The sequence below is a fragment of the Hevea brasiliensis genome, chromosome 13, assembly GCF_030052815.1.
Source record: "Hevea brasiliensis isolate MT/VB/25A 57/8 chromosome 13, ASM3005281v1, whole genome shotgun sequence".
Lineage (NCBI taxonomy): Eukaryota > Viridiplantae > Streptophyta > Magnoliopsida > Malpighiales > Euphorbiaceae > Hevea > Hevea brasiliensis.
Genome location: NC_079505.1, coordinates 78,202,983 through 78,263,930, shown reverse-complemented (window position 1 = coordinate 78,263,930; position 60,948 = coordinate 78,202,983). Strand labels below are relative to the sequence as shown.

The 60,948-nt window shown below is 32.4% G+C and overlaps 1 long non-coding RNA gene and 2 other non-coding genes across 3 annotated transcripts; 1 reads left to right on the top strand and 2 right to left on the bottom strand.

The window, feature by feature from the left end:
• Nucleotides 1–4,711: 4,711 nt before the first annotated feature.
• LOC131172289 (small nucleolar RNA R71) lies at nt 4,712–4,818 on the bottom strand. The gene has a single exon (XR_009142771.1). It is a non-coding gene; the product is annotated as a small nucleolar RNA R71 (small nucleolar RNA).
• A 10,964-nt stretch (nt 4,819–15,782) lies between these two features.
• LOC131171731 (uncharacterized) lies at nt 15,783–16,683 on the top strand. The gene is made up of 2 exons (XR_009142377.1): nt 15,783–15,921; nt 16,484–16,683. It is a non-coding gene; the product is annotated as an uncharacterized LOC131171731 (long non-coding RNA).
• Nucleotides 16,684–46,481: 29,798 nt separating this feature from the next.
• On the bottom strand, nt 46,482–46,588 carry LOC131172308 (small nucleolar RNA R71). Its single transcript, XR_009142790.1, has one exon. It is a non-coding gene; the product is annotated as a small nucleolar RNA R71 (small nucleolar RNA).
• Nucleotides 46,589–60,948: the final 14,360 nt, after the last annotated feature.

The following is a 60,948-nucleotide window of genomic DNA, read 5'->3' as shown; positions in this document are numbered from 1 at the left end:
CAATGCCAACACAATTGTAACAAAAAATATGGTAATGTAGGTGCAATTAGAACTAATATATCCCTTAAGTATGAAAAAGTTAATATTTTGAAATGAATAGTAACCATAAATGCACCAAATGCAAATGACTCAAATTTTATAAAGTTTATTGGGGTAGATTAAGTCTAAAAAATTTAATTGTTGAATTATTTATTAGAAATGAGTTGAATGAGTAGTGAAACACTTTAAATTATATGTTTCAGTAGAAAAAGAGACCAGAAAAAATAAGAAAAAAGTAAGTCAAGGCGGAGAGGCAATTTATTAGAGGTTTGTGCATAATAACTAACTCTTTTTTATTTTCAATTTTAATTTTCAATTGAATAAGTTGTGAAATGAATTTATGGCCTCATTTGTGTTGAATATGTTGCTTGACAAAATTATGTGTTGCTAGCCCAAATTTTTGGGAAATTATTTTGAATGAAATACGAAAGTGAGTTGAATGATATTTTGATGCTTAGAAAATTGTTAAAATTGTTTGAAACCACAGTATCATGACTATATGTTTGAATTCCTCACTAGCTTGCCTAGTGGGATGAATTGGATTTGTATTCCCTCTTTGGTTGAAGTGTTGAGGTGTATGTCAATTGAGGACGAATTGAATGAGTACTCATATATTTGTGCTAGCTAGCCTTGGTATTCCCCATTAGCCTTTGGTTATTGGGACGAATTGGAAATCGTGTCATGATCAAAACTGTGTGTTTTTTTTTGTAGAAATTTGTTTTTTGATTGGTGGAATGAAATATGTTTTTTATTAAGAAATTTTTTGGCTTTAGAAATAAAGCATGATTTTATGTGTATTAATATTTGCATTGATTTACTTGGGGAAATTGTGATTTAATTACTGTGTAAATTATTATTTTCTTTAAATTATGCACCACTGAGTCTTTGGCTCAGCGATAGCGTTTTATTGCTATTACAGGTAAAGAGGTAGATAAAGCAATAGAGTAAGCTGCTTGGGACTCGAAGTGACTAGAATTTTTGGGATCATCACTGGGTATATAGATGATACCCTTATAAATTTTTATTTTAATGTATATGTAACTGTGTATATGTTTATTAGACTTGAGCAGTTATATAATAAATTTTGAAATTTTATTTTGACCATTGTAAATATTTGTACTGCAAACTGATGATTTCTTAGTAATGAAAAGTTTAAGATCTTTTTTTTTTTTTTTTATCACATTTTCATCTTATTAAAATAATGAACTACTCAAAATTTTGGTTGTTAAGATTAAATTGTGATGAGAATATTGGAGTTGTGGGTATTAAATGTATTGAGAGTGTTTTTAACAGGTTTTTGAAGAACTATTTTCCTAAAATATAGACGACACTCTGCCGAATTTTCTGTAAAATTTTTAGAGATTTCAAATTAATTTAAAATTTTGATTTATAACCTAAACTTCGATTAAAGGTTTTATATAATTAATCAGCATTACCCACCACTTTAAAATGATTGGAAATTGGTTTAAAATCCCTAGTAGTATATTTAATAGGTTATCAGTAGGCGAAGTTCGATAATTTATTAGGTATACTACGGGATCATGTCATGCCTTATGGAGGGGAAGGTGTTACAGAAGTGGTAAACCAAGTTTTTCAAACAACGACTATATAGAAGAAACTATTTTCTTCATACTCACATCAATTTTGTCAAAGGCTATATTCCTATGTTTTTCTCCCAAACATCAATGATGATTGATGCAAGTTTTTTTTCATCAGTATAAGGCATTTTGTGATACATGTTTAAGAACGTGCATAATAGTGAAATGTGAGATCTTCTATCCCACCGGGCATGTCAAAAATTGTTTGCTAATTTTTTGAAAGAACAGTGGTGATGTGTGTTGAGATGAGACTTTTGTCCCACTGGGCATGCCAAAAAATATTTCCTTGAAAAATAATTTGGCTAGCTAACAGCTTAGAAAATGCGTGGGCATGCCAGATACTGAGTATATCATATGGGATTGTGCTCTGATGTCTGAATCAAATGACTATAAGAACTGACTACACTGAATGCAGTTTCGTTAATCTCACTCTAAAATTAAAAGGGCAAGTGAGCTAAAAATTGAAAGGACATTTAGATTAATTGAAAAGAGAGTACAAGGCTTGAAATTAAATGCAAGAGCTTTAGAAAAATAAATGACTGATAAAATAAAGATAAAAAACTGCTATAGTCTAGTTGAATTGTTGTTGACTTTTATTTGACTTTTATAATTTTATTTGTAGATATCTGGAAGACTTTAGAACATACTTTGTCACGTTCTGCAATTACCTGTTGTCACTTGCCCACTCATTGGAACTGTTTAAAACCCGCTAAAAATTGCTATTGACTCTTTTCTTTCAGATAACCATCCAGTAATGATACATGCATTTTGCATAGTCATTTAGATTTAATTTCATGGCTATTTTATTTATTTGTTAGTCACTTTTAGTCAATTTTATTAGTTATTTAGATAGTTTTTCATGATTGTCTATTTTTGGATTAATTTGTAATTTTATTTTGTTTTGTAGGAAAAATTGTGTTTTTGAGGGACTAAAAAAGGAAATTTTGCCAATGAGGAGTGATTTCTACAACCAAAGATGTCAAAAACAAGTTTGAAAGTTGAAGTATACAGTGGCCAAATTGCACATAACTTGCAAGTTATGCAGTTTTGCACAGGGAGAAGTAGCAATTTTTTCATTCCTGCCGAAATCTGCATAAGTCACTGCATGACTTATGCAGACTTACTTCTTGCTTATGCAGCTTCACTCAGAAGGCTCAGAAACCTGCCGAAAACTGCATAAGGGACTGCTTAACTTATGCAGTCCACTTATGCAGTTTCATAGAGTTTTCATAATGAGCTGGCAGAAGATTCCCTCATAAAAACTACACCTCAAACACACCATTTTAGGTCTACTTGTCGGAAAAAGATATAAATAGGCTCTTATCTCATTTTAGAAAGAGAGAGGAGACATAAAAGGGAGCAGCAGCAAGGGAAGAGTCAGAAAATAGAGAGCAAAACGTCACCTCTCCATTTTTAGACCAGATTTGGAGTTCCCTTTCCTTTCTTGCATATTTTCTACCTTTCTTGTATTGAGTTTCTTAGTTTTTAGCTTGGATTTAGGATTTATTTCCATATTAACTCATAATTTTCTTATAAATATTATGGATAGTGAGTAGTTTTCATTAGATTCTTGAGTTAGGATGTAATATTTGAGATATTTTGTGGAATTTGATTGGGTAATCCATATTTTGTGGTTTTAATGAGTTTTATTCATTTCTTGTATGCTTAATGACATGTTTAGTGTAGGATCCCATTAAGTATTGTTCCTAATCCATGGTTGAAGCACCGAAATGAGAAAACCTTCTGATAGATAATCAAGAAACTGAACTTAATTAACTTAGATCTAGAAATAGACTAAGGATTAAGAGGATTTACAGATTAATTATGAAACTTAATGGGTTTTGATTAATTTTAACTTCACGAAAGTAGGATTAGATTGATTAAGGCACTCTTTATCCCACTTGAAAGAGTATTCAAAGGATTTAAGAATTAATCTCTTTAAAACCCGTAAATTCCATAAGATTGGGTAACCAATTTAAAAATCCTAAAATAGCTTAAATATGAACTCTCAAACTCCGGAATCGTTTTTTTTTTTTTTTATCATTGTTAATTTCTAATCGAATTTAATTACTTGCCATTTTAAATCTTGTCATATTTCAATTTGCTTATTTTAATTTGATACAAATTTAGTTAAATCATTACATTGTCGATTAGATTATTAATTTGCACATATAGATTTCACACTTTAATATCTATCAATTCATTACTTTAATTTCAAAAATAGTTTAAATTAGTCAATTTTTATATCAAAAATTCGATCATAAACACAACTCCTCGTGGGAACGATATCTTTTCTATATTAGTTATACGACCCGTGCACTTGCGGTTGGGCCACATCAAGTTTTTGGCGCCGTTGCCGGGGAGTTGTTTGTTTAAGATTGAATTCTTGATTATTTTAGTTATTTATAGTTTTATCTTTGTTATCTTTTCATTTTGTGTTTGTTTGTTCTTTTTTAGGTGCTCTTAATCTTTTATGAGAAGAGCTAAAAGCACAAGTGACATATCCTTATTATTTAATCCTGAAATTGAGAAATTTTGCAAAGCCAACAAGAAAGAAACCAGAAAAAGAAAAGAAACCTTGAGAGCAACTGAAATTGAAGCAGACATGGCTGATGAAAGAATTAGAATTGGTGGTGGTAATGCTGGAAATGATCAAAACAATGAAAATGCAGCCCAAGGTGAAGAAGTTGTAAATGCAAATGTGCCTAGGGGAAGTATGATGGATCATGCATTTTCCTCGTTTTGATGATTTGAGAGAGAGTATAGCAAGACCAAGAATTGATGCAAATAGCTACAAGATAGATTTTGGAGTTCTTCAAATGATTCAAAATTCCCAATTTGGGGGATATCATTCTGAAAATCCACACACACATCTAAAGAAGTTTGTTATGATTTGTGATGTGCAAAAACAACCTGGAGTATCTGATGATGCAGCAAGGTTGAAGTTATTCCCATTCTCTTTGAAGGATAAAGCATTGGATTGGCTTGATTATTTACCTCACAACTTTATTAAAAATTAGGAGTAACTCACTGATGCATTTCTTGCACAATATTTTCCACCTGAAAAAACTCAAGAATTGAGGAATCAAATGACAGCTTTCAGACCAAGAGAAGATGAAACTCTCTATGAATCATAGATGAGATGGAAGGAATTAGAGAGACAATGCCCACATCATGCCATTCCAAAATGGATGATAAATCAGAATTTTTACACCAATGCTACTCCTGTAATTAGAGGAATTATTGATACTCAAATAGGAGGAGAATTTATTATGAAGCATGAAGATGAAGCATATGAGCTATTGGAGAAAATTGCAAAAAATACTCATCTTTGGAGTAGTCCAAAAGGACCAGTTCCAACTTAAAAGAGGGAAGTTGCTGGAATGTATGACCCTGATCCATTCAACATGATTAATGCAAAGTTTGATGCACTTACAAATATTTTGGCTAAGAAGATGGAAGGTTTAAGTATGTTGGTGAGTTCATCATCATCATCTGGAAGTTCACAATAAGTTGCTTATGCAGAAAGAACTACCAGCTGTGGAATAGACTATGGAGAGCAAGTTGCATATGTTGGTAATTATGGAAATAAATAAATGGGGAATCCTTACTCTCAGACTTATAATCCAACTTGGAGGAATCATCTCAACTTTTCATGGGGAAATTAGCAAAGTCAAGTCCCAAATCAGAATCTTCAACCACAACAGCAACAAGGAATTCCATATCAGCAAAATAGGTAACCATTGCCTAATTTTCAGCAGAGAAATATGAATCCTGCACCTTCACTAAAACAGCAAGAACAAGGTTCCACCATAGAAGCTTTATTACAACAGATTCTTGCTAACCAAACTAAGCATGATGAAGAGATGAGAGAGATGAAAGCAAGGCTAGAACAGATGCAAACACATAACAGAATTTTGAAAAGCCAGATTGCACAACAAACATCTTCCTCAGGTACCAAGTCTTTTGGAAAACTTCCAAGTCAATAGGAAAACCTAAGAGAGCAGTGTCAAGCTATTACTTTAAGAAGTGGGAAGGTTGTAAATAATGAGAAGAGTGAAAATAATGAGAAAAGTGGAAATAGTGAGAAGAGAGAAAATGAGAAAGAAATTGGTGAGAGTGAAAAACAAAAAAGTGAGAAAGAAAGTGCAGAAAAAGGTAAAGAGAAAATTAAAGAGAAGGAAGAGAAGTATATACCTCCAGAGCCTTACAAACCACAACTTCCCTTTCCACAAAGATTTCAAAAAGCTAAGCTTGATAAGCAATTTGGAAAATTCTTAGAGGTTTTGAAGAAGCTATACATAAATGTGCCTTTTATTGATGCTCTTTCACAAATGCCCTCTTATGCAAAATTCTTAAAATAAATTCTCTCAAATAAGAGGAAACTTGAAGACCATGAAACTGTAGCTTTGACAGAAGAATATAGTGCCATACTCCAAAGGAAACTTCCTCCAAAGCTCAAGGATCCTGGAAGTTTTTCAATCCCATGTCATATTGGAGAATCATGTTTTATAAAAGCTTTATGTGATTTAAGGGCTAGTGTTAGCCTTATGCCCCTCTCCATTTATGAGAAGCTTAATATGAGAGATCTTAAGCCAACCCACATTTCTCTTCAGTTAGCTGACAGATCAATTAAATATCCTGAAGAGATTTTGGAGAATGTGCCTCTGAAGGTTGGGAAGTTCTATATACCTATTGACTTTGCCATCTTGAACATGGAAGAGGATTCTAATATCCCAATTATCCGGGGAAGGCCCTTTCTAGCTACAACAGGAGCATTGATTGATGTTAAGGGAGAAAAATTGACTTTTAGAGTTGGTGAAGATCAATTGGTTTTCAATATTAATAACACCATGAAGAAGCATCATTCTGAAGCTGATACTTGTTTGAGAATTGATATCATTGATGAGCTGGTTGAAGAACACTTCAGAAAGAAATATCCAAAAGATCCACTTGAAAATTGCTTGGTTCATGGAGGAAGCATAGACTATGACAACCCTCATGTGGCTGCATATGCTCAACATTTACAGGGTAGTCCACCATTCATTTCTGCTCCAGTTTTTCAACTCACATAAAAGGAAAAAGTCAAATCTAAGCAACCATCATTCAAGGAAGAAGATGCACCTAAGGTAGAACTTAAGCAACTTCCTTCTCAGCTCAGGTATGAATTTCTTGGCCCTAATAACACTTATTCAGTAATTGTAAATGCAAACCTAAGCACTTTAGAGGTTGATAAGCTGTTAAGAGTTTTGAGGCAATTTAGGAAAGTTTTAGGATACACCATAGATGACATTAAGGGAATAAGTCCAAACTTTTGCATGCACAGAATTATTTTGGAAGAAAATTGTAAGCCATCTATTAAACATCAGAGGAGGTTGAACCCAAATATGAAAGAAGTTGTTAAAAAAGAAATTTTGAAGTTGCTTGATGCAGGGATCATATATCCTATCTCAGACAGTACTTGGGTGAGTCCAGTACATATTGTCCCTAAAAAAGGTGAAAGACAGAGGTCAAAAATGAAAATAACGAATTAATTCCCACCAGAACAATGACTAGTTGGCGAATGTACATAGATTACAGAAAATTAAATATTACCTCTAGAAAAATTAATTTTCAACTTCCCTTCATTGATCAAATGTTAGAAAGACTGGCTAGGCATTCTTATTTTTGCTATTTAGATGGGTATTTAGGATTTTTCCAAATCCCTATCCATCCAAATGATCAAGAGAAAGCCACTTTTACTTGTCCATATGGAACCTTTGCCTATAGAAGGATGCCATTTGGGTTATGTAATGCACCAGCCACTTTTCAAAGGTGTATGATGGCAATCTTCTCAGATTTCATTGAAGATATAATTAAAGTTTTTATGGATGACTTTTCTATTTATGGATCTTCATTTGACATATGCTTGGCTAACCTTTCTAAAGTTTTGCAGCGATGTGCAGATACTGACCTTATGTTAAACTGGGAAAAGTGTCATTTCATCGTTCAGGAAGGGATCACTTGGACATTTGGTGTAACAACCCTTAAAAAAAAAAAAAAAAAAAAAAAAAAAAAAATTTCAAAAGAAAAAACGGGAGGAGGACCCCATTTCTCTTCTTTCCTCTCCTTCCCTTTCTTCTTCTTCTTCTTCCTTTCTCCGTGACCGGCCGCGACGTCCCAAGCAGCTCCCCACCGGCCGGCGACCCTCGGCGACCACCAAGACCACCGAACGGCGGCAAGAGAGGGAGAGGAGAGAGAAAACGCGCGCACAATGGCGCCGACTTTCCGGCGCGATTCCGGCTTCGTCCGACGTCCGATCGAGGCGATTCCGGTGGCGTTGGAAAGCTTGTTCCGAGAGCTTTCTTTTGACACCAATTTTGAAGCAAATGGAGGTCGGATGAGTGAGATATGGAGGAGAGAAGTTTCGGGTTTTTCAAGCTTTTTCGTCAGATCTACGACGATCCGACCGTTGGATCGACGATCCGAGACCACATAGGGACCGAGGAAGAGGAGAGGAACACGGTGGTATGATCAGATCCGGCAAATGTCGCCGGTGATCGGCGCCACCGCGGCGCGGTGGTGCGTGTGGCCCTGAGCTATGGAGATGGTTCAACTTAGAGGCTTCCTCATAAATTTTTGGAATTTTTGAGACACGATAAACCGGGTAAGACAATTTTTATTATTTCTCTGTCTGTGGAGCATAAATACAGTGTTTCTTAAACAGGAAAATTGGAGAAAAATTCTAAGAAAAATATATGATGAAAGTAAAATTATTTGGAGATATTCTATGGTGTTAGTTGAATTTTTGGGTGATCGTAGAATATTTTTGAGAAATATGGATGGATTTTAGTTATATTTTTAGCATGTGGGCATATAAGATTAATTGAAATTAAGATAATTAAATTTTATATAATTGGTTGAAGCTTGAGGATGGAGGTTTAAATATGTGAATATTTAATTGGGTTGAATTAGGAATATGTTAGCTGTTGGAAACTTATGGAATCGAGTAAATTTCTTGAATAAAATATTCATGGGTGATTAGAAAATTACAATTCATTTTGCAATAGCCTTATAATATTATTAAGGACCGCGGGGCAAAATTTTAGAATTTTTAGAGCTTGTTTGAGTGGATTTTGGAAAAATGTCAATTATATGGACTAAAACGTAATTTTTAAAATTTTGAGTATAGTTCGATTTGGAGGGCCCGGGAGGGGCCATGTGATATTAATGAGATGTGATTGTGGAAATTGAGAATTTAGAAGTGTTATTTGAGCCTCTTTGCAGTTGGGTAGGTCCTGTGTATAGGGAAACTCACGGATTTCCTGCATGAATTAGGTCATCTATTGCCTCTTTAGAGTTTTATTTTGAGTTAGTACTAATAAATTTATAATTTAATTATTAGGTGATCGAGATCAACTTTTTTCCTGCATCCAAAGACCACAATAGTCGACGTGTAATCGTGAGTAGAATATTAATTTTAATTGTAATTTCGATATTATTATATGTTCAAGATGCCCATGCATCACTTATATGCATATATTTATGTAGTTAAACTCTAGGCACGATTTATGTTGCATTCATAATCATTAATATGCCATGGATGTTGTTGTGGTAATTTGGAGCAGCAGCGCGTGCGTGCGTGCGTGTGATGTGGTGTGGACTATGGATAGGACGGGGTAGTCACGGCTTGAGTAATTCAGGGACCCGCCTTCGAGGGGTAGTCACGCTTGAGTAATTGGGACCCTCGATTTGGTTATTAAGTGGAAGTCCGAGCTTGAGTAATTCGCCGCACGGGTTGGATTTAAGAGAGTCAGATAGGGATCACCCCATATGTTATGATTGATACTACAGGGTGTGTGAGTGCTCCAAATTACCTTTTTGATGTTATGATGTGAAAATGTTATTGATGTTGCATTTCACTCTACAGGGTGCATTAGTTTTAGATAGTTATAGAGATTATGGTTAAAATTGATATTTCACTCTCTGAGTCGAACGCTCACTCCTGTTCAATATTTTTCCAGGCCACAGGAGGAGTTATTTTACAGAGCAACCTGTTTTCTTCCTCGCAGGTTTAACGTCGATTGTTTAATTGTATTATTATTCTCTAAATTTGTAATTTAGGACTCCGCATGTGCTAGTAGTAGCATTAAGCCTGTCAGGGACTGTATGAATTCAAGTTTGCGTATTAATAAATGAAAAGAAAAATTTTACGAGTTTTAAATGGTTATAAATGAGGTAACAGGGTTGAGCTGGCTCTAATTTTTGTTTCGATAATTTCTGGCTAAGTTGGTCGAAATATAATTATAAGAGTTTAATTTAAATTATTTTATGTGCATATTTGGCCTTAATTGTGTTACTGATTATGTATTTGAGGAATAGTTAGGCTTACTACGGGCCCTGGGGCTTTAAGTCGCCTGTGTCCTAGTGGTCACGCCCATAGGTTGGGTCGTGACAAAGTTGGTATCAGAGCTTAGGCTCTAGATTCATGGGAAATAATATACTTGGGAGTGTAAAAGGAGTCTTGTTAGGATGTTACATGCGGAGTATAGGATTTTGTTTCGTCTTTTTCTGTAATTCTTTGTTTCTAGATTCTGCGTTATACCTCGGGAAATATAAAAGTGCCTCAATTAGTGTCTTGGTTTTCATGGAGTACATAGAAACGTGAAATAGAGTTAGCAGACATGTTGAGGTTTGTCATGAGGACACGTACTCCAAGAAATGCTATGTTTTTGTTTGTATGGGTTTAAATGGTATGCCCATTTCGTGCAAGGCACGAGTACATAAAGGTGAGTCTTGAAAGTACAGTTGCCCTAGATAAGGATGAGGATACCACTGCTAGCAGTCATCAGTGGATGACCCAGTCAGAATAAGTTTATGATAATAGAAGATTAAAGAGAGATAAGAAATTAGGAGACCTAGTCGGTCAGGACGTATCGTAGTAACTATATAATGTTCTCGATGTCTGCTCTGTAAGCTGCAGATTACAGTACCGACATGAGATTATTGTGTAGAGCTGCGTACCTCCCTGTAGTGCTTATGATGAGGATGTTGCAGGCAGTCTCTGTTTTGGTACAGTAATACCAGAACAAAGTTCTATATCTGCAGAGAAGTTGGGAACTCCTGGTTAAGAGTCTAGAGCTAGAATATCGAAGGTCACAGTTGGGTGATAACTAGAGTCAGTGACTCAGTTACCCTAGCATGAGCTAGAGTTGCCATCAGACCAGAGGTTTCGGATTAGTTGCAAAGTAAAGGTGACACTTATAGAGTGAGAATAGTATACCTTTTGTGTATCAGTATGGAATAAAGTACAACCCTACTACCTAGAGAATGTCGAAACTATGAATTGATGATTTTTAGAGCTATGATATGATAAAATAGTCATTAAGTTGACATGATTCTGGCAATGTGGTAAATGTAGTACCTTTGTTGCTGCAAGTTAGGGTACAGTCCTATCTTTTCAGAAGGGATCGAAGGGTATTATTGATAATGATGACTTATGGAATAGTGTTCTAGATGGGACTGTAGAGTGTGGTAGAGAGTAGTTGGCTCGGGTATCCTGCAGAGGATACAAGTTCCATTATAGGAATCATATGTAATCAGATCATGATGGATGTAAATCCTTTGAATTTGATGACGGGTTTGGATGCCCGGAATATTGAGTTTTGGCTAATTGAGTAAACATAGAAAATAATAATAATAATAATAATAATAATAATAATAATAATAATAATAATAATAATAATAATAATAATAATAATAATGATGATGATGATAATGATAATAAAAACAACAAATAAGTAAAATTACTGCAGAATCAGTCCTCGAGGTAGTAAGGGTATTATGTAAGCTAAAGGATAAAAATAGAAATCATACGATAAAGGTATGACTGCAATTTCCTGAGTTCCTTTCTAACTTCCTATTGTTCAAAACAATAGTATAATCTAATTATAACAGTGTTAAGAGTAATAAATTAGCAAAGATAAATTATAGAAAGCCAATGGGTAAAGAAAGTGCGGAATGAAAGTTTGGAGAATTGATTACAGATGCAATATAATCTAAGTGCCAGTGGGAGTACTAGCTAGAGTAGTCAAAGGACCAAATCTGAGTAGCACAGATATGTGATAACGTGGTAGAGACTCTGAAGGATATAGTTTGCAGGTACAGCTGTCATGTTAGGAAGAAGAATGGAACCAGGGATAGAATATTCAAGTTCTATTTTGGGTAAGACAAAGGAGATAAACGGAAGGACAACCCGAGGAGCGCATAATAAAAGGAACAAAGTTAAGATATAGGGTAGGCTAAGTGTTATTCTTGGCAAGGAGAATGACAAGGATGGAAAACCCAAAATGGGACCACATTAGTGAGAAAAGTGATGGAGGTATGGAATACAATAATAATGAGTAAATATTAGAAGGTGTACGATGGTATTGCGGACTACCTAAATAGGTAGAGAAAGAGAAGTTAGTAAGCAGTAAGTTGAATAAAAGTCAGTCTAAGGGATCAAATAGGTATGATGAGAGGAAAAGAATGATAGATAATGACACATAGGTTTTAGGTTAGACTTTTGAGATAGTGAGAAGGTAGTTAGAGGTTCGTTATGAATGTCAGGCAAACATTTTTAGTGTGATCAATGTAATCACTTTGCAAAGGACGCAATAACGACAGAGCAACAGTAGGGGTAGAATAAAAAGTGACAAGTATGGATGGTAATAAATCACTAGAAAGTTTAAGGATCAAATTAACGACCATAGATAAGGGTGGAATTAGTGTTTGAAGAATCTATTAGCGAGAGAAATCTTTCAGGAATCAACAAAAGTTAAGGGCACAATATAAACGATGATAGATATGAATCATTGGTCGAGTATAAGTAAAGTTAATAAATTATAAAATATTATGTCAGGAAGGACAATGGTACGGTAAAGTGTTCATGTAGATGATATCTTATAGGTAGAGCACAATTGTGCTAAGAGATGATGAAATTTGAAGAGAAAGACCAAGAAACATAGATTAAACGTTATTATATGGACAATCGGGCGTAGTTGAATATAAGAGGATATTTTTCTTTCTTTTCAAGTTTAGTTTGTGCTATTGGTTCTAGAGGGTTATATAAGGAGAGAGTCAAGGAGACCTAGTTATTTGAGAGTTTGGTAGGCACCAATTCATATACAATTTTGTGATATGAGAATGACTGTAAGTGCATACCTAGTGTTAAGTATGAAAGGACGATCAGAGTAATAACAGGAGTCAAATTGAGTTAGCTACTAAGGCTTGTGACTATTTTAAATTATGAGCTGGAGAGAATACTAATTGTGAATGAGTTACAGCGAATAAGATTGTTGCTAATAGGAAAAGATGAAGCTGAAGTTTGAAAAGCTATGGGCAGTATATGTGATTTTATTAAGGAGAATGAACATGTGAAGTATTTTGTTTAGGATTAAGGCATGGCACACATTTCTCACAAATAGTGTTAGTTCGGATGGAACTTATAGTTTCAAGGGCTCATATCCATTTAGGATGTGTAATTTCCTACTAAGAGAGGTAGGGAATGATAATGTTCTGATAGTTAAGTTGGTAAAAGGGGATGCAAAAAGAATTTTCTATGGTTAATTATAAGTGTTACAAAAGGTGAAGAATGTGCTGGTAAGAGAAAATCGTAAGGTTAGAATTCCCGAAGTAATAGAACTAGTAACTAAGAAATAAAATGAAAGTTAAAGTTGATGATGGGATGGACATCCTTGAAGGAAAAAGGTGTAAGGGTGAAATAGGACTAAAATTAAGGAATAAGTACAGCAGGTTGAAAAGATATCAACAATACCAAAAAATAGGAAAAGGAAAGTGGATAAGATGCAAAGGACAGAAAAAGAGCTCGATAGAGCCAGTTATAATGATGAGGATAAGGAGGAATAGGTATGCTTGGAACACACTAAGAGACGTTTAAAACAAGTTATTATGAGATGATAGATTAAAGGAGTAGTAGAGCCTCGATCTGAGTGCTAATGTGTCAGAAGTAGGCCACATACTAAGAAGCTATAGGAAGAAGTCTAGATATTTATATTCCAGAGAAGGAGTGAGAATTGATAAGTCGCATGGGTTGAGTTGTCAGAGAATATAAACACTTTTGTTACCTAGAAGGAGAGACCCAGTTTACTTTCCAATATTGATAAATGATACACTTGACCCTTGGAGGAGACTCTACCTGACTAGTTACATAAGATCGATAGAGGTTGGTCTAAGTACCTTAGTAATGACACAAGAGAGATTAAAAATTTAAAGTATAATGGGAGTGAGAAGATTTATAGGTATTAACCACTGAAGTCATAAGAAGAGTGAAGATCTCGAACAAGATGCCTAGATTAGGTGCTACAGGAAAGCTACTCATAGGATATCATGGAATAAGGAACATAAGTTATGTCATTGGGGAAAACAGAGATTATTAAAACAAAGGAATGATGACTGAAGTCACTAAGAGACATGTTGGGGCGTAATAAAAGTGAGGTAAGCACTAAAGTTGATTGAAGTTATGAGACATCAAGTCAAGAACAGTGAGATATAGCGAATACTTGAAATGTCAGAAGAATGGTCAATGAATAGCCAAGAGATAAGAGCATCTCTAGATAAAGATGAAGACAAATAGGACACCATAGTAGAATAAGAGAGTAATAGAATGTCATATATAATGTACAAAGAGTTTGAAGAATAAATGTTTTACCAATCTCTGCAAAGCTGGAGGAGTAATGATTGCACTTGTTCTGATAATCTTCTTTTCCATATCTCTGGTTTATTCGAAAATTCGAGGACGAATTTTTCTTAAGGGGGGAAGAATGTAACAACCCTTAAAAAAAAAAAAAAAAAAATTGATTGATGGGAATTGGCGTGTGACAGTGGGTTTTCCCACAGACAAACCACCCAATTTTATAAAAAAAAAAAAATAAAAAAACGGGAGGAGGACCCCCCCCCCATTTCTCTTCTTTCCCTCTCCTTCCCTTTCTTCTTCTTCTTCTTCCTTTCTCCGGTGACCGGCCGGCGACGTCCCAAGAAGCTCCCCACCGGCCGGCGACCCTCCGGCGACCACCAGAAACGGCGGCAAGAGAGGGAGAGGAGAGAGAAAACGCGCGCACGATGGCGCGGCTTTCCCGCGATTCCGGCGTCGTCCGACGTCCGATCGAGGCGATTCCGGTGGCGTTGGAAAGCTTGTTCCGAGAGCTTTCTTTTGACACCAATTTTGAAGCAAATGGAGGTCGGATGAGTGAGATATGGAGGAGAGAAGTTTCGGGTTTTTCAAGCTTTTTCGTCAGATCTACGACGATCCGACCGTTGGATCGACGATCCGAGACCACATATGGACTGAGGAAGAGGAGAGGAACATGGTGGTATGATCAGATCCGACAAATGTCGCCGGTGATCGCTCGCCACCGTGCGCGGTGGTGCATGGTGGCCGTGAGCTATGGAGATGGTTCAACTTCGCAGGCTTTCTCATAAATTTTGGAATTTTTGAGACAGATAAACTTCGGTAAGACAATTTTTATTATTTCTCCATCTGTGGAGCATAAATACGGTGTTTCTTAAACAGAAACATTGGAGAAAAATTCTAAGAAAAATATATGATGAAAGTAAAATTATTTGGAGATATTCTATGGTGTTAGTTGAATTTTTGGGTGATCGTAGAATATTTTTGAGAAATATGGATGGATTTTAGTTATATTTTTAGCATGTGGGCATATAAGATTAATTGAAATTAAGATAATTAAATTTTATATAATTGGTTGAAGCTTGAGGATGGAGGTTTAAATATGTGAATATTTAATTGGGTTGAATTAGGAATATGTTAGCTGTTGGAAACTTATGGAATCGAGTAAATTTCTTGAATAAAATATTCATGGGTGATTAGAAAATTACAATTCATTTTGCAATAGCCTTATAATATTATTAAGGACCGCGGGGCAAAATTTTAGAATTTTTAGAGCTTGTTTGAGTGGATTTTGGAAAAATGTCAATTATATGGACTAAAACGTAATTTTTAAAATTTTGAGTATAGTTCGATTTGGAGGGCCTGTGAGGGGCCATGTGATATTAATGAGATGTGATTGTGGAAATTGAGAATTTAGAAGTGTTATTTGAGCCTCTTTGCAGTTGGGTAGGTCCGTATAGGGAAACTCACGGATTTCCGGCATGAATTAGGCTGTCTATTGCCTCTTTAGAGTTTTATTTTGAGTTAGTACTAATAAATTTATAATTTAATTATTAGGTGATCGAGATCAACTATTTTCCTGCATCCAGCAGCCACAATAGTCGACGGTGTACTGTGAGTAGAATATTAATTTTAATTGTAATTTCGATATTATTATATGTTCAGCATGCCCATGCATCACTTATATGCATATATTTATGTAGTTAAACTCTAGGCACGATTTATGTTGCATTCAAAACTGTTAATATTCCATGGATGTGGTAGTGGTAATTAGGAGCAGCAGCGTGCGTTGGCGTGCGTGTGATGTGGTGTGGACTATGGATAGGACGGGGTAGTCACGGCTTGAGTAATTGGGACCCGTTCCTTCGAGGGGTAGTCACGGCTTGAGTAATTGGGACCTCGATTTGGTTATTAAGTGGAAGTCCGAGCTTGAGTAATTCGGCACCGGGTTGGATTTAAGAGAGTCGTATAGGGATCACTCCCATATGTTATGATTGATACTACAGGGTGTGTGAGTGCTCCAAATTACCTTTTTGATGTTATGATGTGAAAATGTTATTGATGTTGCATTTCACTCTACAGGGTGCATTAGTTTTAGATAGTTATAGAGATTATGGTTAAAATTGATATTTCACTCTCTGAGTCGAACGCTCACTCCTGTTCAATATTTTTCCAGGCCACAGGAGGAGTTATTTTACAGAGCAACCTGTTTTCTTCCTCGCAGGTTTAACGTCGATTGTTTAATTGTATTATTATTCTCTAAATTTGTAATTTAGGACTCCGCATGTGCTAGTAGTAGCATTAAGCCTGTCAGGGACTGTATGAATTCAAGTTTGCGTATTAATAAATGAAAAGAAAAATTTTACGAGTTTTAAATGGTTATAAATGAGGTAACAGGGTTGAGCTGGGCTCCCCTAATTTTTGTTTCTGATAATTTCTGGGCTAAGTTGGCCCGAAATATAATTATAACAGTTTAATTTAAATTATTTTATGTGCATATTGGGCCTGAATTGTGGGCCTGGTTATGGATTTGAGGAATAGTTAGGCTTACTACGGGCCTCGGGGGCTTTAAGCTGGCCCAGGTCCTAGTGCCGGTCCGGCCCATAGGTTGGGTCGTGACATTTGGTGTCTAACAGAGGAATAAAGGTTGATAAAGCCAAGGTTGAAGTGATAGAGAATATGGCTCCTCCTACCAATGTCAAAGGAATTCAAAGTTTTTTAGGACATACCGGGTTCTACAGACGCTTTATCAAGGAATTTTCTAAAATAGCCAAACCTTTGTTTAATTTGTTAAGTTATGACATACTATTTATATTTGACCAAGAGTGTTTGGATGCCTTTTATAGGTTGAAGCAAGCTCTTATCATTGCACCAATCATGCAACCACCTGATTGGAGCCTACCTTTTAAAATTATATGTAATGCTAGCAACTATGCAATTGGAGCTGTTCTTGGTCAAAGACAAGACAAAAGGGCTTATACTATTTATTATGCTATAGAACACTGGATGAAGCTCAAACAAATTATGCAACAACTGAAAAGGAATTATTAGCAATTGTCTTTGCATTGAAAAAGTTCAGACCTTACATTATTGACTCAAAGGTGGTTGTATTTTCAGATCATGCTGCTATTAGGTATTTACTCCGTAAAAAGGAGGTTAAACCTAGGCTCATTAGGTGTATTCTGATGCTATAAGAGTTTGATTTGAAAATTAGAGATAAGAAGGGAGCTGAAAACGTAGTTGCGAATAATCTTAGTAGGTTGAAATTGGATGATGAAGAAATGGATGAAGTCCCTATTGATGAGTTTTTCTTGAATGAACAACTTTTCTCTCTTGTTGCTAAACTACCTTGGTATGCAGACTTGGTGAATTATCTATCTTGTGGAGTTTTACCTCTAGGAATGACATGGAAACAAAAGAAAAAGTTTTTACATGAGGCAAAATTTTATAGATGGGATGATCCTTGACTCTTTAGGAGATGTTGTGATGGTTTAATAAGATGTATTCCTGATGAGGAAATAGAGAGTGTTATGCATCATTGCCATGCTTCTGATTATGGAGGACACTTTGGAATCTCTAAAACAGCTAGTAAAATTTTGCAGGCTGGTTTCTTTTGGCCAAACCTTTTTAAGGATGTGAGGAAATTTATGTTAGAATGTGATAAATGTCAAAGGAGTGGAAATCTTTCAAAAAGAGATGAAATGCCCCTAAATGATACTCTTGAGGTGGAATTATTCAATGTATAGGGAATAGATTTTATGAGCCCATTTCCTCCTTCATATGGTAATAAATACATTCTAGTTGGAGTCGACTATGTGTCAAAGTGGGTAGAAGCTATTGCAACTCCAGCTAATAATGCTAAGGTGGTAGTGAAATTCTTGAAGAAATTTGTCTTAAGTAGTTTTGGAGCTCCAAGGGCTGTGATCAGTGATGGGGGTTCACATTTTTGTAATAAGCAATTTGAGAGTTTAATGAGGAAGTATGGTGTAGTGCACACGATAGCTACCCCATACCATCCTCAAACTTCAGGACAAGTTGAAATTTCTAATAGGGAACTCAAACATATCTTGGAGAAAATAGTGAGCAATTCTTGGAAAGATTGGTCTGTCAAACTAGATGATGCTTTATGGGCATATAGGACTGCTTACAAAACTCCTATAGGAACTACTCCCTTTAGGTTGGTGTATGGTAAGTTTTGTCATTTACCTGTGGAGCTAGAGCATAGAGCATACTGGGCAATTCAGACCTTGAATTTTGATCTCAAGCAAGCTGGTGAGAACAGGCTATTGCAACTTAATGAGCTTGAAGAATTGAGGATGGATGCCTATGAAAGTGCTTGTATTTATAAAGAAAGAACTAAAGTTTGGCATGATAAGCATCTTAGGAAAAAGGAATTTAAAGAAGGTGATTCAGTTTTGTTGTTCAACTTAAGATTGAAATTGTTCCCTGGAAAACTTAAATCAAGGTGGACTGGTCCATATAGAGTTTATAAAGTTTTCGCTTATGGAGCAATTGAAATTTGGAGTAAAAAATATGGGAATTTAAGGTCAATGGGCATAGTTGAAACATTATATAACTGGAGACCCAATAAAGGGAGCAAGCTATTACAAGCTCTCTGATCCCACACTTCCTTTTTAGTGAAATGCATGAAGAGTCCAGCTAAGGACTATAAATTAGCGCTCTTGGGAGGCACCCCAAGTTCTTTTATTTTGCTTTTGTTGATTTACTTTTATTTGCATTACTTTTGTTTTTGTCTTAAATCTCCCCAAATTCAATTTTTGACATTATTGAATTTTGTCTTTTGTAGATGAATTTCAGTGGATGAAGGTTGTCGCACTACTGGGGAGTTACTCTTAATATGATATTTTATCCATTAACTCTCCCAAGATTGGTTTATTTTCATTGCTTCCTGTGCAGGACCCCTTCCTGGCTTATGTAGAAAAAATTTTCAGCAAAAAAGGGTCTGCAATATATGCTATTTGCTTCTTTGTTGAGGTTGGGTGTGTATCTTTTATGTATTTGTGCTTATCATGTTAATATGATGGTAAGTGGGTAATTTTAGTAGTTTTGAACTTATTTGGGTTGTGTGCTTCAATGTGCACATGCTGCATTTTATTGGCATAACTTGGAGAGTTTATTTTCTTTTATGGATAAGTGCAATTTTGTGCAGATTTTTGTTGAGCTTTAATGTGCTAAATGTTAATTTGCAGGGTTTGAGTTGAAATGGCATAATTCACATATATCTCTTATGCAGCACTTTCTTCTACAAGCTTGTATGGTGCAATTGTGATGGATTCTGCATATATTGATGTGTTTTTTATGATAATTTCTCATGATTTATATTTCATAGGGTTACATTTCTTCATTCTAGTGTATTTTTCAAACTTGCAAAATATTTTTTATTGTAATCTGAATCTTGTTGAAATGTATATAAGTAACTGCATAACTTATGCAGCTTTCAGGTCTCATTTTTTTGCCATTTTTTCTTTTCTGCCGAAATCTGCATAAGCTCTTACATAACTTATGCAATTCTGCATAACCAAAATTTTGCCATTTCATTTCTTGCTGAAATCTGCATAAGGGTGTGCATAACTTATGCAATTCTGCACCGCCACAATTTTTGAAATTTTCATTTCTGCCGAAACTTGCATAAGTGTGTGCATAACTTATGCACTCTTGCATAACTTCAAATCCTGCATTTTCATTTCTACCGAAATTTGCATAACCAAGTGCACAGCTTATGCATTATTGCATAACCAAATTTTCTGGGATTTCCATTTCTGCCGAAACTTGCATAAGAGAAAGCATAAGTTATGCACTTTTGCATGACCAACTTTTTAGACTTCCCATTTCCGCCGAAACTTGCATAAGAACCTGCATAACTTATGCACAAAATTTTCCCCTCATGCAGAAACTCACATGTCCTGTGCAAATCAAAATTTTCGACACACCCTTTTTCCCACCTCCCACTTCCCGTCATTTCTGTTCACAACCTCCCTCCTTCCCATTTTTCTCGACATCAATCCCTCTCCCCACACCCCTTTTTGCCAATCGATACCCTAACTTCCCTTTATTTCTTTCACTTTCTTCTTCCCTCCTCCATTCCCACCATCGTCGACCACCACCATGGAAATCCCTTCCCCTCAAGGCTCTCCTCTCCAAGTCACGCCCCTAGCAATGCAAGCCCCCAATCCCTATTCTCCTCTATAACAAACCCCTCCACCTCCTCCTACATCCACCTATAAAAAGAGAATCCGGTCTAAATCAACCCGACTAATGGCCTTTGCACCACCTCTCACAAAGTGCAAGGACCTACCTGCTACTCCACTTTCGGAGCCTACACCCAAAAACCCCAGAACTTCTGCTTTCACACGATAAGGGGTTAGTGCTTCTACCTCTACCCCACAAGCCAAATCTCCCTCCTCTAGCAAGAAGCAACCTTTAGCAACGGCAACACAGGTATCTAAACTACCTTGGCCTCTTCCTGATGCAACCCATAAGGCAACTTTTAAGAGGCTAAAGGACAGAAAAGTGCAACCCACTAGGTATATTTCTGTAGATGCTCTCTAATCTGTTGGTTTATTTGATAATATTGTTGCCTACCTTGATGGACTAGGTTGGATGAAATTTGTGCATAAATAAGAATTAGTTTATCTAGCCCTAGTTTTGGAATTTATTTCCTCATTTTCTACTACTCTGAAATTGTATTAGATTATAAGTCAACTATGAAATTTAGGTGCTTGGGGCAAAATAGAGAGCTATCATTAGACCAATTTCACAGTATCTTTGGGTTTGCTATTGATGGATTGTTTAGGGTACCATATGCAGGCATAGAGGTAGCAAATAAAGGTATTTGGAGTGCTGTTTAGTTTTGGAGAAGTATTACAAACCAATCTCAGAGTTTGTATGCTGGCAAATCCAAGACCTCCCAAATAATAGACCCAGCACTTAGATTTATCCATAGGCTTATTACTAGCACTATCTTGGGCCGAGGGACTAGTTCTGATGCTGTTGGAAAATCTGACTTGTTCATGCTATGGTGTACTTTTCACAAAGTCAAAATATCTCTTGGTTACTTCTTCTGTGAGCATGTGTTGCATATTGCTACCAAATTTGTAGGTGATATAGTCATGGGTGGGCTCATAACTGTTATAGCTAAACATTTTTGTTTTGATCTGGAAGAGCATCCCCTACCAGCACTTTCAGGATGCTACTCACTTATCCAAAACTGGATTCAGTTTGCCACCATCTGACACTACACAACCAGTAGCAGATACAGAACCAACTGCATAACCAGAGGCACAATCTGCACCAGCAGTCCAATAGCCTTCTGCTTAACCTGTACCACCTACTCAATCTGCATAGGATACCTCAGTAGAATTTGCACAGCCAACACCATCTGCAGCTGGACCCTCTTCATCCACAGCCCCTCCTCCCTTCAACATTAAAGCCTTATTCACTTATCTTGAGAGGCTTAGTGATGATGTATATTTTATGGATAGGAAGCTTGAATCTGGTCTAGATACCCTTAAGGATCGTCATGATCAACTCTTTGATCTTGTTATGGAAACCAGAGACAAGCAAAAAGAGTTAAAAGAGATGATGAAACAGCTCATGGCTTTTCTGGGCATGCCACCTCCACCTCCATCACCTCCTCCAGAACCACCCCTTCAGCAGCAACCAGCTCCATCCAGTCCTTTAGCAACACCTTTGGACAAGGGCAAAACCATAGAATTAGATTAGTTTTTATCTTGCTTTCGTTCATCTTCTAGGAGCTTTTCTTTTTAGATGTGCTTTTCTTTTTAGTCTGTCTTGAATTCTATTTTCTTAAAATACAATTGGATGGCTATTCCATTGGTTCTTCATTGCTTTTTATTGCCTTTGCTAGCCCTTTGTGCATATTTGTCAATACATTGTATATATTTACATACCTCTGCTAGTGTTTTCAAGTTTTTCTTTGATATATCATTATGCTACAGCTTTTCAATATACTGCACAGGCCATGAAACTCCTTATGCACATGTTCTGCATAGCCTATACAGTCCCTTATGTAACTCATGCCATACTGCACAGCTTATGCACTCTCCTTATGCACCTGTTCTGCAAAGCATTTATTTTGCATAACTTGTGCAGCTTTCTTATGCATCACCATCATCTTTTGAATTCACATTTTAGATGCTAAAACACTTATCTATACTAGGTAACTCTTTCTTTTTTGCTTTTAAATTTAACTATTCCTGGTTATTCCTCTTTGCTTTGAGTTTTCATGCTGCACTGCCTTAAACATTGAGGATAATGTCTAATTTTGAGTTTGGGGATGTGCATTTTGATTTTTGCTACATTTTTCACATTTTGAGTATAGGAACATCTCATTCCATTCCATTTTCATATATATTGTAAATATTTTACATACACATCCATACATACATATACATAACACATTCACATACACATTATATATCACCTAGAAATTGTACACATTGCACACAAATAGATTTCCTCCATTTAGTCAATGCATTGCTCATTTTTAGGAATCATACATCATGAAATAAAATCTTTTGCCAAATCCCTTGAGTAATGAAAAGTTGCCTATGAGAGTGATTTGACTTACCTTAAGTTGGGTTTGTGGATTGAAAGTTTCCTAAGAGGTGCAAAGTTTTGAAGTGTTTATTCCTTGCCTATATCTTCTTAGCCAAAAAGTCACCCAACTAGTCCTTTAGAGATTGGAGTGTTTAGAGGGAGTTATTGGATATAAGGTAGTCAAGTGATGTCTCACCAATCCTAAAATAAATTTTCTAAACCTTTCAAGGCGAAATACCAGCTTGTACTTGAAAAGAGAGATGATTAGGCATTCTTTGATTTAAACCTTCTCATTTTAAACCTTTGGCCTTTTTCCTAATTAAAATTAACCCTTGCAAACCCCTTTGAGCCTTTATATTCCTAATTTTTCTTGAAATCCTTATTGCTACCTAGCCAATTAACCAAACACTCCAACCATTTTCTTGAGAATAAATATTTATAATATTAGGTACACTTTATATTCATATTAAAAAATAAATAAAAAAAAGAGAAAAAAAAGAAGAAAAAAATATAATAATGAAAGGGAGAAGAAATGCTTGTCATCTTGTAAAAGTGTTAGCATATGTGTTTTTCACTATTGTCATTCAAATTGAAAGAAATCCACCCAAAGTAATTAAAGGAAATGAGTTTGAAGGTGGTATTTTTAAGGACAATCATCAAGAGAAAATACAAGATACAAGTTTAAAGTATCAAAGTGTCTCTCCATTTTATGTATTTTGTAAAATATGCTAGCACTTGAAAATTCTCATTGTGTATTTCTCTCCTCTTTATATATATATATATATATATATATATATATATATATATATATAATAAATAAATAAAATAAGAAGTGTACCTTATGTTTTCAAGATTGAAAATATTCTTATGTTTTGAATCCTTTTTACCCTTATTCTTCTTAACCTTATTTTGAACACCATGGCCCCAACATATCCCTAAAAAAACCTTTGATCTCTTGATAGTACTTGCTACATTAGTGGATATAGGAGTAGGGAATTTGCCTATGGGATTGGAAAATTATCCATTCACTCATTAAATTCCGTCATTCTTTATAGAGACACTTTGGCTATTGATTGTTCTAGAATTTCTTTTGAGCATAACTCTCTCTTTTGATTGGTTGGTTTGGGAATTTTGGATGATAATTGACTTGATGGCTAAGCGGTGAAAGCTTGGATAAGCATTAAATTCTTTGCATCTTGAAGGATGGGTATATGGATTGTTGGTATGGCTAAAGGTATGTTAATTTACTTTAATAGGTGATTTTCATAGCTCTTTGGACAAGGCACCCCTAAAAAAATTTGCATTATGTTTTAAAGTTTGCTTGAGAACAAGCAAAGATTTGAGTTTTGGGGTATTTGATACATGCATTTTGCATAGTTATTTAGGTTTAATTTCAAGGCCATTTTATTTATTTGTTAGTCACTTTTAGCCAATTTTATTAGTTATTTAGATAGTTTTTCATGATTATCAATTTTTAGATTAATTTGTAATTTTATTTTGTTTTGTAGGAAAAATGGTGTTTTTGAGGGACTAAAAAAGAAAATTTTGCCAATGAGAAGTGATTTCTACAGCCAAAGATGTCAAAAACAAGTTTGAAAGTTGAAGTATGCAGTAGCCAAATTGCGCATAACTTGCCGCATAAGTTGTGCAGTTCTACACAGGGAGAAGTAGCAATTTTTCCATTCCTGCCGAAATCTGCATAAGTCACTGCATGACTTATGCAGACTTACTCCTTGCTTATGCAGCTTCACTCAGAAGGCCCAGAAACCTGCCGAAAACTGCATAAGGAACTGCATAATTTATGCAGTCCACTTATGCAATTTCATATAGTCTTCATAATGAGCTGGCAGAAGATTCCCTCATAAAAACTACACCTCAAACACATCATTTTAGGGTTACTTGTCAGAAAAAGATATAAATAGGCCCTTATCTCATTTTAGAAAGAGAGAGAAGACATAAAAGGGAGCAGCAGTAGGGGAAAAGTCAGAAAATAGAGAGAAAAATGTCACCTCTCCATTTCTAGACTAGATTTGGAGTTCTCTTTCCTTTCTTGCATATTTTCTACCTTTCTTGTATTGGGTTTCTTAGTTCTTAGATTAGATTTAAGATTTATTTCCATATTAACTTAGAATTTTCTTATAAATATTATGGATAGTGAGTAGTTTTCATTAGATTCTGAAGTTGGGATGTAATATTTGAGATATTTTATGGATTTTGATTGGGTAATCTACATTTTGTGGTTTTAATGAGTTTTATTCATTTCTTGTGTACTCAATGACATGCTTAGTGTAGGATCACATTAAGTATTGTTCTTAATCCATGGTTGAAGCACTGAAAGGAGAAAACCTTGTGATAGATAATCAAGAAACTGAACTTAATTAATTTAAATCTAGAAATAGACTAAGAATTAAGAGGATTTACAGATTAATTAAGAAATTTAATGGGTCTTGATTAATTTTAACTCCTCGAAAGTAGGATTAGATTGATTAAGGCACTCTTTGTCCCACTCGAAAGAGTATTCAAAGGATTTAAGAATTAATCTCCTTAAAACCCGTAAATTCCATAAGATTGGGTAACCAATTTAAAAATCCCAAAATAGCTTGAATATGAACTCCCGAACTCCGAAATCGCTTTTTATTATTATTATTATTAATTTCTAATCGAATTTAATTACTTGCCATTTTAAATCTTGCCATATTTCAATTTGCTTATTTTAATTTGATGCAAATTTAGTTAAATCATTACATTATCGATTAGATTATTAATTTGCACATAAAGATTTCGCACTTTAATATATATATATTTATTGCTTTAATTTCAAAAATAGTTCAAATTAGTCAATTTTTATATCAAAAATTCGATCATAAACACAACTCCTCATGGGAACGATATCTTTTCTATATTACTTGTACGACCCTTGCACTTGTGGTTGGGCCACATCAAGTAACCACCATTAATTTAATTATTAATTATCTCAAACTACAAATTAATTAAATTAATTTCACAAAAAATTAATTTAATTAATTCTTAGGCCTAAAAATAATTAATAAATAAAATAATTATTTATGGTGTAAACAAAAATAGTTTAATAGTCACATAAGTCCCAATTAATTCATTTAGTCCATTTAAATATTTGAGATTTAAAAAATCGTAAAAAAAAATCATATCCATTTAAACATTTGAGATTAAAAAAAGGTAAAAGAAATAAAAAAAAATCAGACTTAACACTATGAACAATCTGTTAAAATTTATTTATCTAACAAAATAAAGGTACCACTTTCTAAATTGCCATCAGTTTGTTATTGTTCTTTGTTATTGTTCTTTACCTAGAGAATTTGTCGCTCACCGAAAATTAATTTCATTCAATCCTTGTGATACTTAGGCGGTGGTTCGTCAACAAACTTGAAATTTAATGCTTGTCCTTTCCATCTTTTGTGATTTTCAGAATCCATTTTCCTCTCCTTTCATTTGGTCTGCGATTTTCATTTATCAAGTAATCCAAAATATGTTCTCTTCTCTTCATCATTATTGCAGAAATCCATGGTTCCTATTTGCCTATTTCACATTCTCTTTATCTTTGTGGTTTTTGAAATTTCTTTGAAGATCATAAAAGAACCATTTATCTTCTGCTCGCAATATTTTTTTTCAAAATTTTTCTAATTGACCATTGTTATTTGCCATGAAACCAGTAACTTCACATGCAAATATTGAGAAATTTCCAAAACCCATTTATCCGTTTCTTTTTTTTTTTTAAATGGAAGGTTCAAAATTTGGATCTCCTTTTGTCCATGCCAAGGAACAATAATTATAATATTAAATAACAGTTTAATAATTAAGTTTTGTTTTTTTAGAAAAAAACTCAATATACTACTAAAATAAATAGTAATGTTATTATAAAAAAAAATAGTATTAGTTATTGCACCATTGACTAATAATGTAAAGAGTAGAGAATAAGGGAGAATATTTTTTTTTTGGGAATATGAAATTAATTAAAGAAAGTGGTATCATTTCCAATTGTAAACATATGGATCATATTTTGTGTTGTGTTGTTGATTGTGGACACAGTTAACATGTTGTTCCTTGAGATGTTATAGGTTTACGTTTACTTCTTAATTTTCATTAGCTCGGCAGCTTAAATCATTACATAATTGACAATATTCTCATCACCTTACTCAACACATTATTACCTACATTAATCAAAACCTACTACTACAAACACCATGTACACATAATTAATTAATTAATTAATCATTTATTTATCAATATAACTACTTGGTTGACATTAGAGCAATGGATCCATGTACCTAAATTCTTCCTGTCCTTTCATCTTAAATTTGCCTAGCTAGCTATCAAATATAATTTGAACAAAATGTATCCCTATACTTCAAATTGCATTATAATTGCTGAGTTTAATCTTAATAATCAAATATTAATTGGTCGGCCAATCCTTTATTAGATAGCTGTATAGACACTTGAAGGGTAGTTTGGAGTTGGTGAATGGTCAAGAATCAATAGGGTTTTCCATGTTGTTGTTACCTAGAAAATTAAGCCCATCATCCTACAATTCTGTCATATCCTATCCAATATATGTACAAAACCTAAGAAGAAGGCGACCATTTATCTATATATAGCTATAATATAAACAAGTTTTCTTCTTTTTTTTAAAAAAAAAAAAAAAAGAAATCTATAGTTGAAGTTGTAGCCTCAACTCATGTCTTGCCTTGCCTTGCAAAGAAACACAAACTAATTAATTTTCAGAAACGTACATGCATGAAATAATGAGCTCAACGAACTCCTAGCTAGATTGATAAGTTTAGTTCCTGGATGATCTCCCCAAGTGGATTTGGTTTATAAGTTATTACTTATTGTCACATATGGTACTGTGATTGATGTTATAATCTCCCCCCATTAATTTAGTTTAAGCTATCACTTTCACAAGTTGTTAATGTCATAAAATCACTTAATCTAAAAGCTCAAAATTAAAACTAAGGTAAACGTTATTAAATTTAAAGTATAAATATGTATAAATCACTTTATTTTGTAGTCAATATTTTTAATCTGATAGATTCTAGTGCCATATTATAAAATCTCGAGCTAGAAACTTATTGGGAATTATGAGCCCAAGCATATAAGTCAGCGAATATATTAGTCTTCATGCTAAATTGGAATTTTAATTCGGTTTGCTTCGAGAGTTATTCTAGTCTCTAGTGCAATTGGGTTCATGCTTAACTTCCCAATTCATTTGTTACTTGTCACTAATTACATGGAGTGATAAATTTACTTGGGTTTGGCTTCTATTGAATCTCCTCTCAAGGTATAGCTCTTCTCAATTAACCTATGGATCTACTTGAGTCTGATAATGTCCTTTAATTCAATTTACGAGTCTGACTTCTTCAAGTTTAGGGTCTATTTAGTTTAACTATTGAATACAACTGATAGCTGTTACTGTTAGCTGATAGCTGATAACTAATAGCTGTTTTAAGTTAAGTGTTTGGTAAAATTATATTTAGCTGTTGCTGTTGATATGTGAAATGACTAATAAGGGTATATATCATATAATTTATTTTATTATTTAAATAAATATAAAATTATAAATTTATTACATTATATTATTTATTTTATTATTAAATTAAATATATAATTATTAAATTAATATATTATATTATTTAAATAAATATATAATTATTAATCTTTTATATTATATCATTCATTTTATTATTAAAATAACAAAATAATTATTTTTTAAGATAATTAAATAATTTTAAAAATATAGATAAAATAATAAAATAATTATTATTGTTAATAGAAAAATTTATAATTAATTTTAAGTTTTTAGATATAAATAAATATTTTATATTTTATGTTATTAATAAAAAATATTTTAACAAAGCTGAAATACGTTAATTAAAATGTTAAAATTACAAATAAAAAATAAAAATATTAATAATATTAATTTTCAAGTTAAACAAAAAAAAGATAATATGATCAAAATAAAAAATAAAATCAAATTAGCTATCAGCCGATGAAAAACAACTCTAAAAATAGAGCTGATACAAATTGTAGCCGATGGGTATTATATTAGTTGCCCATCAGCTATCAACTCTATTTTTTTAAACTTGTCAAACACTATAATTTATCTATTTGAGTGTCTATCAATTATCAGTTGTACCCAACAAGTAAACCAAACACTCCTTTAGTCCATTTTATGGTAGTTAAATACCACCATTCTAATACTATGAAATCACTTAATTAATCTAAAAATATAAATTTATAATAAATAATATAAAAATAATTTTATATTTCTATCAGCTAAATTTTCCATTGTTTACTTGATTCGCAAGTAGATTTTGGATAGTAATTAGGCAATCAATTTCTTGAATGGTTGATTGATGTTATGGAGACTTCCCATTTAATTGAGGTTATTTTCTTTAAATGCTTCATATGTTCATCGTTTATAAGTTAATTTTTACACAAGCATTGGGTCTATCTCATTATTTTAAACACTCATAATTATGTCGGGATCTTCTAAACAAATTTTGTTTCATTTTAAACTTGTTTAAGTTAGTAGATACCTTTCGAAAGCTGGTAAATTAAAAGACTTAGCCTTTGTAATTGTATTATTATTATTATTATTGTTATTATTATGTGCTTCGCTATAAATTTAGTGTTAAAAGAAAATACCATTGAACGAGCCATATGGTAATAGTTAGGAAATGAGCAAGCACTGGTTGCCTCTGTACTGAAACTCGCTAGCTTCCTCACGGTGCATGTATATCCTGAGTCTATTGCTTAATGATGTTAATGGGGTGGCTTAACTATTGTATATATAATAAATAAATTTTGATCATTAATTATAATACAATTTACATGAGTTAAAATTATTTTTTAAGGAAAAATCATAATAAATATATCTTTAATGTTTTAGCTATATATAGGTCTTCATTAAGGAATATATACATGTTTGGCTATGCTTAAAATAATATATTTTTATGGATTTTTGGGATATATGTTTTCCAATCCCTCAATGATTAATTCCTTGTTGGAGACCCACACCTTTATTAATGGGTAGTTTGGGAATTTTAACTTTTACTATTTTAATACTTAATTATTATTCATGCAATATAATTTAATTTATATTAAAGTTGAATTGTATGAGGAAGCCTATTGACTAGATTCTAATTTAGTAGGGTTTGCTAAGTTTTTCTTGTCTTTCTTGTCTTTTTAATTTTAATAAAATATATTGCTTATAAATAAATATTTTACTTTTTTAATATATATTGAATAGGGGCATATCAATAAATTAATAAATATATTATTATTTTAAAAAGAAAATAACTTATAATTTAAAATAAAAAAAAAAACATATTTTTATGATGCAGAGAGAACATTACTTATCAGCCTAATTTAAAACAGAAACATATGTCATGTGGTAGCATTGCCATCAGAAACCAAATAATAGAAAATTAATAAACTTCATCAACATAAAACCATATCTTAAAGTAATTTTAATTATTCAATCAAAAATCTAACTAGTAGTCGATTATTTGACTTAAAATTAAAAAAAAAAAACTTAAACCCTAATTTTTTTTCTCTCCTTTAAGATTTAAAAAGTTTCGATGCATAAAAAAATTTAAGTTCATTTTATCAGGCAATTAATCAAGTTGCAATTATAGTTTTTCTCAAAAAAAGTTGCAATTATAGTTGATTAATTACATATTTATATATAGTCTGAAATTTAGTTATGAACTTTTGGAGATCACTGATCACACACTAGAAATGTAATTAGAGGAATAAAAAGGAATTTCTTGGAAGATATCTTTTTCTAAATGTCCTTTTCAAAAAAAAAAATTGCAGCTTTAATTATATTGTCTCCCATGAATAATGAATCATCTATTTATATAATTGTATTTTCACCATACATAAGGTCCTTAATTAGGTCAATTAGTTTGTTGCTTTTGACACTCCCAACTACCCACATGTACATGGAATATAGGGTTCAAACTTTGAAACTTAACAGTAGATATATATGGATCATTACTATGATAAAGTTTGATAAAAATTCTGCCTTTATAAATATTCAACCTTTTCCCTACTTGAGAAATATGCCATAAATATGCCATTTTTCAAGTTACTTGAGACACAAATATGTTAGACTAATTTATTTAATAGATGAGTTTCACAATATATTTTTTATTTTAAATCCACATAAAATAGATCAAATATAAATAAAAAAAATTCGAAAAATCCCAATAATCAATATACAAACTAACAGTATATAGGCAGCCTTAATTAACATGATAATAAATATATATCTGGGAAAGATTTGAAGTTGAAATTCCATACCATTTTCTTATTAAAAAAATTAATAATTCATATTAATAAATGGAAAATTAAGTTTTAGAAGGTAATTTATCACCCTAAATTGGGTGTATTAGAAAGGTCTACTTACTAGATTTTAATTCGATGACGTTTGTTGAATTTTTCTTTTTGGATTATCTTACTAATAATGTTTCCGTTTATAAAAAAAAAAGTACATATAAATTGAGAGGGGGGAAAAATGTTTGGCAAGTAGGTTGGCAAGCTTGGGCATTGTAGCACCAAATGCTTCACTTGAAGTGCACACAGGGCAATTTCTTAATCTTGAAAGAAAGCAAAGCTTTTTATCTAATTACCAACCCCATTAATAAATATCATTATTATGTTTCAGCTTACACATATCTTCTTCAATTTCCCTGCCGTGCCGTCACAGCCACTCATGTTTCCTTCATACCTCACAATAATAAAATAAACTATTAGAACTATATATAATCATTAGTTTTCACTTTTATCATGCTAACAATCATACACTTAACTTTTATTCCTTTTTAATTAGTAAAATAATTATAATTAATGCTTAATTAATTAATGTACAATATCATATACAGCATAATATGTAATCCACAAAATCTGATGACTATAGTCTTCAGAAAAAAGAGATTTAAAAAAAAGTGATAAGAGAAAAAGATGAAAAGAAAACTATGAAACATCATACAAGTAATGAAAGCTCTCATGACTAACCATCAACTTTTCTCATTTACCTGAGTAATTATAATCATATATCATCGATCAAGGGTAGGAAGCAAGCAAAGAAATATCGATCGTCAATGGTGTAATGGGTTCGGACCAGTAGGGACAAGGCGCTTTTCGACACCATAACGAGGATCAATCTCATTTCCATCTTCTTCTTTATGCACTTGCTTGTCCGGCAGCGAAGATTTTCCATGGTGTTGATGGTGGTGCTTCTTTTGAAATGTAGTGAAGTCAAATTTTGAAGCAAGAACTTTTCTGTTGAGTAATGGGCGATGGGAGATGGAGGAATAGTAAGAGTTTGTGTTGATGATTCCTTTCTTGTTGATGATGATGTTGGTCTTGAAATTATAGAGCTCATGAAACACTAACAAGAGGAAAGAAAGCCAAAGGACGATACCAATTAGGGTACAGTGTGAAATTTTCAAGGCCATGATGGAAGAGTAGGATAAGAAGGGTTAGAAGAAGAGGAAGCATGGAGCAAGAAAATGAAGAGGAGCTCTAAAGGGTAGAAAAAAAATTTAGTAGCTTTTAATTGAGGGAAATTTTTTTCGAGTTTGACAGCTTGAATCTAATGTATAAATGTAACAAAGGTAGAAGAGATCAGGGTTGAAAAGAATATGTGAGTGTGTTTAAGCTTTTTTCTGGCCTTTCATGTGAGATTTGCTGCCACCTTTTCAAGATGATTCATTGCTGAAAGGGAAAGGAGACGGGGTAGGGCAGACCCTTTCCCAATGAGAATTCCTTTGAAATCAAGTAACAAAAAGGGTCATTATAACATTTTGTCAAACCTAGAATTATACTATGTTTGATTATGGTTGTTTTTAATTAATCCCTCCTATATATATAATTATATTTAAATAATTATATAAATAAAATATATAATTATTTATATATAAAATACTAAAAATAATTAATTAGAAAATAATATGTTTGTCTAAATTCTAAATAATTTGAATGTATAAAGTTATGCAAGAAAGTTTACGTTTTATATAATTTAATTTAATTTGACAATACATGATAATACATGTATACATCATTTGAAGTTATAATTGTTTTATAAAAAATTATAATTCAATTTTTATTTTTTTATTTAAATATAAATTATAATTAAGTTCATCTTTTCATATTTACTAATATATTAATAAATAATTATTATAATAATTCATTTTTATTTTATAAAAATAATAGCTTCATGAAATGAAGGATGGTGTAATAAATATGAACAGTAAAAAAGGAGGCAAAGGCGAGAGATGAGTGGCCATAATTTTGGTCCAGTCTCTACCAGCAAGCAAAGCATATAGCTGGGAATAAATAATGAATTCTTTTGATTGATTATTTCTGGAGCTTCTACCCCAATCAACTCTTGATTGAATTAAAAAAAAAAAAATCTTCATTAATCATGTTTCGAATATAAGTGAACTCCTATTAAATAATTTTACATATATATTCTCACAAGTCACAGTATTTAATTTAATAATTTCCATGTACTAATCCATTCCAAATTTTGACAGTTGCTGGATTCTATTAGGATGAAAACAATTTACCAACAATAGTTTGGTGAAATAATAATTAATTTTAATTTATAATTAATATGATTTGTGGATGTCCATTATAATATTTTTTTAAAAAAAATAAATTGTTAAGATGAGATATTCTAAAAATAAAAGAGAATTTTCATAATATTTAATTTAACATTTTAATGATTTATCTACATACTCTATTAATACTATTGTATATATTTTTATTAAAATATTTTTATTATTTTTATAAAAAATAGTATTTTAGTGATTTATCTCATAATATAGATAATTAAGAATTCAAACTCTATAATTTGAACTACTAGCATATTGATTTGTCACGTAATATAAATAATAAAAAATTCATAAATTGTAATTTTTAATAAATATTTTGAAATTAAAAAAATAGAAATTAATTTCTTTTTCTTGCTAGAAAATTGGTAGGGGAACTAGCAAAAAAGAGAATCTTTCTATTTTCTTGTCTTGCATGGTGAAGGTATTGATTTAAATGTTGTCACATCCTAAAATAAGTATTTGGCCATTAAAATATATATTAGTCAAACAGCAAAATCATTATTGGACTGTTTATATATAAATTATACCAAATTTTAAATTAATTTAAAAAATTAATTTAAATTCAATTTAATTTAAAAAATTAAAAAATTAAACTTTTTCATCTTTAGTTTAAAATTAAGAAATTTAATCCCTAAATTAAAAAATTAATTTTTTTTTATTTTTTATTTAAATTAAAAAATTTAGTTCATAAATTTTAATTTTAGATTAAATTGAGTTTAAATTTAAATTTTTAAATTAATTTACATAAAAAAATTAAAAATGAACTAAATTAAATTTCTTAATAAATATACAATGAAATTAAACATTTTAAATAATAATAATAATAATAACAAATCAATGCATCTAATCATAATAAAAAAAGGGATAAATCAACTAATATATATATATATATATATATATATATATATATATATATATATAAAGGCGATCCATTATGTATCTCATAAATTGTAGGTCAAGGAAAAACAAAAGATACAAGAAGCTTATCGCAGAATATAATTAGATTCCCAATTCGTTGTTAAGTGTTAATTGCCTAATAAATTATGAGAAACAAGAATATATGTAATGAATGTGCATGGGTCAATATTCCAATTTATATTAGAATTCTTGGAGATAATTGGGAATTTTATGTGATGGGCATTTTTTTTTTTTTTAACTGAATAAAACCTGCAAATTGGCTTGCGAATGATGCTACTTCATGATTGTGGTAGGATTTCTGTGCACCCACAAGAAATTTGTAGGGTAAGTTTGCATTTTCATCAAAGTTATTTGCATTTATATCAGAGCATATTTTTATATTTATTTAATTTGTAATTAATATATTTTTTAAAATTATAATAAGATGTTTTTTCTTTATTAATCTAGGTTTTGCCATTGCCATAACAGCCACCGGCTATTAAAATATTTTTTTCTAAAAAATTTTAATTGGGGCCGAATCTAATATGGTAATAAAATATTTTTTCACTTATACATTTATACATATACATAATATATAATAAGTAAAAATAATACAAAATACCAAACTATAAGAATTATTTATCGATTAAAACAAATATAACAAAATCTCTATAATAAATATAAGTATTATAAAATTATAATTTTGATTATTATATAATTTTATAATATAAATTATATTATTTAGAAAATAAAAATCAATAGCATCAAAGTATTATGTCAAATTTTTTTATATATAATTCATAAATTTAAAAGTAAAAAAATAAATATAAATATCAAATAACTAGATTACATGACATAATGTTGTAAAATTAAAAAAAATTATAATCATTAAAATTAAAGAGACATGAAGAATTAGAGTTTAATAAAGTAATAAAGTAAATATACCATATAAAAATAAATACATATTTAAGTTGATTAAAAAATTAATGTAAGAGTTAAGATCACTAATTTTTATAGCAATAAAATATTTTTTAATTAAAATAAAAAAGAGAGAAACCAAAATAAGAGAGAAAATAAAAATTTATATTTATAAGAAATTATCAAAGCAGAAATAAAAACAAAAAAATTTCATGTGATAGGATTCCCAATTAGATTAATTTGATTTAATTTTCATCAAATAACAACTATTAATAAAAAAAAATTTTGAATAATTAATTTTTAATTAAATTTTTGTATTTATTTAGTGACAATAAATAATTTTAATGTTTCAACATAATAATAAAATATTAATTATTAGATATCAATAAAAAAATTTAAAGGGTCGATTAACAAAAAAACAAATATTGCATTTATTTATTATTTTTTATACATATTTATAAAAGTTAATGTAAATTTTTAAAAATTTATTTTAAAAATAAATTTTACTATATATAATATTCAAATAATTTTAAAAATATTTGTGCCACCCTAACCCCTTCTCCGCTCTGTGCTAAAAGTACGGTTGGAGATGGGACAAAAAACAATGATGTGAGATGGGCTCCTTGCTTTATTATTATTTTTTTTAATTTTATAATATATATAGGGAGAGAGTAAGTTTTATTGATTATTAAATCGTATTTAAAAACAATAGATAAATAATAAAAGGTATATTTTAAAGTAAAATAATAATTTTCATAAAATTATAATATAGCAATATATTTTTATATTAACAAAAAAATTAAGGTAAAAATTGGGATATAAATATTTAGGGTATCTTAATTTAAGTATTCTTAAATCATACAAATCTTATCAGAGCATTTTGAATGAATATATTGTCACTTATTAATAAAAAAAAGATAAAATTCAAATAAATAAAACACCGAATAAACAACATGAATATCCCATAAGTAAATTGCAGAGCTTCTACAGATTTCAAATAAAAATTTAAACTATTCAATAAACTAAACTAATTATTAACCTGAGGAAACATGAATTCAGGCATACTATGAGAATAAATTAAATATTTTTCCTCTCCAAAAAATTGACTGAATATTTAGATCAGCTGCAGAATTCTACTGATTTGAAATAAATAACAGATAGAGAAAACGTAGTTTGAGCTAATGCTCAGTGAATGATAATTACAGCACATAATGGAATGAAAACAAGCAGATCTTGATTAATTTCGTAATAAATTTTCTATTCAATAAAATCATGCTCATGCTATCAAAATTATTAATAAAATAATGTCATAAAACATATATATATATAAGGAATTTATTCAATAAAATTTTATGGTACAGTACACCAGAGTGATGATATCCCACATCACTAAAGGCTAGATGGTAAGAGCGCTACCAAATATTATATACCTTCCTCCTCCTTCATAGATATCAATGCATATGATACTAATGCAAATCATAAATTGCAACAATGCATGACTCAACAATGCAATCTAATACCGTGATAGTCCACATGGTAGGGCCAGATAATAAATACAGATATTGGGCACAGGTACCAATTCAAAACAAAAAATCAATTTGTACAAATCAATCAAAATCAACAAAAAAATTTCAGATAGCAAATAATAATTGATAGTGTAATTCTAACAGTTTATTTCAATAATTTCAGAAAGTCAATAAGATCAAAGCAATCTCAAATAAATTCAATGTAACACATCGGTAAATTTTATAGTCAGATATCAATCAATATAAAGACATTAAAGGCATGTTCTCGGAATCCTAATGGCTCTAATACAAAGATAATTGACAAAATCAATTATTTAATTAAAATTGAAATAAAATTCAATAATAAAATAAAACTCTAGAAAATCACATATAAAATAATTGTTAAAATATTGATTTAAAACTTCATTTAATAACAAATTTAATGCTAAGAAATTTTAAAAGGGACTAAAATAATGCCATGTACTATAATTACCACTCACCTGAAACCTTCGAAACAATAGTTATATTCAATGAAAGAGAGACAATTCAGCTGACAGATTGAATATTCGAATCTCTTACATACCCAAAATATAAAAAAAAAAAATTTGATCAACTACTATATATATATCGATGAATGAGGAAAACATGAAAGTTTATAGAGCAAAACGTGGATCGTGTGAAGTTGTCCCTGATGTCAAACAATCCTATATATAAATATGTTTCCTGATGGATGAACAAGAAGTGTGGGAGTTGATCTGACGTGTGTGTGTGTGCGTGTGTGTCTATATATATATATATATAAAATCTAAATTCAAGGTTGTTGTCTATCAGTAATCATAATTAATCCAATTCAATACCAATAGTCAAAGAAAAAAAAATAATTTCTATAGTAGTTGTAACAATTCAAGGAAAGAAAATAAAATCAAATTCACCCATTATTAAACAAAAAAAGGAAATTTTTATCTTGAAAACAGAATCGAAAGTGATGAATAGAGAAGTAAGAATTTAGGGAATCTTTGCTCACATCAGATTATAAATCATAAATATATATATATATATATATATATATATATATATATATATATATATATATATATATATATAAAACAATAAATGAAAGATGATGAAAATACTTGTTGAGAGTATTTGGTAGAAAAAAAAGATAATAAATAGGTTTTTGAGAGTATAATTTAGCAGAAAGAGATGATTATGATATATATATTTCAAGAGTTTTATTAGGTATAAAATAGGATAAGAGTTGTTATTGAACTGGGTTGTTCAGATTACAAATATATATATTTAATTTCAAAAATAATATATATAATTAAATAAATAAGTAGGTCATCTAATAAAATATTCCTTTTTTTATAAATATATTAAAATATTGTTAGCTAATTAAAATAAATAAATAAATAAATTATTGAGTTTCTACATACTTTCCCCCTTAAAAGAAATTCGGTCCCCAAATTTAAATAGATAAAATTCTAACCTGAAGAATCAAATAAGTGAGGATATTTAGCTCACATTTCAAATTCTGCCTTCCATGTAGCCTCACTACTTGAGTGATTATGCCACAAGACTTTGACCAAAGTGACTTAGATTGGAGTTTCCTAATTTGTCGATCTAAAATCTTTATTGGTTGCTCCTCATATGACATATCATTCCTAAATTGTATGGTCTAAGGTTGCAAAATATGAGATGGATCTAGTATATACTTCCTAAGCATAGAAATATGAAAAAATGGATGTACATGTGCAAAACTAGGTGGAAGGGCTAAACGGTAAGCAATTGCTCCAATTTTCTCCAAAATTTCAAATGGACCAACAAAACGAGGACTAAGCTTCCCTTTCTTCTCAAACCTCATGATTCCTTTCATAGGTAAAACTCTCAAAAATATATGATCACCAACCATAAACTCTATATCTTTTTCTCTGTAATACCCTCACTGTAGCAATTCCGTACATTCTACTGTTCCGGTGACCAATGTCGTTCTGGACAGCTAGAACATCTGAAAAAATATTTAGACTAGAGTGAGGAGTCATAAATAACTCAAATAATGGTAAGAAAAATTTAGAAAAAATTTTGGAAATAAAATACAATCAAGTTAAATGAGCCAGTGCTCTAGCGATGGGTAACCTAGTGGGAAGTTACGGTCTTCGCAGCTAGGAGCTCTAAACCTAGGAGAAAATTTATGAAATAATTTTTGGAACTCCAGAGAAGAGTCATTGAGGTTTCGATGGCATTAGAATGCCAAGAAAATGCTTAGAAAAATTTTTAGATCAATATAGACAGTTTTGGCTCTTTAAGTCAAACGGAGGGTATTTTGGTCATTTCGTCTTCGGAGATGATTTTGACCAACTTGTCTAATTAAGTAAATAATTATTATGACATAAAATATGAATAAATATTGTTAAAATTTTAATTGAAAATGGGTAGTAAAGAAAAGAAAAGAAAATGAAGGAAATTTAGAATTATGACATCACATGATGTTATTAAAATGCTTTTAGCCAATCACCACTTACCAAGCATTCATAAAACACTTAGAAAGAGATAAAATTTACAAGAAAATCAGTTGTCTTCCTCTTCCCATCAACTGGCTGAAACCCACTTATTTTCTTCCTCCATTGATTTCTTCATTCAAAGCTTTGATTCCCACACCATTTCACCATAAAATCTCTTACTTCCTTCACAAAAACTCATCCTCATACTTACAGCAAGCTTTGGACAGCAAAAAGAAAAGAAGAAAGTGAAGTTTTGAAGTCTTGGAAAGTGACTAAATCAAGGTTAGTGCCATATATCTTCCTTTTCTCTTTAAAATTGATGTTAGGAGTATGAAATGAGTTAGAAATTTAAAGAATTGAAAGAATATGTTAAGGAATTGAAAGCCATAAATTTCAGTAGCCAAGAGAGGGTAAGGGTTTGATGATTTACTTACAATTAAACTTGTGTATTGATGTCAATTGATGTGTATATATGGATTGGAGTTGGGGATTTTAGGAGTTGCATGAGATTGAGACTTTGATTAATTAGGGTTTGTGATGAGTTGAAGGTTATTGTATTTTAATGTTACGTGGAGTTTTAATGGTCAATTTTTGACTATTTAGCTAATTATAATGAGGAATTGAAGTGAGTTGTAGCTTTGGTTTTGAGGTTGGGTGTGCTGCCTTGAGTGCCCTACAGGTCTGGATGTGAGTCTAGCATGTTTGGGCAGCTATAACTTAGGTTGTGTAGATTCAATTGGTGCAAGGCCAATTGAACATAAAATTAGATACATAATGACACAATTTTGATGAAGGAAACCTGTCCAGAAAACAAACTTAGGATGCCCTAAAAATTGACCAAATCAGGGTAGCATCAATTCTGCCTGGGCAAAATGACCAAATAAATAGTGTTCATTCATTTGGTCATAACTTAGTGTAGAAAGCTCCAATTGACCTTAAATTTATATCAATGGAAAGCTGAGGCAATTTAGAACAACTTTTATGTAGAACACAAACTCAAATTCTGGACTTAACTAAATGAAATTGCTAGCCAAAGTTGGACTACCAAATTTAGCAAAACCAAAAAATTGCCCAGAAATTATGGGTAAAGGCAATCTGACTAGTTATGGTGCAAAAGCCATAACTTGAGTTAGAAAACTGCAAATGGGGTGATTCAAAAAGTGAAATGTAACTAGACACAATAAAGAACAACTTTGATTAAGAATACTTGGCCAAATTCTCATTGTAAAATGATCTAATGGAACAGTGAATTCTAACAACCAAAATTGAAATTTCTGATTTATTCTCCATTGGTTTGAAGCAATGATTGGCAATTAATGCCAACACTTTTAAGAACCAAAATGTGGTAAATCTATGTGATTAAAACTCATGTAACTATTATATATAAGAAAGTCAATATTTTGACTTAAATGACCAAATGAATAGTAACCTTACATGTTAAGTACAAATATTCAAGAAATAACTTTGTAATATGCCCTAGTAGGCCTAATGTGATTGGTTTGGATAGGTTGGCATGCCAATAGGGTTTTGATAGCAGTACTGCATATGGCTTCATGCCATTCTGTGATATGATAGCCTATGGCTATACTGATTATGATGTTATACTTGGCTTTATGTCTTATTACTTTTATGGCTTATTAGCCATTTTGTCTGCACACCGGGAGACACATTATGACTGATGGTGTGACGGCCCGAGGTACCTGGTACCCAGTGCTAGTTTACCCGTTTATCTAGTCCAGTCAATTTGTACAGGTTACTTAGACATGGAAAAGTACAAAATGTAATTGAATTGATTATTAAAAGAAGTAAGGAAATTAAATATCAAGATAAAGAAAAAAAATGATTACAATAAAAAGAGGCTCAAAATCATCAAGAAAATGATTAATAAAATGCTAGAAAGAATTGAAATGAATTGGACTGATAATAAAAAAAAAAGTTATCTATTATTGAATGCACTGGGAACTTTAATTATTATGAAATAATTTAAGATAACCTAGAAGGTTTTGAATTGAAGGACACAAAAAGATTAATAATAGAAATATAATTTAAATAAATGTTACAAATGTACCTTTCATAATAATATTAAGTTAAGAATAATGCTATTAGAATATTAGTATATTGTATATTCTTACTGTAACCTTATGAACTAAGCACCTCCAAAGAGGACTAAATTAGGGGGAAAAAAAAGGATATTAAATGTTAGAAACCTTATTAAATGTTATATTATTGCACCACTAAGTAGAAATGCTTAGCGCGATGGATTTGTTTCCTCTCGTAGGTATTGAAGGTAAAGCCCAGCGAATATTAAACAGAGATTTTGGAGTTCTGATCTGCAGAAGTGTTTGAAGTATTCAAGGTTGTCACCTCCTCAGCAATGCATGTAGATAAGGCCCATATAGGTCATAATTTGTATGTTGTATAAAATGCTTAGTTATAGTATTGTAATGTAAATTATGAAAATGTAATTAATAGGTATGTGATGTAAATTAATAAATCGGTTAATTCATATATGATTAAATTGTATATCATGTACATTAATAAAGATTGAAAATTTTCATGTATGAGTTGAGCATGAATGGGAATGTATAGAAATGAATATGAATGAAATTGTATAGATTTGAATACGGAATTGAAATATATAGATGATGCATGAAATGATGAGATTTTTATTTTAAAATATTATTGAAATTTTTAAACAGGTGAATATTGAAATATGCTAAACGATAATAAAATAGGGGAAACTCCATTAGTTTCTCTGTCGAGAAATAATTGATATTAAAAGATAATAACTTGAAAATGATTAAAGGAATAGAGTAAGATAAGATAGGGTGCTCCGGCATCGAATGTAGCACGCCTTGCTCTGCTACACTGTAGTCGGGTGAGGAGTGTCACATTCTCTGTCGACTTTGAGTAGTTAAAAGTCTATCACAAATTAGTTGAACCTTCTCTGAAGTTAACTATATCAACTCTGGTCTAGTAAGCCTTCTTTCTCCAATTTCATCCCAACAAATCGGTGACCTACACCTTCGACCATATAATGCCTCATATGGAGCCATCTCTATACTTGCCTAATAACTGTTATTATAAGCAAACTCCACTAAAGGCAGATGATGATCCCAAAAGCCACCAAAATCTATAATACATGCACGAAGCATATCCTTTAACGTCTGTATGGTCCTTTCTGACTGTTCATCTGTTTAGGGGTGAAAAGTAATACTAAAATCTACTCGTGTTCCTAAAGCTTCTTGGAATTGCTTCTAAAATCGAGAAGTAAACTGAGTACCACGATCAGAGACAATGAAAACTGGAATACCATAAAGACTAACAATCTTGTCTATATATAACTGTGCAAGTTTAGCAAAGTCATATGTAGTCTTCACAGGAAGAAAATGAGTAGATTTTGTCAATCTGTCCACTATCACCTAGATTGCATTTTAACCACCTCGTATACTAGGTAAACCCACAATAAAGCCCATGGCAATGTGCTCCCACTTCCACTCTGGAATAGGTAACGATTGAAATAACCCAAACGGTCTTTGATGTTCTACCTTAACTTGTTGACAAGTCAAACATTTAGCAACAAAGTCTGTAATATCCCTCTTCGTGCCACTTCACCAATAATGCTCCCTTAAATCACAGTACATCTTAGTTAAACCTAGGTGTACTGTGTAAGCAGAATGGTGTGCCTCCCCCATGATTTCTCTTCTCAACTCATCAGCACTGGGGACACAAAGTCTAGTGCCATAACGAAGAACTCCATCATCTAACATGAACTCTTGAGCTTGGCCTTAATGAATACTATCTATAATCTTACACAACTAAGAATCCCTCTTTTAAGCAGCTGTAATTCGATCAATTAAGATAGGCCTAACTCGAAAATGTGCTAAGAATGATCCAGGTATGATTTCAAACTCTACTCTCTGATCTAACAACTCATGTAATTCACCAATCAGAGGCCTCCTCTTGGTAGATATATGGGCTAAACTACCAAAAGACTTCCTGCTTAAAGCATCAACCATCACATTAGCTTTTCCAGGGTGATACTGTATAGTGCAATCATAATCCTTCAGCAATTCTACCCATCTCCTTTGCCTAAGATTAAGATCATGTTAGTCAAAGATGTATTTGAGACTTTTATGGTCAGTGAAGATTTCACAACTCTCACCATACAGATAGTGCCTCCAGATTTTCAAAGCAAAAATTACTTTTAAATTATGAGTTGGATAATTCTGCTCATGCCTTTTTAACTGATGAGAAGCATATGCAATAACCCATTTATGCTGCATCAAAAACACATCCTAAACCAACCCTAGAAGCATCACAATACACTGTATAACCCCCTGATCCAGACGAAAGAGCTAACACTGGTGCTGTAGTCAAACGAGTCTTAAGCTCCTGAAAACTTTTTCCACAATCTTCACACCACTGAAATTTCACATTCTTCTGTGTTAACTTAGTTAAAGATGCTGTAATACGAGAGAAGTCTTGAACAAACCGTCTATAATACCCTGCTAAACCCAAGAAAGTATATATCTCTGATACAATTGTTGGTCTAGGCCAATAAAGCACTGCCTCAACTTTCTTCTTATCAACACACACCCCATCCTTAGACACTATATGGCTTAAGAAAGCCATACTATCTAACCAGAACTCACATTTTTGGAACTTGGCATATAGTTTGTGTTCTCGTAAGGTCTGAAGGACAATTCTCAAATGTTGCTCTTGCTCCTCCTTACTCTTTGAGTACACTAGAATGTCATCAATGAACACTATAAAAAACTGATCTAAGAAAGGTTTGAAAACTCTATTCATGAGATCCATAAAAGTTGCTGGAGTATTGGTAAAACTGTTACACTCATTTCATATAGGCACTTTAGGGTAGTTTTGCATCCATTTTACCCTTATATTTTAGTATATTTTATGTTTTTAGCTTTATTTTAGCTTATTTGTTAACTTTAGATACTTTATATTTGATTTTTGTAATTTTGTTGTTTTTTATAGGATTTTATGGCAAATCGAAGATCAATGAGTGCATTCGGAATTGATTTGAAGAAATTTGGAGTTCTTTAAGCATAGAGGAAAGTTGAAGAAATCAAGCCTTGAAAGAGCAAGTTAGCCGAAATTTGCTTGAGACTTTGCTTAAGATCCTGCTTAGGGTAAAGCGGCAGTGCTTAAGGTGCAGCACAAGTCAAGCATGAGCAGAAAAATCTATTTTACTCTAAGTCTGCCAAGATTTGCAGAGGGTCTGCTTAACCTTAAGCAGACAGTGCGACCAGAAGCTGAAATTTGCTAAGAAGCTGCTTAGGGTTAAGCCGAACCTTAAGCAGACTGCCTAGAACGTGAATAATGCTGCTGACTTGGATAATTTTACCTCATTTCCTATCCACTCCTTGGCTCTTATTTACTTTTAGGGCAACTTTTTTGGACCATATAAATTCATCATTTCCTAGTTTTTGCCACAGGAGGAGGAGAAAAAAAAAAGGAAAGAAAATTTAATAAAGAGAGAGAAGGAGACGCCATTCCTTTTGGGGAGGAGCTGCTGCACCCAGTTTTGGAGCTCCAAAAACTAGAGTTTTGAGTTCTTCTACTTGGGTTTTTTCTATTTTAGTTCTCTTATCATGTTTTTTCTTTACTTTTCCATCAATCTTTCTTGTCAATACCATCATGAGTGAGTAGACTCTTTAGATTTCAGAGTTAGGAAATATGTTTTAGATTAATTTGTAGATTTGAACTGGGTATTTCCTTATTTTACATAAGTATAAGTTTTGATTCTTTCCTTGTGTGCTTGATTTACTTGCCTAATGTTGGTACCCATTAGGTATTGTGTTAATCTTTGATTGAAGGACCGAAAGGTGAAAGTCATTGATAGATAATCAAGGATTGGAACTTAAAATCACCTAGATTTAGAAATAAACTAGAATTTTAAGAGGAATTAATAATTGGTTACAAAACTTAATGGGTTTTAAAGCAATCAAATAACATACGAAAGTAGGTTTGGTTATTTTAGAACATACTTTGGTTTGCTTGAAAAAGATATCAAAGGAATTTAGAATCAATTTCCTTCAAACTCTATTTTTCCCTAAAAATTGGAATGCCCAAGACAAATCCCAATTAATTTATGCATAAACCCCCAACTCTGGATCGCTTTTAACATAATTAGATTTTGATTTAAATTACCCATTGTTAATTTAGTTTAATTGCAAACTAGATTTAGAATTTATTTGTTTACTCTTTACTCATATTCTAATTAGATTAATCGATTTACTTTACTCATTTACATTTACCATTTATCCCTTAATCATTAGCCCAAATAATCGTTTCATTCATAGTTTGGTACTCAAACGGTAAATCCTCGTGGGAACGATACTTGATTCATCACTTTATTACTTGAGACGACCCGTATACTTGCGGATTAGTCACATCAAGTTTTTGGCGCCGTTGCCGGGAATTTGATTTTTGTTTGATATTGAACAATTGTTTGTTTGGTTAATTTGGGCATTTTATTTTATTTTCTTTTTACCATTTTACTTTGAGAATTTGTTTATTTTGTTTTTCAGGTACTTTATTTTATGAGAAGAACAAAAAGTGAAGAAATCAATTTATTCTTTGATCCAGAAGTAGAAAAGACAGCAAAAGCTTTAAGAGCAGAATCTAAGAGGAGAAAAGCTGAAATTAAAGCTCAACAACAACAAGAAAGAGCACAAGAGCAAGAGCAATTACAAGAAGAAATGGCAAACAACAATAACAATCGCTCTGTGAAGGATCATGCCTATCCTAACATTGGGGATTTCATGCCAAGTATCACAAGACCAAGAGTAGAAGCTAATAATTTTGAACTAAAGCCTGCACTCTGTCAAATGGTACAACAATCATAATTTGGAGGAAACCCAAGTGAAAGTCCACATGTGCATCTAGCACACTTTCTTGAGATCAGTGATATGTTGAAGATAAATGGAGTTTCTGATGATGCAATTCGACTCAGATTATTTCCTTTTTCTTTGAAGGACCGAGCTAGAGAGTGGTTACATTCTTTGCCACCGGGTTCTATCACAACATGGGAAGAACTTTCTCAAGCATTTTTAGCTCAATATTTTCCACCAAGCAAGACAGCTAAGCTAAGAAATGAGCTGACTTCTTTCAAACCTAAAGATGATGAGAGCTTGTATGAAGCATGGGAGAGGTACAAGGATTTGCAAAGGAGATGTCCACGTCATGGGATTCCTAAGTGGATGCTTGTTCAACACTTTTACAATGGAGTTTCAGCAGCTATTAGAAGTACAATTGATGCATCTTCTGGAGGTGATCTTATGGAAAAAACTGAAGATGAAGCTTTTTCTGCTCTTGATAAAATTGCTTATAACAACTACCAATGGAGCTGTGAGAGGAATGAGATCAAGAAACCAGCTGGTATGTTCAAGCTTGATGCTATGAATATGATTAATGCTAAGTTTGATGCTTTGACAAGGAAAATGGACAAGCTAAGCATGAAAGTAGATTCTTCAGCTGGAGGTTCTAGTAATTCAGTAGAAGTTGGAGCTGCAAATGTCAATTGTGCAGCAGATTTATCTGTACTTAATCAAGATTTTTCAAGTGAGCAAGTGGATTATGTGGGGAACTACAATCAAAGACCAGGTGGTAACTCATTTTCTGCAACTTATGATCCAGCATGGAGAAACCACCCCAATTTCTCTTGGGGAGGTAGACAAGGACAAAATCAAAATTTTCAGCAACCTTCTAGGTATCAACAACATCAGAATTTTCAGCAGAATAGAGGTCCTCCTCCTGGAATTTCTAAACCTCAAAATGCACCTGTTCCACCTCTACCACAACAAGCACAACTAGAGAAGACAGCTAGATTAGAAGCCATGATTGAAACTCTACTTGTGAGCCATCAAAGTCAACAAGAAATGATTTCTCAATTAGCATCTAAAGTGGATCAAATGGCAACACACAACAAGATGTTAGAGAATCAAATAGCTCAACAAGCTAGCTCTTCAAATAACAAAGCATTTGGGAAGCTCCCTAGCCAGCCAGAAAATTCAAGGGAGCATTGTAAGGCTATTACATTGAGGAGTGGAAAAATATTGGAGAACGGAGATAAAAAGATTGAAGAAAAAATTGAAGAAGAGAAAAACAAAGAAGGAGATGAACAAACTGAAGCTGAAGTAAGAATTGAAGCTGAGAAAGAAAATTCAATGGAAGAAAGAGGAAGTAAGGGGAGGGAGAGCAAAGAAGAAGAACCTAAATATGTTGCACCTAAAGCCTACATGCCACCTTTATCATTTCCACAAAGGTTTCAGAAAGCAAAATTAGATAAACAATTTGGGAAGTTCTTAGAAGTATTGAAGTCTTTGCATGTGACTATTCCTTTCACTGATGCCTTAGCACAAATGCCTTCATATGTTAAATTTTTGAAGGAGATTTTATCTAACAAGAAGAAATTGGAGGAATTTGAGACCGTAGCTCTCACAGAAGAAAGCAGTGGTATTTTGCAAAATAAGCTTCCACCCAAACTGAAAGATCCTGGAAGTTTTTCCATACCATGTCACATTGGGGATATTAGTATAGATAAGGCTTTATGTGATCTTGGAGCTAGTGTTAGTCTAATGCCATTGTCTATCTATGAGAAAGTGAAGATTAGAGAAATGAAACCTACTACCATTTCACTATAGCTAGCAGATAGGCCTATTAAATTTCCAATTGGGGTAATTGAGAATGTTCCTCTGAAAGTTGGAAAATTTTTCATACCAGTGGATTTTGTGATATTGGAGATGGAGGAGGATGTACACATTCCTATTATTCTTGGTAGACCTTTCCTTGCTACTGCTAGAGCTGTGATTGATGTAAAAAATGGGAGGCTTACATTAGAAGTTGGGGAAGAGAAAGTTGAATTTAATTTGTTTCAAGTAATGAAAAAGAAAGATGATTCAAATTCATGCTTGAGAATTGATGTGATAGATGAAGAGGTCAGAAAAGTGCTTAAAAAGAAACATCCTAAAGATCCCTTAGAAGCTTGTTTGGTTCATAACATCAAAAAAGGGGATGAGATTGAAGAAGCCGCAGAATATGCTACAATCTTAGAAGGAAATCCACCTTTGCCTATGGCTGATATTGAAAAGATTGGGGATTTGAAGCAAGATACAACTTCATCATCAAAGCTTGAAAAAAGTGAAGCACCGAAGGTAGAGTTAAAACCTCTTCCAACAAATCTCAGGTATGCTTTTCTAGGTCAAAATTCTACCTATCCTGTAATTGTTAGTGCTAAATTGAATGATTGTGAAGTTGAAAACTTATTAAGAGTTCTTAGAAAACATAGAAGGATAATCGGTTATACCATTGATGATATTAAAGGAATACATCCTTCTGTGTGCATGCATAGAATTTTGTTGGAAAATAATCATAAAGCCTCTCGAAAGTCACAGAGGAGATGGAATCCAAATATGAAAGAGATGGTGAAAAAGGAAATCTTGAAATTGCTTGATGCAGGTATCATTTACCCTATTTCTGACAACAATTGGGTAAGTCCACTTCATGTTGTACCCAAGAAAGGGGGCATCATAGTAGTGAAAAATGAAAATGATGAACTAATACCTACAAGGACTGTAACTGAATGGATAATTTGTATAGACTATAGGAAATTGAATAATACAACTAGAAAGGACCATTTTCCATTACCATTTATAGATCAAATGCTTGAGAGACTAGCTCATCATTCTCATTTTTGCTATTTGGATGGCTATTCAGGGTTCTTTTAGATCCCTATTCACTCAGATGATCAGGATAAAACTACCTTCACATGTCCTTATGGTACCTTTGCATATCGAAGGATGCCATTTGGACTATGTAATGCTCCTGCTACATTTCAAAGATGTATGATGTCCATATTTTCTGACATGATTGAGGGTATTATGGAAGTGTTCATGAATAATTTTTCTGTGTATGGTAAATCTTTTGATGAATGCTTATCTAACTTGTCTAAGGGTTTACAGAGATGTGAAGAGTTCAATTTAGTTTTGAATTGGGAAAAGTGCCATTTTATGGTACAAGTTTCAAAGATGTATGATGTCCATATTTTCTGACATGATTGAGGGTATTATGGAAGTGTTCATGGATAATTTTTCTGTGTATGGTAAATCTTTTGATGAATGCTTATCTAACTTGTCTAAGGTTTTACAGAGATGTGAAGAGTTCAATTTAGTTTTGAATTGGAAAAAGTGACATTTTATGGTACAAGAAGGAATTGTTTTGGGATATCTTGTGTTAAACAGGGGTATTGAGGTGGATAAAGCAAAGGTAGAAATTATTGAGAAAATGCCACCCCCAACATCCGTGAAGGGAGTGAGGAGTTTCTTGGGGCATGCTAGATTGTACAGGAGATTCATCAAGGATTTCTCTAAGATTTCTAAGCCTCTTACCAATTTATTGAGTAAAGATGTGGAATTCCATTTTGATACTAATTGTATGAACGCTTTTTGCAGGATAAAGGAAGCTTTGATATCTGCTCCTATTATGCAGCCTCCCGATTGGTCATTACCTTTTGAGTTAATGTGTGATGCTAGCGATTATGCCATTGGGGCTGTTTTGGGACAAAGGAGAGATAAGAAGGTGTATGCAATATACTATGCAAGTAGAACCTTAGATGATGCTCAAATAAATTACTCTACTACAGAGAAAGAGTTTTTGGCAGTGGTATAAATTCAGGTCCTATCTTGTGGGGTCTAAGGTAATAGTGTACACGGATCATGCAGCTATCAAGTATCTCCTTCAGAAAAAAGAGGCTAAACCTAGATTGATAAAGTGGGTGTTACTCCTTCAAGAGTTTAACTTGGAAATTAAAGACAAGAAAGGAGTAGAAAATGTGGTAGCAGATCATCTGTCTAGATTGAGGCAAGAACAAGGAGATAATTTGGGAAAAGAGCCCCCAATAGATGATTATTTTCCTGATGAGCAACTGTTAGTAATCATGAATGCAAAAACCCCTTGGTATGCAGATTTCATGAACTATTTAGTGTGTGGAATCCTTCCACCTGACCTAACATGGCAGCAGAAGAAGAAATTTCTTTTTGATGTGAAGAATTACGATTGGGAAGAGCCATTTTTGTTCAAGAGATGTGGAGATGGGTTGATTAGAAGATGTTTAGCTGATGAGGAGATAGGGAATGTTATTAAAGATTGCCATTCTTCACTTTATGGGGGTCATATGAGTGTGACAAAGACTACAGAAAAAGTTCTTCAAGCAGGGTTCTTTTGGCCACATATGTTTAAAGATGTGAGAAAGTTTGTAAATGCATGTGATCGGTGTCAAAGGATGGGTAATATCTCAAAGAGAGATGAAATGCCCGTCCAAAATATATTGGAAGCGGAACTATTCAAGGAGAGATTGGTCACTAAAGTTAGATGATGCTCTTTGGGCCTATAGAACAGCTTTTAAAACTCCTATTGGCACCACCCCATTTAGATTGGTTTATGGGAAAGCTTGTCATTTACCTTTGGAGTTGGAGCATAGAGCATAGTGGGCCATAAGGACACTGAATTTTGACTTAAAAACTGCAGGAGAAAAAAGAATGCTGCAACTAAATGAACTTGAGGAACTTAGATTGGATGCATATGAAAATGCCAAGCTGTACAAGGAAAGAACTAAGAGATGGCATGATAAGCATATTAGGAGAAAAGAATTTTAGGAAGGTGATGTTGTTCTCTTATATAATTCTAGGTTAAGGTTATTTCCTGGAAAATTAAAGTCAAGATGGTCAGGGCCTTACACTATTATAAAGGTATACCCCTATGGAGCTGTTGAGATAGGCAATGAAACCTCAGGGACTTTCAAAGTTAATGGACAGAGATTAAAGCATTATACACAAAAGGTTATAGAGGTTTCATGGCTTGGTTCTCCAATCAGGGATATTTAGGTGATTTGGAGTGGAAGGTCAAGCTAAAGACCTTAAACAAGCGCTTCTTGGGAGGCAACCCAAGCGTATCCTTTTATAGTTTATTAATTTTCTATTTCTTTTCATTTTCAGTTTTTACCCTCATTAAACTCAAAAGTGACATTTGTTTATCTTTTGCAGGTCATTCATGAAGATTGGGCAAATTGACACTTGTAGCAAAAATAAAGAATTGAAAGGGAGCAAGTATAAGCAAAATTCTGCACTTTATCCAGTACCTGTGAACAGTAACACCTTTAAACTTGTGCTAAATTGCTGATATTGCAATCTACTTGATAGCACATGTTTAATTTTGTGTCTTGTATAAATTTTGTTAAATGTAACTTAAATGAGGATCAATTTTGATATTTAGGACTGATGTGAGCTTTATTAAAGTGCAAAAGTAGTGTTTGTTAAGTTTTACCTTTTAGTATATATATAGTTTTTGTAGTCTGTTAGAATTTGCATGTTTTTGTTTGAATTGCTGCTAGTTTTTCTAGTCTGCTAATTTTTGTTACTGTTCATGCTGCTTAAGAAGTCAATTTCTATGTCTTTTCCGCAATTTTTGAATGTTTGGAACTTGTCTCAAATGCTGCTGAAAATGTGCTTTGGGTATAAACTTAGGAATAAGACCATTTCATTAAGTTTGCAAAAAGGTAATCACAATTGGTGCCTAATTTGAACCATGCTTGCAAAAAGCTAAATGAACATGTATCATGCTTGCTAAGTTTATGAGAGATGATGAGCTTAAATTTTTCAATTTTGTGGTATTAATGTGTATTTGGTAATTGCTGAGGGTCATGATAGCATTCCATATCATTTGGACTGTTTTTGGTAAGTAAAATTGCAATTTTTTCCAAAACCTGCCGAAATTTGCTGATGATGTTGCTTACTAAGCTGCACCCTATGCAAATTCTGCTTAACCCTAAGCAAATTTCTGCTTGACCCTAAGCAAATTTCTGCTTGACCCTAAGCAACACCAGAATCGTTAGTTCAGCAATTGCTGCATGCTTACCCTAAGTTGTACCCTAGGCAAATCTTGCTTAACCCTAAGCAAATTTGTGCAGACCCTATGCATTACCCAGAATCTTTAATTTCAGCAATTGCGACATACTTAACCTAAGCAACTACCCTATGTAAGTCATGCTTAACCTTAAGTAATTTTGTGCTTATCCCAGCAAAATATCTTGTGCCACTAGTAGACTTACCAGCAGCAAGCTGAACAACAGTAAAGCCTTGACAGCAGAGCTTGAACAGTAGCAGTAGTTTAGTACTAGTTTTAGTTCTTCAATTCAGTTTTAGTTTCTGTTTTAGGTTTGTTTTGTAATCTGTTTATTTTAATTTTCAAACTTTAGTCATAGTTGTAATACTTTGGTAATTAGTTTTTATGATTACATTTGCACTTCTTTCCTTTAGTTTAGTTTATTTTATTTTATCTTCTAATATGGATATAGTTATTCTATGAATGCCCTTTGGTTTAATTCTTGATTTAACTGTTCGATCTTATTTCATTACACCTTTTCATCTTCTTGCACATTATTTTTGTACTTTATCTTTTATTCAGTCCTATTTTATTGATATTGATGAGTTGCACAATTTCCTTTGAGCTGCATATGTTTAACATCATTTTGAGGTAACAGCTTACTCTTTTACTATTTATGCTTATGGTATGTTGCCAATGCTTATGCTTTTGTTTATCCTACACAACAGGTTGAGCAACATCTTAAGCAGTGTAAATTCATACATTTGGGATACTTTTTCACATTTTTCTCTCTAAAGCTTCATTGTTAATATTATTTTGAGTTAATTTTGGAATTCTTGAGCTTATATTGATTTAATCCCCAATTGTATATATTTCATTAATTGATTAGTTCACACAATTTTGCCCATTTTTGCATTCATTTTAGACATTGAGGACAATGTTTCATTTGAGTTTGGGGGTGAGGGCAAAATTTGCAAATTAAAATTTTCTTTAAAATTTTCATTCATTTATTTATTGCATTTCATTCATCCATATATAGATAATCCATACACTTATACATATACCACACACATGTCTATTCTCATACACATACATTTGCATATAGTTTTCATATAGATTACACCTAGTTTTAATTTGATTTATGCATTCATTTTAGGATCATGCATATCATAAAAATAAATTTTTACCTTGTCCTTAGAGGATTGAGAGTTGCTTTGAAGAGCAATTAAGCTTACTTTTAGAAGGGTTTAATGGATTGAAAGTTCTAGATAGGTGCAAAGTTATTAGATTCTTGCTTTAGTTTATATCTTCTTAGCCAAGGGCCACCCAATCAATTGCATTGACTTTGAGTGCCTAGAGAAAACTCTAGGGTGAGAAGTAGCTAATTGATGTCTCACCAATCCTAGAACAATCTTTCTAAACCTTTCAAGGTGAAATCATAGCATGCACTTGAAAAGAAATGATCTAGGCATTCTTTGAATTTTAAATCCATATTTTAGCCTTAGCCAACCTCACTTCAAAATTTCCCTTTGGAACCAATTTGAGCCTACATTTATCCCTCTTATTTCTTTGAAACCCACATTAATGCCTAGCCATAAACCCAAACACTTACCTACCCTCCATGAGAATAATTCTTTGAGTGATAGATACACTTAAAATATATATATATATATATATATATATATATATATATATATATATATATATATATATATATATATATATATAAATATAAATATAAAATAATAATAATTATTATTATTATTAGTTGGGAGAAATGATATATATATAAAAAGGGGGGGGGGGGTGGCTAGGGGGCTAGCAAATTCAATTATGGTATGTAAAGTAATTCACCACCCAAGTATACAGAGAAATGAGTTTGGGGGTAAATTGAAAGGGACGATTGTAATTCAAAGTCAATGTTATTTATGTAGTCCCTCTAAAAACTTCAAAATTATATGCTAGCATTGGTGAATAGTTATAAATTTCCTTCCCCCATTTGATTCAAAAAATAAAATAAATAAATAAAATAAAATAAAAATTTGTGTGTCATGATCTTTTAATAATTTGATTATTCTCATATTTTGTTACCTTTATCCTTTCCTTGTTAGCCACATTATCGCCCCTTTAGCCCCATTACAACCCTTGAAAGTCCTTTTGATCTTTTGATGGTGTTTTGCTACATTAGTGGAGATTGGAATAGGAGAATTGCCTATGGGATTGGGATATCATTAATCCATTCATTTACTTCCATCATTATTTGAGACACTTTAGTTTATGGATTACCCTATAGTCTATTTAGGCATGATTATTCTTTGTGATTAATTGGTTTGGGTTAAATGATATGGATAATTGACCTAAAGGCTAAGCGGTGATAACTTTGGTAAGAATTAAACTCTTTGTATCTTGAAAGTGGGTATATGATTTGTTGGTGGCTAAAGGTAAGCTTGAGAGTTTGGATAAGTAATTTTCATAAATTTAAGGTAAGGTACCCCAAATTGCATTAATTGTTTTTAATTTGTTTGAGGACAAGCAAAAGTTTGAGTTTGGGGGAATTTGTTACACTCATTTCATATAGGCATTTTAGGGTAGTTTTGCATTTATTTTACCCTTATATTTTAGTATATTTTATGTTTTTAACTTTATTTTAGCTTATTTGTTAACTTTAGATACTTTATATTTGATTTTTGTAATTTTGTTATTTTTGATAGGATTTTGTGCAAATCGAAGATCAATGAGTGCATTAGGAAGTGATTTGAAGAAATTTGGAGTTGTTTAAGCATAGAGGAAACTTGAAGAAATCAAGGCTTGAAAGAGCAAGTTAGCCAAAATTTGCTTGAGACTTTGCTTAAGATCCTGCTTAGGGTAAAGCGGCAGTGCTTAAGGTGCAGCACAAGTCAAGCATGAGCAGAAAAATCTATTTTACTCTAAGTCTGCCGAGATTTGCTGAGGGTATGCTTAACCTTAAGCAGATAGTGTGACCAGAAGCTGAAATAAGCAGACTCCCCAGAACGTGAATAATGCTGCTGACTTGGATAATTTTACACCTCATTTCCTATCCACTCCTTGGCTCTTATTTACTTTTAGGGCAACTTTTTGGGACCATATAAATTCATCATTTCCTAGTTTTTGCCACAGGAGGAGGAGAAAAAAAAAAGAAAAAAAAGGAAAGAAAATTTAATAGAGAGAGAGAAGGAGACGCCATTCCTTTTGGGGAGGAGCTGCTGCACCCAGTTTTAGAGCTTCAGAAACCAGAGTTTTGGGTTCTTCTACTTGGGTTTTTTCTATTTTAGTTCTCTTATCATGCTTTTTCTTTACTTTTCCATCAATCTTTCTTGTAAATACCATCATGAGTGAGTAGACTCTTTAGATTTCAGAGTTGGGAAATATGTTTTAGATTAATTTGTAGATTTGAACTGGGTATTTCCTTATTTTACATAAATATGAGTTTTGATTCTTTCCTTGTGTACTTGATTTACTTGTCTAATGTTGGTACCCATTAGGTATTGTGTTAATCTTTGATTGAAGGACCGAAAGGTGAAAGTCATTGATAGATATTCAAGGATTGGAACTTAAAATCACCTAGATTTAAAAATAATCTAGGATTTTAAGAGGAATTAATTATTGGTTACAAAACTTAATGGATTTTAAAGTAATCAAATAACATACGAAAGTAGGTTTGGTTATTTTAGAACACACTTTGGTTTGCTTGAAAAAGATATCAAAGGAATTTAGAATCAATTTCCTTCAAACTCTATTTTTCCCTAAAAATTGGAATGCTCAAGACAAATCCCAATTAATTCATGCATAAACCCCCAACTCTGGAATTGCTTTTAACATAATTAGATTTTGATTTGAATTACCCATTGTTAATTTAGTTTAATTACAAACTAGATTTAGAATTTATTTGTTTACTTTTTACTCATATTCTAATTAGATTAATTGATTTACATTGCTCATTTACATTTACCATTTGTCCCTTAATCATTAGCCCAAATAATCACTTCATTCATAGTTTGGTACTCAAATGGCAAATCCTCGTGGGAACGATACTTGATTCATCACTTTATTACTTGAGACGACCCATATACTTGCGGATTAGTCACATCAAATACCCAAAGGCATTACAAGAAATTCATAGTGTCCATACCTAGTCCTAAAGGCAGTCTTAAGTATGTCCTCTTTCTTGACCCTCAATTGATGATACCCAGATCGAATATCAATATTGGAAAATCACTTTGCACCTTGAAGTTGGTCAAACAGGTCATCTATGCGTGGAAGAGGATACTTGTTACACACAGTCACCTTATTCAATTGTCTATAATCAATGCACATTCTCAAAGACCTATTCTTCTTCCACACAAATAACACAGGAGTACCTCATGGAGAAACACTAGGGCAAATAAACCCCTTATCTAGTAGGTCCTCTAACTGCTCCTTCAACTCCTTAAGTTCTACAGGTGCCATATGATAAGGTGGCATAGATATAGGCTCAGTTTCAGAAACTAAGTCTATACTAAACTCTACCTCTTGCTTCAGGGGCAAACCTGATAAATTTTCTAGAAACACATCAGGGAACTCTTTAACCACTGTAACATTCTCTAAACCCTCACCTTCTACCTGAATGTCTCTAACATAAGCTAGATACCCCTTACACCTCTCTCGCAATAATCGGCTAACACTCACTACTAAGATAAGATTACTAAAGGCTATACTGCGATCTCTCTGAAATTGAAATTCTGCCTCCCAAGGAATTTTAAAGAATACAACTTTATTATGGCAATCCAATGAAACATAATAAGTGGCTAACTAGTCTATGCCTAAAATCACATCAAACTCAAATATATCCAAAGAAACAAGATTTGTAGCTAATTTCCTATCTCCAATGTGAACTATACATCTCCTATACACCATATCAGTGTCTATTGCATTCCCCATAGGTGTTGATACAGATAAAGGATACTCTAACAAAGTAGGTGGTATACTAAATCTTATGGAAAAGTATGGAGAAACAAAGGAATGAGTGAAACCGGGATCAAACAGTACTCTAGCATCAAATGAACAAATAGAAGGTGTACCTATCACTACTGCATTAGATGCCTAAGTATCCTACTGAGTCAAAGCAAAAACCCTGGCTTGACCTCTACCACCAGATGTCTGTCCCTGAGTTTGAGCAGATCCTCTACCACCAGAACCTCTACCACCCTGACCATGACCACCAGAACCTCTACCACCATGACCATAACCACCAGAACCCTAACTTCTACCACTATACTGTGAAACTGGCTGAACCTGAGAGAGAGCAGAATGTATTGCCTGACCAGCACCCTGAGTTATCCCACTAGTAGGACAGTCCTGTCTACGGTGTCCCAGCTGTCCACAACCAAAGCATGCTCCAGTGACCCAATGACAAGTGCCCTTATGTGGCTTACCACAATGCTGATAAGGAGTGGAAATAGGCCCAGTGCTAATCTGACTATACCGAGCATGCCCTGCATGAGTCCTCCGCTCACGTCCCTAACCAACTCCAGATTGATGTGCCTTATTGTCAACTGTAGACTGAGAACCCTGCTTATTACCCTGATAAGAACCCTGATGACTCTGTCTTCTGTTAAACTGATTACCCTGACCATCTTTCTTAAATCGCTTGAGCTGCTCACGAGCCCAATGTTTATCATCATATATCTCTATCTGTCTAGCCCGATCAATCACCTCCTCATAATTAGGTAGTCGTAAATGAGCTACGCGATCAATTAGCCTGTCTTGTAAGCCCCTTTCAAACCTGTGAGCCTTCTTCTCTTCATTTGGAATCAAGTGTTTACCAAAGCGGGATAATTTGGTAAACTTCATCTCATACACTATAATTGTCATGTTGCCTTGCTTTAAGGTTTCAAACTTCAAAGCCTTAGCCTCTTAAACACTAGGAGGGAGAAATCGCTCTAAGAAGGGACAGTGAAACTCAGGCCAGAGGATAGAACCTTCGGGTCGCCCATTCTTCTTAGAGAGATACCAATCACGAACCACTCCCTTGAGCTGATTCCCTTGTCATCTAAAAATCTAAGGGATCAGCTAATACATCCTCTCTAGTGAACTCCTTTGGTTTTAGCTTGAGAAAGTCTGTAGAGTCAAGAAATCGAGCCCTATCCTGAGCTGGTGTTGAAATAGGGCCAAGTACGGGTTGTTGTTATTGAGTTGTAAGGTACTCAGTTATAGTATTAACAATATGATTTACTGCATGCAATCTCGCTGCCAGATCTGTCACAGCAACCTGACCAGCTCTAGGTGCTTGAGCTGCAGTAGCTAATTGGATTGGTTGCCCTAGTCTTAGCCATTGGCGTCTATGCAAATGTCTAATTAATAGTTTCAGGTGATACCTTCCCTGTTGGATCAAGGTTTGCACCATTAAGACCCTTGGGCCTAGCTCTCCTCTTACATTTAACAGACCCAGGCACCTATTTATTTTAATAAACAAGTATTAAATCTAAAAATGTGAGCCAAATTAAGATACGTGAAAAAGTACGAAGGACGCAAATATCTAAAGCAATGATAAACTAAAAAGACATTAAGGATCCTATGCTCTGCAAGTTTACTAGACTTAAACCGGGCTCTAATACTAACTTTGTCATGACCTAAAATTTTGTGTTGTAACCAGCGCATAATTTAAGTATTCTTAAATCATGCAAGCCTTATCAGAGTATCTTGAATAAATATATTATCACTTACTAACGCAAAAAAAAAAAATAGATAAAATCTAAATAAACAAAATACTGAATAAACAACATAAATATCTCATAAGTAAATTGCGGAGTCTCTACAGATTTCAAATAAAAACTTAAACTTTTTAATAAACTAAACTAATTATTAGCCCGAGAAAATATGAATTTGGGCATACCATGAGAATAAATCAAAGATTGTCCCTCTCCAGAAAATAGACTGAATATTTAGATCAGATGCAGAATTTTACTGACTGAAATAGATAACAGACAGAGAAAACGTGATTTGAGCTAATGCTCAGTGAATGATAGTTACAGCACACAACAAAATAGGAACAGGCAGACGATTGATTAATTTCGCAATAAATTTTCTATTCAATAATATCATGCTCGTGCTATCAAAATCATTAATAAAATAATGTCATAAAACATATATATATAAGGAATTCATTCAATAAAATTTTATGGTACAGTATACCAAGGTGCTGATACCCCATATCACCAAAGGCCAGATGGTAAGTGCGCTACCAGATATTAGATACCTTCCTCCCCTTCACAGATATCAATGTATATGACACTAATGCAAACCATAAATTGCAATAATGCATAACTCAACAATGCAACCTAATATCGTGATAGTCCACACAGTGGGGTCAGATAATAGATACAGATACTGGGTACAGGTACCAATTCAAAACAGAAAATCAATTTGTACAAATCAATCAAAATCAACAAAAAAATTCCAGATAGCAAATAATAAATAATAGTGCAATTCTAACAGTTTATTTTAATAACTTCAGAGAGTCAATAAGATCAAATCAATCTCAAATAAATTTAGTGTAACACATCGGTAAATTTTATAGTCAGATATCAATCAATATAAATATATTAAAGGTCTGTTTCCAGAATCCTAATGGCTTTAATGCAGAGATAATTGACAAAATCTATTATTTAATCAAAATCGGAATAAAATTCAATAATAAAATAAAACTCTAGAAAGTCACATGTAAAATAATTATTAAAATATTAATTTAAAACTTCATTTAATAACAAATTTAATGCTAAGAAATTTTAAAATGACTAAAACGGTGTCATGTACTATAATTACCACTCATCTGAAACCTCCGAAAAAATAGTTATATTCAATGAAAGAGAGACAATTCAGTTGACAGATTAAATATTCAAATCTCCTGCATATCCAAAATATATAAAAAAAAAAATGATCACCCAATAATATATATATATATATATATATATATATATATATATATATATATATATATATATATATATATATATATATATATATATATATATATAATCTAAATTCAAGGTTGTTATCTATCAGTAATCATAATCAACCCAATTTAATACCAATGGTCAAAGAAAAAAATGAATTCCTAAAGTAGTTGTAACAATTCAAGAAAAGAAAATAAAATCAAATTCACTTATTATTGAACAAAGAAAGGAGACTTTTACCTTGAAATCAGAATCGAACGTAACGAATAGAGAAATAAGAATTTAGAAATTCTCTGCGCACATCAAATTATAAATCGTAAATTTATATTTATATATATATATATATAAAAGATGATAAAAATACCTATTGAAAGTATTTGGTAGAAAAAGAAGGTAATGAATGGGTTTCTGATAGCACAGTTTAGTAGAAAAAGATGATCATGGTATATATATTTTAGGAGTTTTATTAGGTATAAAATAGGATAAGAGCTGTTATTGAACTGGGTTCAAATTATAAATATATATTTAATTTCAAAAATAATATATATATAATTAAATAAATAAGTAGGTCATCCAATAAAATATTTTTTTTTATAAATATATTAAAATATTATTAGCTAATTAAAATTAAATAAATAAAATATTAAGTTTCCAAATTAACTTGTAGAAAATTAAAGGAATTTTCTTAAAAAAATTGTAAAAAAATATAAATTTGTATTCA